The 68,025-nt window shown below is 36.5% G+C and overlaps 1 protein-coding gene across 6 annotated transcripts; it reads right to left on the reverse strand.

Annotated features, from left to right (window-relative positions):
* Positions 1–20,945: 20,945 nt before the first annotated feature.
* Positions 20,946–43,988, reverse strand: dipk2aa (divergent protein kinase domain 2Aa). Of its 6 annotated transcripts, XR_006246996.1 has the most exons (5): positions 43,765–43,988; positions 38,425–39,323; positions 28,538–28,841; positions 22,686–23,289; positions 20,946–20,971 (listed from the first exon to the last, which is right to left on the reverse strand). XR_006246996.1 is itself a non-coding variant. In XM_043217129.1 (4 exons), the coding sequence occupies exons 2-4, from the start codon at positions 39,076–39,078 to the stop codon at positions 22,949–22,951; spliced, it is 1,299 nt and encodes a 432-aa protein (XP_043073064.1). In that variant the 5' UTR covers positions 39,079–39,323; positions 43,765–43,988; the 3' UTR covers positions 22,278–22,948. The 6 variants fall into 6 exon arrangements, 5 of the variants coding, with proteins under 5 accessions (XP_043073064.1, XP_043073078.1, XP_043073096.1 ...); XM_043217129.1 differs by lacking the exon at positions 20,946–20,971 and having other exon boundaries at positions 22,278–23,289; XM_043217143.1 differs by lacking the exon at positions 20,946–20,971 and having other exon boundaries at positions 22,278–23,289; positions 43,738–43,988.
* Positions 43,989–68,025: the final 24,037 nt, after the last annotated feature.

The following is a 68,025-nucleotide window of genomic DNA, read 5'->3' on the forward strand; positions in this document are numbered from 1 at the left end:
CATTTTACAAGGGCCTAATTTTGAGATTTAAAGCAATAATGAATGTTATTTTTCGTGATCAAGCTATTTTATAGAATCAGATATTGAACATTCTCATAAATATATGTTGTTTTTGAATCCGTAAAGCCATTGTAGGCTAAATTAAATAGTGTCCAGCACGTCCTCTAAAATGTATTTTTTTGATTTCCTTTTGCAAGTCCTAACTAGTCCCTTGCAAGGATTATTTATCTATTTAAGGAGTTATGGAGAAAAAAACCCAAAAAACAAACTAGATCATCTTCAAATTTTTCCTCTGAGGCAAATGTCATTAGGAGCATGCGAGCTGTGACAGATGCTGACACAATGTTTTGTTTCTCCCAAGAGGACTAGTGCCACAAAATACCATTGCCATAACTGATGCCACCCATATGCGTAATTTAAAAGACTTGCAATATTTCGCGCTTTCACAGATGGTAGACAGATGGAGGCGTAGATCAATGACGAGGTCTGTGACTATGGTCTCAGATCAGAGAGTCTTGAAAAACAGGACACCTGCACGGGATTCATTGTTTTCACCCACAGATGAAGATGCTTTTCACTTTATCACCTTTTAATTATCAGCCGTCGCACGAAAAGCCTCTTTGTCTGTAAATGCTCCTCAGAGAAGAAGGGTGGCAATGACACCGGAAGGTTTGACTGTGAATCACACTCTGAGAAAAAGGAGCAAAATGTCTCTTTGGTGGGATTTTAGGTTGCGTGAGGAAATTAAAGGAGAATTCTTAGTGAGGTTCTAAGTGGGCTGGAGAGTCCAGACTATATTAGGACCGGATTAAATTTTTCATCGTGGGTCAAAACCTTTCTGAACGATAAACTAAAGCACCCACTGGACGGACAGATGGCCAAAGGTCAAATATTTTAAACCCTGTCTGAAGACTTCTGTCATACAGTTACCTTTGCGTCACAGCTATATGACGATTTTATTCCACAAAATTCGCTTAAAGGGGTCATAGGGGTCATTTGCAGTGTGTCTTTTAGGTTAACGTTTCAAAAAATACATTTGTTTCCTCATACTGTACATTACTGTTTCACCTCTAAGCCCTGCTTTCAAAAATGAACCGATTTGTACAAAGTTCATCATTCTAAAGAAACCAGGTGTGCTCTGATTGGCCAGCTATCCAGTACTCTGTGATTGGCTGAATACTGCAAGCGTCTAATGGAAATCTTATGCTCCTATGCTCCTATCTCAGCACTATGACACAAAAACAAATGACATATGAGGCATTTGTTGCATCCAGTGGGGACATAATTACTAATTATAACGACTTAGTAATGTCTTTTTACTCGTCGCGTTGCATGTGGGGGCGTGGACAAGTCATAATTTTTATAAAGAATATCTCTTTGGTTTTGAGACTTTAGTCAACTTTAGGGATCTTATCTTTACACTAACAGCTTGTAACACTCCAAAGAGAATGGAAAACTTTTAATTATTTCATAAAATGACCAAAAAACACCTAAAATTGTTCTTTGGACTTTTGGGTTGGGGAGGGTCCAAGCTGAGACAGGTGCGAGCCTTCTTCATCTATCATTATCTAGCAGCAGTGCATGGGTAGGCAAACTCGTGAAATGATGTTTATGAACATAAATTAAGACATTTAAGTGTTTGTCCTTGAAATATAAATTATGATAATTGCAAAAGTATGCTTAGCCTTACAGAAATACATTCAAACACTTGCATGATTAGTATTCAAGGTGTAAGAAAAATATGCTATTACTTTTCACTTGATGGTTACACCACATGGCATGGTGCTTTTGCACTGCTATCAGTTGCAAAGCTTGTGTGTTTCTGAGAGCGGTCTATGCGATAACTAACTCTCTTACAACAAAGAAAGAAGGAACTCGGGCATTATTGCATCAACACTCATTGATGCACTTATTGCATCAACACGAATTCTATATGTAACTTTATATCTATTGTACCAATGTTAGAATTTTTTTCTTGTCTTCTGACATTTTCTGACACTACTTCTACATATGTAAAACTTTTATCTTTTAAAAAAAAACTTATAAAAACAATTATCACCAGACCTGTACCACGAAAGAAAGAAATCTTATGGGAAATGTGTGTAAAAGAATGTGAGAGTATGTATGTAATGTGTTTTTATTCATAGACATAATAAACTAAACATGCATATATTATGTGAATAAATTTTTTTATTTGGACTGTGATTAATCGTGATTAATAATTTGATAGCTAGTTTTAATGTATTTATTATAGTGCTGTCAAACAATTAATCAGATCCAAAAGTTTTTGTTTACATATGTACTGTTTCTTTATTATGCATAAATAAACACACACACATATATTTGAACATTTTTGCATGAATATACACTTATATATTTTTATTATTGCATTTTATAACACTATATATATATATATATATATATATATATATATATATATATATATATATTGCATTTAGAAACATGACATATTTTTCTTAAATATATACACACACGTTTGTATGTATATACATAATAAATATATAAAGTACACATTCATTTATTATGTAAACAAAAAAGTTTTATTTAAATAATCGTTTGACAGCACTAATTTAATATAATATATCCACTTCATAGCAACCTTGATTTATTGTTAATATTACAATAATTTAGCAAAACAACCATGTTGGAAAAGCTTCCACTGACTCAGAGACAAAGAAAGAGCAGATGTAAATATTAGCTAAAATATTTAGCAAATGCCGACTAGTTGATCAAGCAGAGCAATGACCAGTTCAGTTCATCCTTTATTTTCTCCACAAGGAGAGATTTGTCTTAAGCAATCTCCTCCTTACGGAGACGAAAGACTGGTGTCCACTGCTCTCCGTGACAGGATGAATCAGTCACGATGACGGTCAGTAAAGAGCAGAGAACTTCTGTCTATATATAACATGCTCTGGTGTCAATGTCTTGCACTCGCTGCCAGAGCCTCCATAATCCCACACGCATAGACCACCTCAAGAACAAATGGCTTTCGTCACCCGTTTGGCACACATCAATTTCCTCACGACAGAATACTTTTCCCTTAATCCTACCGCTTTGCTAAATGCACTGTAACAAGGGAAAGATGCGAGTCCTAATGCCATTACTTGTGTTCGCGCGGTTACGCTAGCTCTTATTCCCAGTAGCTCTTTCTAGGGCACAGGAGCCCCTTAAAGTATTTTTATTTCCTCTACAGAAGTGAGCCAAAGCACTGCCACTAAGCTTCTTATCCCGCTGCCCTGGCCTCACCCCTCGGCTCTCGTGATTAGGAGCCAGAGAGGAAGTGAAAGAGAGAGGGAGGAAGTTTATAAACTGTCGGAGAGAGGTCCATCTGTTAGAGCTAGAGACAGCAGCCGCCGTGTGATACCCCATCGTGGGAGAATTGACTTCCTGTCTGTGGAGATGATTCGAGGTATACCTTGCCATATAGTATGCATATCCTAAATCAAGACTTTTTTGTTTTGTGGACCACAAAACAAGTGTTAAGTCGCTGGGGTATATTTGTAGCAATAGCTGAACATGAATAGTATGGGTCAAAATTATTGATTTTTCTTTCATGCCAAACATTAGGATATTACGTACAGATCATGTTCCGTGAAGATGTTTTGTAAATGTCCTATATATAAAACTTAACTTTTGATTATTAATATGCATTGCTAAGAACTTCATCTGGACAAATTAAAAGGCAATTTTCTAGATTCCAGATATTAAAATAGTTGTATATCAGGCCAAATATTGTCATACGTCAACGTAAAGCTTATTTATTCAGCTTTCAGATTACTTATAACTCTTAATTTAAAAAAAACAAAACAATGGACACTAATGAATGGTTTTGTGGTCCAGGGTCACGTTTACATTTTAAATGTATATAATATCTTTCATTTTCAAGCTATTACAATATATCACGCAGTAATATTACACACTAATAGATGTGTCTCTTGTTAAAAAATACAGTGAACTGCTTCACAGAATTCTAATCAACACGAAACTTCATCGTAAGTGACTGTTTTGGAACACTTAACATGAGCAGTGACTTCACATATCATGTAACAATAACACTTTGTGGGAGACTCGACTCACTGGTAAGCTAAGAAGCATAAAAATGTACAAAAGTTTTGGCAGGTTTGAAATGATCCGTGTTGCCAAGTATTGGGTTTTACCTCAGAATCGGGATGATTTTGCACTATAGGGTTGATTTTAGTTTTAAAATTGGCTGGTTTTGTTTTGCAGAGGTACCTGGCAACCCTGGAAATAGTCTATTTGAAGTTTTTTTGTAATTAAACATTTATTTAGCTTCATCCATCATTTTCTAGAACAATGTATTGTGTTGTCTTCTCTGCAATCATACATGCAATGCTTGTTAACTAACGGAAGTTAATATTAAAGTTTAAAATTAAGTTTAATGCAATTGAAGTTGTCTAAATAAAAAATAATGATAATGATATAAAATGATATAAAATAAAAATGATATAAAAATAATGATAGATAGATATTAGATATTAAATTACCAATAACCTATATATATATATAATATATAATTATTATTAATTATAATTTTCTTTATATATATATATATATATATATATATATATATATATATATATATATATATATATATATATATATATAATATGAATCAATATATGTATGAATCAATATATGTTTCATAAAACAAAACAGAAAAATACTATATATATTAATATGATTTAAGTCAGCTGCTAAATTTTTTATGTTAACATGCATTGAAATATAAAATATATTATTAAAGTGTGTCTTTACTAGATGGTGCTCTCTCCACAGATGCCAGCGCAGGGACTGATACAGGTCACACAGCAACGTGATCAAAGAGTCTTTTTGAGAATATAATTCACGGTGCACATTGTTATTACTATGTGGAAATAGGATGTTCTGATTTGATCAAAGATGATACTGAAGTGTGAGAACCTCTCCTCAGTGCTCTATTTCTATGCCTCTACAATGAACTAAAGCAGGATGTTCAGCACTCGTTACGCAAAGCCCTAAAGCACTTCAATGCTACGAAGACAAATGGGAAAAATGAGTGTAGGATCATAATATAAAATTCTGAATCAAAATACACTAAATATACAGATACTCACAATATTAAAGTATCATGGTCTAGATACCGATATCGTATCACCATTAGGAACCCTGCAGACTACACCCACACATACTCAAGGTATTTGGTGGGCATTGTACGCCATTGCTTTATATATTGCTGCTTGGCCACACACACACACACACACACACATACACACACACGCAGACAGACAGTATATTGTGGAGCAAAATCACTATGCAATTATTTCTCCCCTCCCACAGAAGCAAAAAAAAACACTTTGCCAAAGGGAGAACTGAGTGTCTGGTAAATCAGAAAGCTAATCGGTGACCTGGTTAATTCCACTGTGACCTTCATGCTGTTAAGTATGTGAGTAATGGATGGTATGCTTATTGATGTTGCCCTATATATAGGTCTACTGTTTACATTAAGCTAAATAAATAAATCATGACTCACTCCTCATCCATTTTCTTGGTGGTAGTTCCTTCATCTGAGATCTGGAAGTTTAAACATTTAATACTATAGTTTCAAAATCTAGTGAGCTGCCTATACATTTTAACGTAGATGCTCTCTAGATGCGCACGCCGTTTCAAAACCTAATCAGTGACTTTATATATACTCCTGATTTGTAGGATTGAACGTGTCCTTTGTGGACAAGGCAATGCACTACAAGAATCTCAGGAAAAATAGATTAGAGATAAGAGATAAATCTATTGTATTTGACACTAAATATTATACTGAATATATACTAATATTCATAAACATGAACTATTTTCTATAATCTGTGCTTGTGTTTATTTCTAAGCTTAATACATGGCATCGACAGCTTAGCAACTGGACTTTTGTGAACAAATATTCACGGAGACCAAATTTAGCCTCTTTAGAACCAAAAAAAAATTTGAGGAAAAAAAAATATGTCTTTACATTGTTTCGAGCATTAAAAATAATGTGGAAAAATGTCATCCATAAGATATGCTATGTCTATAGGGATTCAATTCCTTTAAAAAATATATATATTTTTCACAAAAGAATGTTGACTAATTAAATACAATAACTTTTGAACTCTTCTTCTGACCGAATTTCCTGTCCACTTTCGTTCAGGTTCTTCCTTCAGTTCCTGGACGTTCTCAAGCATTGAGATCACGACTGCTCTTCATCTTTGATCACGGTATTTGGTTGGATAGACAGTTCTTACTCAGATCTTGATCCCAAAGTCCCGCAGGATGTTAGCCTTACGGTCTTCAAGGACTTTCTCTGGAGTATCCCATTTGGACTTGAGGGTTCTCAGCAAAGACCCAGCGCAGATGTTCCTGTACTCAATCCTGCTGACTTCAGCTAGCTCATCAGTGTTGCTGTTCCTGCATCTTAGGAGCTGGATTGTCCCTGGAGATTCGCTGAACACTCTCCTTCTTGGGTTGTTTCGTGTTGTAGACCTTTCTATCGATCGGGTACAAAGTTCTTGTTCCGCTATGATTAGCATCCCTGTGCTTTTTTTTTTTTTTTTTTTTTTACTGTGGCTTGACACTTACAACAGCTTGTGAGATCCTATTTAAGTTCCACTTCCAGTTGTCGCACCATGTCAGTTAAAGCGTAGATTAAATAACATTTGTTAAATGTATTTGAGTGATCTGAGATATTATCACTTTACGGCTCAAAAGCTGTCATGGCATCAATCCTGCACGACATAATTATATATAAAGTGTTATCATGACACTGAGTGTCTCCAGGGACATTTTGAATGATCTCAGCAGAGTATAAATGACTAATAAAAGATTTTTTTTTTATTGTGAATGTTAAAGGATCCACTAATCAGATGTCTGTCCGCAGCTTTCACTGTATCTAAAAGAACATCAGATTTTTTTATGATAAAGCCTTGGTAGTCTGTAAATATTGACCTGCATTGATTTTTGCTTACGTCTGTCAATGTCACATTGAAAATAAGCACAGACCGATTTAAATTAGTATCCTGATCTCTGTGTAACACTGAGCATGCCACAATAAGCAGCAGCAACACTGCCATCAACCTCCTTGAATGAGGGACATGCTTGTATAGGAGAGAAGAAACCAGTTTTAGACTGATAAAATAAAATTGAACTCAAACTTGCTGAAGCACTTCAATCACAACTGAATATGAGATAAATATTTTAACACTTAACATAAAGGTTCCCTTTATAAAGGGTTTATAAAAGTGTTCATAAATTACTAAAAAATCATTTATAAATGCATGAATAAAATGGTGATTTTAATGCAATACCTGGCAAATAGTGAGCTGTCGTAATAAATGCTTAACAAATATATTTATTAACACTTATTTAACTCAAAACCCTTATTTATTTCATGAATGCAGCAAAAATGCACTATTATAGCAAGACTAAAGGGTGTTGTATTTATGGTTTTCTCATTTATATCTCATGACTCTGTCACTTTTAGGGAACCTTGATGTAATTAACTAAACATCTAAATGATCTAAACATTCATAATTTGTGTATATTAATGTAAAGTGAATGTAAATTTCTATAAGCCACTTTCCATGTGAAGTTAGGCTCAGTATTGTTGTTTAAATAGTTTTATTTACTGACAATAAAATACATTTAACTAAGAAAAAAAATCCTTGTGTAAGTTAATAATTAATAAATTATTACTGTGTCCACTTTAAAGTTCACTTTCACAGGTTATTATCGTATAACTCATTAATAAATGGTTCACATGCATTCACTTTATATTAAGGTACCCTTTTAGAGGTTATTGACATTTATAATTCATTAATAAATGGCTCACGAGTGTTCAAATTACATTAAGATGCATTTTCACGTGTTATCAACATTTCTAAATTATTAATCTTGATAAACAAAATACATAATACAATTTCTAATCATTGCTGTGGATAGGCATCATGAACTTCTGCTTAGGTACAGAGTAGATTCTGATTAGAAACAATGTAAGAAAAGTGACACGAGATATAAATGAGAAAACCATAAATACAACACCAGCTATAATAGTAAGTGTTAATAAATATATTTGATAAGCATTTATTACATGTGAGTTAAAATGGTTTACTATTGGGTATCAAAAAAATACCCTTTTATTCATGCATTTATAACGACATATTGATGAATTGTAATGCATTTATAAATTAGTTATTAGTAATTTATAACACCTTTATAAACCCTTTATAAAGGAAACCTTCATGTAAATTGTTACCGCATTGTGAATAAAGAAATATAGAAAAAAAGAGTTTGAAATTTGAAATAATATTTTAATGTGAAACCAAAATTGCCAGTAGGTGGAGGCGAGCAGTTGGCCGATTTCAAAATCAAACAATTACAAAAAAATGTCAAGTAACACGTTCAAATGCAAATATACATACACATAAACTCATTGGATAGCTAGTAAAGTGTCCATTAGATGCACACTAGGGAATTTCACTGGAAGTAGTAGATCATCCAGAAGCTTTTTGCCTACTATGAATAGTGTGAATTAGTACTACTCTTTACCATGCAACTCTGAATGAATCCATAGTGTCCTAATCAGTGAGTCATAATCAATTCATTCAGGAACAAAGCAAGTGACTGTATTTATAAATAATTCACTTTACCTATTTGTTCAGAATTCCCAGAGACATGCAATGATCCTGCTTTGGCTTTGCTCTGAATTACTCTCACTGGCGAAATACAGCAAAAACTCACAATACCGTGTCTAAAATGTAAGTCACTTCATGTTAACTTTTAGTTTAATGACCTTTTCTGTAAAATCAGTGTCATATTTGGGTTACACTATATTTAGACATTGTATTAACCGCCTTGGCCATACAATAAAAGTCAATGGGGTCCAGAACAATAACATCAACAACAAAAATCCAAAGCGTTTTCAGAAACATCTTGAAGCTTTAGGGTGCTTTTGAAACTGCTCTCTAAACTAAAAGATAAGTACGTCAGCAGCTTTATGGTGTTATTTCAGAGTTGAAATTTGTTCGCAGTTCTAAGTGTAACTATCAGGGTTTTTTCCCTCTATATGGCATCTTTTTTGTTGTTGTTGTTTTTTACCCAGCAAAGTTTGGATTCGTCACCGCGGTCTAAGTCACTAAGATTTGTGCCAATTATTGCCAGCGATAATTTGATTCCTGGCAACCGCACACAGCTGGCTATATTAGCTTTGATGGAGCATCAGCATATGCCCTGAGGGAACCCACTGCTTTCTGAGCTTTATTGATCATCTGCCGTCCAATCTGCTGCTGACTTTTTTTGCTCAAGCGAGAACGAGAGATTGGTCAAATATTTCAGCGGTACGCCTTGACAGCTCACCCATTTGTTACCTTATCAGAGACACCACCTGTGTTCCCCTATTACCAACATCACTCAAGCATAGATGTCGAAAAATGAAGATAAATTTTCCTTAAAATAAAACAACCTTATCAGCGATGCGATTTCCCTCCTTATAAATGCACCCTACACCTTTTCAAGTTGTAAGTCGTCTTAATGGCGGTCCAGATTATACACCGTGGCCTTAAATGGCGCATTTCCAAGTGTGCGCCCCGTAAAATTTCACCAGACGATTGCTCCAGCAGATGGCTGGCCATTCAGAAAATAAACACAGACCCATTTTGAAAGCGCCGCGTGAGTTTTAATGCTAGCTTTCCAAGTCTCGAAGGGAGCTTCGAGTATTTCCAACCGGGACAGGAGCCGTTGCTAAAGCATCAGCATAAATGAGGAAACGCAAAACGCATTAGCGCAGTTAGCTTTCTCCTTCGCAACGTCTGAGTCGTTTTTGTTTGTGTCACAGAGCGTCTGCCTCTGTTTTTCAGCAGGAAATTCACTTCGAATCAGATTTGGCCGGGTGTTATTTATGGTGGTGTGGCACTTTGATGCGTCCGAAAATAGCATCGCCTCCTGTCTCCCCTTATCTAAAATGCCATTACATGCTGGCAATGAGTGTTCAACATTTATAGAAAGCTTCCCTTGAGGAAACCACACTCATCTATTTTTCAGCGTGGTTCTGCTTTTATAATTAGCACAAATTAGCATCACCATTTCCCACTTACAGCACACACACACACGCACGCACGCGCTGTAAGTAAGGGAATCAGAGCCATGATGTTACATACGGCTAGCACGGATGATCTGTCACAATTAGACGTGAAACTTATTTAACACCCATATCAATTCGCCCTGGAGAGGATGGCAATTATGTCGGTCTAATGCCTGGCCTTACGCTTGGCTTTCCACTTCTTCGGGTTTATTCAATATGCCACACGCTTGAATACTGCAAGGAATTACATACAGGACTGCGGCTCCAGCTGGCTGCTTTGTCTTTAGCGTGATTCCCACTTAGACCTGACATGCTGAGACCACTGAGCTGTGTTAATCTCTCCCTGCTCAGACAGGCTAAATTCACAGTACAAATGCATGGTTCCTAGGGCTATACTTCATCATGTATGCCATTAGTGGATTTTCATTTATATATACGTACCAGAAATAGACAATGAGAGCCTGTTCCATTAGCCATTAATAAGGTTTTTGGGCTCTTTTGCACTTCACAAAAGTAACACGTCTCAGTTTTGGTGGGTATTTAAACAAAAAAACATCATAAAGTAGGCTTACAGCTTCATTGTTTGTTCATGTGAATTCGCAGTGCATTAACTTGCAGTTTTGGATTTTAAATACAGAAAATAATTTAGTTTTAACTGATGTGGTTAATTAATACCGAAAATAATAATGATTATAAAAAATCACAGTTTTTGTTCTTCGTCTAAGCAAATGAACAAAACATAACCTAACAAATGGGTTTTATGGTTAAGAAAGAAGGAGAGAGAGAAAGAATGAAATTTTTCATTCTTAGGGTCATCAAAAATACTGTTAATACTAATGATGTGAAATATTGCTAAAAATTTCTGTAATGAATTTACTCCAGTCTTCAGCGTCACGTGATCCTTCAGAAATCATTCCAATATGCAGATTTTTCGCTTTTGAAACAATTTTATCATGAATCTTAAAATCAGCCGCGCTGCTTAGTATCTTCTGGAAACCCAGATCTTTTTTTAGGACTCCTGAAAGTTCAAAAGAAAAGCATGCATTTGAAACGTAAAAACAAACATCCTAAATGTCACCCTTGATGAGTTTCGTTTCATTCAATCAAATCGCATTAGTCTACAGAAGTTTGTGAACCCCTCGATCCACACATGGCTGAAACCCAGTGACCTTTTGTAATCATCCTTGGAAGTGAGCTCACAGTGGGAGACGCATGTCGTCAACAACATGTTGCTCGGCACTGATCTTCATGGAGTGAAATGTTGATCAAAAGATGAAGTCAAAGCATCCCAATTTGTTGGCTCGGCACGACGCTGTCCTGAATCACAAGCTTTGCTCTATTGATCGGCGCTGCCATGCTAAAGAGTTGCTGGCGTCTCAGAGCGTCCTGCGTCTGAGTCAGCATGTCGATGCATTTGATCTGTGGATGCAACTCAGGTCTTTACTTTCCATTCATTTAATAGAGATGGAAAACCTGGTCTGCTCTCAAAGGTGAAAATTGAGGATTCAGCACAAAAAGGCTCAATAGAGGTTTTCAGGCCCTTAGTCGAGCTTTATTGCTTAAAAAGTCAAAGATGAAGGGAGGAACTGTGGAAGGGAAATTGGAAATTCATTATACTCACCACCAGCCGAGTCAAATATCTCAAAGGTTTAAATGTTGATGTATTTAGACACGTTTCTGGTTACTAAGAAGCATATTCTTTGTTTCTTTCCGTGAAGTACTAAGTTTCCATGCAACCAAAGTAAGCAGTAACATGACTGTCAAGCTCAAAAAAACACTTTCAAAGTATCATAAAAGTAGCCTGGAGCGATTCTAGAATTTCACCTTTAGATGGGCTCCATCTCTTACTGTGGCAAACTTTTCTTTGACATTATCACATCTGCAAGAGATTGCAGGTTTAAATCGCGATCCTCTGACAATATTTTAAATGAAGGGTGAAAAAAAACTCCTATATAACACATAGGTTGGATTGAGATCTGGTGACTATAGAGGACATGTTTGCATGGTGGACATGGTCAGCACTGATACTCAGGTAGACTGTGGCAATTAAACAGCTCATTCCCTGCTATTGACAAGATATCTTGCTTCCCCGCCAAAGACGAGTTTTTACACCAATCCCTGTTCTAGGTGTATTACGGTAAGCAAAGCCCTAGCGTATGTATTGAATGAGTTACGGGACTTTCTAGATATACCAGGCTCGAAAAAAAGATGATCGCCATAAACTGAAGCATCAGAGACAATATAGATCATTTTTGTAGATCTATATATAAATAGAGTATGTGTGTATATTGGTATATATTAAGTAGACTAAACGTGTGTGTGTGTGTGTAAACGTGTGTCTTTTTGTGTCCGTTTGTTAGTTCTGTTTATTTAATCCAATTGCGATTTATTATTTACAGATGAAAGAATATAATATCTGTATGTATTTAATGCCATTTTCTCAGTTTTTTGTCCAAAATGTTGTATTTATGGTAAAACCTATCTGCCTTCAAGTGATGAAAACATGAACACATAAAGGTAGAATGAAAGAGGCTCAGTTTTTTTTAAGTTTAGGTGAATTTTTTTAAAAACGATGGCTGTGATTGGAAACTTTCCAAAAAGAAAAAGGAAAGAGTTAATTGGTACTAAAGGTCCTAAAGTGTGCCAAGAAAATATTTCCCACACCATTACAGCAGCCTGAAACACTGGTACAATGCATGAGGGATTCATCCTGCATCTACATTTTGACTCAACAGACCAGACCGATGCAAATTTCAGCTTCAACTGGCATGCTGTGACTCTTCTGCATACCTTGTTTGTAACGAGTGGTTATTTGAGTTACAGTTACATTTCTATCAGTTCGAACCAGTCTGGCTTTTCTCCTCTGACCTCTGGCATCGAGTCATTTTCACCCAAAGAACTGCTGCTCACTGGATATTTTCTCTTTGGTTCTTTCTCTGTAAACCCTAGAGATGGTCATGCATGAAAATCCCAGTAGATCAGCAATTTCTGGATTACTCAGACCAGCCGAAAGCCATGCCACATTCATAGATACGCATAACACCTTAGTTCTCCGTTATGATGCTTGGTTTGAACATGTTTGAGAAGATTATCTTGAACTTTTCTACACCTAATTGTATTAAGCTGCTAGCATGTGATTGCGGATAGATATTTGCATTAACAAACAGAAAGAAACGTATTACAGAGAACTAATTAAAGATCTGTTTGCTCGTTAGAGAAGCATACAGTCTTTGCTCTTCTAAATCCTACCATATTTAAAAAGATGAACCCCCATGCTTCAAGCTCAATTGGCTTTTAAAGGGATGGCTTTCTCGATGGCTTATTACACATTTATTACGCATTGCAAATACGCACATGACTCATTAAGAGAATACATACAACATGGAAATTTATATGTACATGTGTATTGCTACAATGCAATAAATAATAATAATAATAATAATAATAATAATAATAATAATAATAAAGAGAGAATAGATACATAATTTTTTCCGTAGTGGTTGAACTAGGTATTGCAGTCCAAATAAAAAAGATTGAAGACGTTTTTTACACCCGGTCCCTCCTACTGAGACTGAAAGCACACGCAGGTTGACAGATTCCCGCTCTTATCTCTTTCGTTGGCCAACTGTCATTACTGAAATGAAATTCTGAACGTTCTGTTTTCCACCAACTGGCAACACGGGATTCCAAAAATGATTGGTTAAACTGACAGTGGGCGGCTTTTCAAAGGAGAATAACAGACTGTAGCACTGTTTTTCCGATAAACAAGTATGTTAACTTAGCATGCATCTACAAACATACTATAAAATTTTTATGCTTTAGTAGTGTCAAAATCCTACATACAGCACCGTGGATTCAGTATATATATATATATATATATATATATATATATATATGAACAAGATGAACAACAGTCTTGTTTGGAATGAAATGAGGGTAATTAATGACAGAATTTCTAACACAACAGCAGAGAGGAGTAACAGCACTTTCTCTCTAATATTTTTAATTGTCATATAAATGCTGGTGTGAAAAAGTAAAAATAAAATGTTTTGTTACAGTATCCATCTATCACCGCAAAGCCATCTATGATGACTTTCACTTTCACAACCCTTTTTTTATAAAATAAATGTTGATATTGTTTTAAATGTAAAAAAATAAAAATAATAAAATAAATAAATAAATATATATATATATATATATATATATATATATATATATATATATATATATATATATATATATATATATATATTATTTTAAATATATATAAAAATAATATGTGATCCTGGACCACAAAACCATTTATTCTTCATATAAGTCACTGGGGTATATTTGTAGCAATAGCCAAAACTAAATTGTATGGGTCAAAAAGATTTAATTTTTTATGCCAAAAATCATTAGGGCATTAAATAAAGATCATGTTCCATGAAGTTATTTAGTATATTTCTTACCATAAATATATTAAAACTTATTTTCTGTTTAGTACTATGATAGTATAGTAACAACTATATAATATATAGTATATAATAGTTAGAACTTCATTTGGACAAATTTAAAAGTGTTTTTTTCCAAATATTTTAATGTTTTTTACTGCATCAGATTTTTCTAAGGACACTGAGATAAAGTCAAGTCGTCTTTATTTCTGTAGCACTGTATATAGCACAGGCGTTTGTGTCAAAGCAGCTTCGCAGCGATGATCAGGAAAGCGTTTATAGAAACTCGACTATAGAAAGATATAGTTCAGATTCTCACAGTCTTAGTTCAATAGGTTAATTCATCAGCTATGGGCTACAATATATGCAACAGTGTTGTTATTCAGCTCCAATTAGTTTAATGTTGATTTGATCCAGTTCAATACCACGCTGCAAGATTCAGCTGCGAAGCAATTCTCCAGAAAACTGTTCAAGCGAATGAACCTGGCGTGATGTTGATCGATGTGCATCATGCCGGCTTTACGTGGGAAGGAAAGGTTTTTGTGTTCAGCAGGTTAAAAAAGGCGAAGAGCCGCTCTTTAGCCGGTAATAGATGGCTGGCTTATTACTGGCCTTGGACAATGAACGTCGTTCTTGATAAAAATGCATTTTGGTCCCAGCTGGTCCTGGCCCAACACGTTCATAGCTGGCCGTGGGATCTGTGCCGAGGCATTCTCTAGATGCCAAGGTCTTCGCTCGGGGCTTGTGCAGTCGCCAAGGTCTTTGCTGAAGTAGCACATATTGCACATTATATTGTATATTATATTGCACGCTGGATTCTCACCGACGTCAATCAAACCCTGCGTGACACATTAATATCTGCGCCAACGTTCCGCGTTCACACGTACACGGAAAAAGGCAGCGCGGACGTTCTACTCGATATCTACCACGAAAGATAAAGAGCAATACGGGTTTAGACTGACAATACAAAGAGCAAATGTCAAATGATGTTTGTTTTTTTTGTCTGTGAATTCTGCCTTTTCTGAAGTTTGCGGTTAAGGACAAGAGCAATGAGAAAGAGCTGAACAACACTGTGTCCTGCAGTGCTGTGTTATTTGCGCCAGTAATAGAGACGGATGGCAGAGGGGTCAGCGTGTAGTTCTACACACACACACGCATACACACGCGCACAAACACTCAGAGCTGTAATCATGAGGCCAACACAGCTCTAAAAGTCCCCCAGGGGGGTGTGGATGGTGTTCTTTTCTTTTTTTTTTCTTCTCCTCAGGTCAATAGTAATCACATCCTATGCGTGTTCTATGGGGTGGTCATGTGGGCAGTGAGAGTAATGGGGGCACAGCTGTTCAGACGCCCCGCCGTGTTGGTTTTCCAAGCACTCTCTGTTTCTCTAACCTCAGTGCCTGTGGCCATCTCACAGGTTCACGCTGACAGAAAAGACCGCTCCGTTTCAAACCTCAGCGAGCTGCCTGCATACGTACCATTGGTTCGTTCACCCCAAAATTTCAATTCTGTCGTTAATTACTCACCCTCATATCATCCCAAACCCGTAAGACCTTCGTTCATCAACACAAATCAAGATATTTTTGATTAAATCTGAGAGCTATCAACGCAACGGAAATGCTAACCGCTCCAGAAACGTAGTAAATACATAGCTTAAATGCAAATAAAACCGAAATCAGTGACGCAGCTTCAATTTTGAAATGCTGAGAGAATACTTTTTTGAGCAAAGGTAACAAAAATAACATAATTTACTCAACTATTCTCCCCTGAGTTACGTCTTCGGCCATTTCGGAGACTTATCGGATGCAATCAGTGCTGTTCACTCACATGAACGTAATATGCGTGTGTTTTTACGGTTAGGGGAAAGTGTGTATGCATTGGGATGGAGGAAGACATAACTCGGGGGAGAAGCACGGTTGAGTAAATTACGTTGTTTTGTTTGTTAGAAAAAAAAAATCACAGAATAATAAAAATTGTGAAAGAAGGCTTACAAAATGTGGATTATTAATATTCCTATAAATATGCAGAGCTATAAAATTGCTTGAAATAACTGTAAACGTTTTATTATTTGTTTTACTATTTATTACCCCCGAGCATATACATTCAGAAATAACAATTATAAAATTTTCCTTCTAAAATTGTTCTTTCCTATGTATATCTATATCGACATTTTATACAATTTAAGATTTATATTTCTCACTAACCTAACTATACATGGCTCATTATTTGGGGCTTGAATAAATCATATTTATAATCATCACGCCGACCATCTTGGATTTATAATAGTAATAATAATAGTAATTCATAATAGTAATTAATCTCATAATTAATCCAATATTGAAAATTACAGGTACTGAATATTTCAACCCAGGATTTTGTGCACTACATATTGTCACACATGTGGACTCCTTTTGTTGTTGTTTTCACCTCCCATGTGCCCTACTTTCTGTCCTGTTAATTGTCTAATTGTGTTCAGCTGTGTCTAGTTAGTTTAGTGATGTCCTGTGTGTGTATATAAGTTTGATTTAGTTGAATGGTCCTCATCTAGCGCTTCTCTCTACAACCACACTGCGACACATATATTTAGTTCACTTAAAATATAAATCAAAGGAGAAAATGTTGATATATATATACACACACACACAAACATACAGCATATATTTAAAATTTTTAGATATTAGTAACTATGCACACTACATATAATATATATATATATATATATATATATATATATATATATATATATATATATATATATATATATATATATAATGTGTGTGTGTGTGTGTGCGTGTGTGTCTCCTGTTTGTGTGTCCAGCTATCTGGAACTACAGGTGCATTTCGATTGACAGGGTCCCTACACAGTGTTCACTGCTCCCTACTCCCTAAGCGGTGTTTAAATGGAATTAGCTGACCATAATCGCCCTGCAACGTCAACATCATGCAAATCATCGGCAGAGTCATGCTAACTAAACAAAGTAAAATAAATACCAGGCTGTTTTTCGCCGGTTTTAATACGTTTCACCTATTCATGCACAACGATATGCAAATGTAACTCATCGCCATTCATAAATCTGTAGTTTGCATGATAATAACATTTATTGCAACCGCTCCATCGCCGATCCTATAAAACACAAAAACAGTTGGGTGGGGTTTTTCCTCTTCACTTCCTTATGACGTCCACTTCGCAGTCCACTTACGTTCAAATGGAGCGCACCTTACGTTTCCCCGTGTACGCCATAGGCCGCTAGTTAGCCAATCAGATTCACGCAATCAAAGGCCCCGTAGTATAAATATATCCGCCTATTTCCTTATATAAATACGGGCGCCGCCATTTGTAAATTTAGCCGTACTAAACGGTTCATTTTGCCGCTTGATATTGACAGTCGTTGTGCCCTATCGTGTTATTTTAATGCAATATCTCAATTATGAACACACTGGTGTCTAGTACAAACAGTTTTACCGTTTTCTGCGCGCTGTTATTTTCCTCGTTATTTCTCTAGCGTCTAACGAAACGTAGTACATTCAATGTATATATTTTTACCTCAAAATTATTCCTCTAGTTATCTCACAAGTCCTACGTAGGTAAAATGGGATACAGCATATATTTAAACATTATTTACATGTATATACATTTACATATTTATATTCCTACATTATATTACGTTGTGTTTTTAGATATTAGTAACTATGCACGAATATATATTGTGTGTGTGTGTATATATATATATATATATATATATATATATATATATATGTGTGTGTGTGTGTGTGTGTGTGTGTGTGTGTGTGTGTGTAAGTCCTATGTAGGTAAAATGGGATGCTGGAGACCTCTGACAGAGATGAAAATAAATGGTTTAAAATCGTTTTAAAAATTATGGTGTGCGAGTTTCAAATACCTGCGCTATATCAGACTGACGAAGATGAAGTATATCCTCACACCTCACCAACTTTACCTCCCGTGAAAAGTGTCCAAAGCAGTCATTTTTTGAGATGATATGTTTGTCTTACTGCGGGATGCTCTCACAGACGGCAGCCGTAGCCTATAGCTATGGTTTAAAAAGAGCTTGTGTGTGTTCTGATTTGAGCTCTCGCCTGACAGCAGATACAGAGCAGCTTATGGTGTTGTCGGCACTGTCAGGTCAGGTGCTTGTCATTTAGAGCTCAATTGTTTTATCTCAGTTTTCACGCTCGGAGAAAAAGCAGCGCAGTTCCCCTCCAGAAGCTGCTTATTTGCTTCTTTCCTGCTGCCCTTATTTACAGTGAAATATAGCCGTAACATCTGCGCTTACAGCTCGAATTTCAGAAAACCACAACCATGTGGTTCTTCCGTGCACACGCTGACATTTATGATGTGATGTTTTCGTCTGCATGATCAGCAGCAAAGTGGCCGCAACGCGCAGAAGTTTCCCGTCGAGACCGAATAAAATTATCCGCAGCTGTAAATTTGCCACTTCCACGCCGATTTGTGAAGTTCACTCTGTAAACCTGACCAAACATCCAGATGATGAAACGGTTTACATAACCTCACACAGCTGGACAGCCCTCTGAACAGATCCCCAACTTGGGATCCCAACGACCATCTTCCGAAGCGACGGCCTTCAGATACCTAACGGCAAACCGCAATTGTTCTGATTTGATTTTAGAATACATAAAGGCTCATCTGATCCGTTCTTGATATGAGGTTGTCATGAATCCACTTTTCCGTTCTGACTGAAGCTGAGGTCTCAACAACCTGTTGGGCTTCGGTTCACATCGGCTGCTCTGCATAGACTTTATCAGCTAAAAACAAAGAGCCCAGCATGTTTTAGAAAGTAGATTGAGGCCATGAGCAGTATCTTGAACTGTACGTCTTCATGCTGTTCTGTGCCAATGAAATAATGATTAAGTGGCCCACACGTTATTGACCGAGGCTATGTAAGACTCAGATCGTGTCAAAAGAAAACGTTTCTCTCCTCCTCTTGTTTTCTTTCTGCAACTAAAGACATAGAACCTCATGAAGACAAAAACAAAGTAAAAAACAGACGGTTGAAATGCCATCAAAAGGGAATTTATCTTAAATTTTGATTTTACATGTGTGTGTGTGTGATGTATATTCTTCTTCTTATTATTATTATTATTATTAAAAAAGTATTAATTATAGATTTTTGGTTTATTCGAGTTACAGTTTAGACAGTTATAATATAATTGTTTAAAGTAGATTATCTTTTATTTATTTTTTTACTTTATATTCATTGAAGAATCAGTTTTCAAAATGCAAACCTTCTTGAATTTCTATTTTTTACTAAGCTAAATTCATTCAAGACTTTACAAAAAATAATTTAAGCTGCGCAACTATTTTTAAAAATTTGTAATGAATAAATATATACAATTTGAAGCTATAAAAACATTTCAAGCGTTGACGGAAATAAATGTCTTGAGCGTGAATTCTGCATATTAGTCCGAGGATCATGTTATAATAATCACTAAATATTTAAAATATTAACATTTCTCTCAAGTGTATTTAAAGTCACAAAAGTAATAAGAATATTTCAAAATTTTTCTATTTTAATAGATGCAGTTTGGTGAGCAATAAGAAATCATATTAACCCTAAACCTTGAACAGCAGTGCGTTTCTTGTATATTTGAACGTGGATATGATTTTATAAGTATAGACATATTTATTAAGATTAAACATGCATTTCATCCTTTGAAAGTGGTACTTTTTTATTGTCTGAAAAAAGCAAAAATATCACAAACACTGCTTTAAAAAAAGGTTTCTATTAAAAACATTTCTGATACCGGTACCCATGTCATTTTTCCACTTTCTGTAGCCCTTTAAGAAGCCTGAAACTTTTTGATTGTTTGGAGTTTGTCTCGATTTAGCCCCGGAGTGTATGAAACGAGTGAATAATATGAATGGTTTCGGACTGTCTGGGATATTGGATGTCTTTTTTCCCCTCAATTTTTTCCCCTCTCCGCTAGATTTCAAGAACTGTCAGAGCGGTGCTGACTCTGTATTCTCTAATCCTTGCCATGGGTTTTGCAACCAGAGGAAGAAATCTATATTTAGACGCCATGGGTGAATGTGTTTAACTTTAGCCCAGAGTCGCTCCATTCATCACAGGAACACACTCGAAGGAGGGCAAACCTTGACTCCAGCTTCAGGCCATGATATTAATGACTCTGCGGTCAACCGAACGGCAAACGCTTTATATTTATTTACAGTGCATTGGCCTACATAAATAAAATGTTGCCTGACATCACTTGATTATACTGAAGCGATTCACTTTGGTGAAGCTTGAGGACTGAAGAAGAAGAAAAAGGTTCATGTTCTCGTTCAAGTCTTCAACTTCTCTCTCCTGCATGGGATGTGTGTGTTGGCTTCGTTCCATACGAAACCATACGGAGGTCCTCACACACACACACACACACACACCTCAAGATATTTTATTACCACAGGAATCACAATGATGCAACCTTAAATTGAATTTTTTGCCATTAACAAAATCTCATAACTGATTCAATACCGCTGACTCAATAAAGAAATAAAACTCAGAGCAGTTAAGTATAGATATACTTTAATATAATTTTATAGTCTCATCCAGTCGAAAATACAACTTTTGAATGAAAGGCACAGTACGACCAGACTTTTCCTTAGTCTCAAAACAAAAACACATACAGAAAAGCAGACTTTTCTCACAGAACAAGTCGTATTTAAACAGAAACGGGGGATTTCAAAAGTCGGAATGCCTTACAAATCAATACGAAACAGACGTTTTTAAAGCATCATTTCATTAGGCTCACTCGATTCCTAATATTGCTCGTTACAAACATGGAAAGTGGCACATGACTGACATCGTTAGAGGAAAGAAAAAAAACGTTAAAATATGCACACGAAACGTTTAAGGACACAAAATGTATAAGAGGACAAATATTAAAGGGTCTGTGATGAAAAACTAGGATCTGACAATGTAGTGCAACTTGTCTTTGTAAACACAATGCAAGTGCAAGCGAAGGAGACGGTACGTCATGGTTGCCGGCTTATGAGAAATTAAACTGCATTGGTCCAAAAAAAACAAAACAGGCTCATGAAACAGGAAAAATAAGAGCTTTTTTTTTGTGGTTTCTCTTTTGAACAATCTTGGTCGAAGCATTGCCAAAAGAGCAAAAATGAACCACACATAGGGGACTATATTCTTTGGTATTTTTATTCTTGCATACTCGGTTGTTTCAAACCCATGTTGTTCTCCTTTTTGTATTTTCATTTCACGGCTGTTTTGTCATCCAACTTTCTATAACCGGCATTGACTGCCACTTTTACAAAAAGCATCAACGTCTCACCTAAATGGTTCATTGTAACAGGAAACACTTGATCAAATTTCCCTTTCGATAAGAGGCATAATTTGACCAAGCACACTTACAGATTCAGTTAAGACTTCACTTCCCGTAGCAAAGAAACCAGGTGGTTAACTGAATAATATATATATATATATATATATATATATATATATATATATATATATATATATATATATATATATATATATATAGCAAGACTAAAACAAAACACAAATAGATGAATCTCAAAGCTGGTCAAGAACATGTCCTAGTGATATTTCAACCAAAAAGATAAATTAAATAAAAATCACATTTTGCTTAAAGAAAATTTATACTTTTTAAAATGTGTACATATTAAAAAAAAGTTAATTGTACTGCTTTAATTTTATGTGGAGTTCAAAAAAAAAAAAACGGAATAAAAACAAAACCAAAGAAAAACGCAAAACAAAAACACACACACACACAGACACAGACACGTACACATATACACACACACACACACACACACACAGAGAAAATGAAAAACAAATTACTTATACACACTCCAGGCCAAACCAGGAACATATCAAAAACATATTTTTTCATAATTTTTCTTTTGGCTGAAAACATGACCAGGACATGTTTTTGTTAAGATTCACCCAAACAGAAACAAAGCTCCCTGTGTCACTTCAGTTATAACCCCTGCTCACGGTGCACCTGCGGCACCCAATTTATAAATTAATCAGAAACCGTATTACAGGATCCTGATCAGAACCTGTAATAGCAGCAAGGGTATTCACTGAAGCATCAGATATCACAATCAACTCTCTCACACACACACACACGCACACCAGTGTGATCCCAGCAGTTCAAGCCTGTATTCTGCTGATTTTCACACGACCCTTTAATCCATGTTCATGTGCAAACTTCTTTAATTAGCCCCCGGACAGGACTGGAGCCAATGTTGGCATGATTGATAGCGGCAACGAAATAGCGACTCCCTTGAAGGTGAACGAATGTGCTCCAGAATCCCGTAGCACATTTGTAAAAGTACTTAAGAGTTATTTTTTGAGGGGGTCGTCCCCTGCTCTGGACACTACCTGTTAGTATTGCTCAGCTGTGTGAGTTGCGTCAGGAACTCCCGCAGCTCTTTAGCTGCCTGGAAGCGTCCGTACTGTTTCTGGGGCCGGGTGCACTCGTCCAGCAGGGCCGTGAGGCGGCCGTCTTTCACCACGTCAGCAGGGGGGTCGTGGAGGAGGCCGCCCGTGGTGCCGCGCCAGGTGGAGAATCTGGAGAGCAGGTTCTGACAGACAGCGTAGTAGTTGTGGTCCACGGTGACCCGAGAGCAGAGGATGTCTTTGGAGAAGGAGAGACAGGCTTCTTTGTCGCACTCCTCGTAGCGGCTCTCGTACCACACATCGTAGCTCTCTGGTTTATCTGAGTGGATTACAGAAAATACAAATGTAATATCTGCAAGCTCAAAATCTACACGAAACGCTCGTGTTTCCGGGCGACAACGTATATATTCGATGATACTGAAGGCTGAAGTTAGGACTCTGAAACTTCAATTTACAGTTTAATACACAATGCCCTTGGATTTAGCAAATTGTAGATGAATTGTAGATGAAGTCAAAAGCAGGGCTGTATGCTTAATTCATGATGTGGACTTGTGTTTATGAATTTTAAAGCGCAAGAAGACAGCTATTTAAATATTAAGTCTAGTTTTTTTGTGATTGAGCAGCACAGTTTTGTCTACTAAAACTCAAGCGCATGCTTCTGGTGTTTTCGGACGTCTGTCGTCTCAATGAACACATGAACTTCATCTCCAGAGCTGCTCCCGGGGTTCGCTTCGTCAGCATCATACCTTTTTGTCTGATAAAAATCATTTTCATGTCGCACATACTAAAAACAGAAGCTCAAAAGGTCTTCACGACAACCCGTCAAAAAAAAAAAAATTGGTTTAAATTTGAGGAAAATGTGACAGAACAAATAATATTAACAAATAATATTAATAATTAATAATAATAACTAACAGTAGACTGTAATAAAAATCAAGTCAAGTTATTATGTGAAGAATATTTTTATGTCTTTCATTTTAAATATCAACCTCAGCACCTTACCTAAAAAAATAAATAAAAATAAAACAACTAATATATATATATATTTTTTTTTTTTTAAAAAATCAGTTAAGTTTAACAAAAAAAACCCCAAATATTTATTTATTTATTTTTTTTGTTAAACTTATTAACTGATTATTTTATTCAATGTTTTAATGACCTTTACATCAAATGTCGTTAAATGTTTTATGATTTCAAATGACAATTTCTTTCAAACTATTAAAATGAAATCTGAAATCGGTTTATTTCACAAGGTTCTCTGAAGTGGTCCTAGAGCAGAATGAGAGTTTTCACTGTTTTATAACACTGCCGGTGTCATAAAGAGTTAGGACCCGTGTACAGCACCGTTCGGATTGGACCCCAGGGGGCAGCTGCTCACGACAGCTAATCAAAAGCTGTTATTGCGGTATCTTGTTGTAGTTAATCAAAACAGCCTAACACCTGTTATCGTTTTGTAGCCGTGCTAGCTTGATGCAGCATGTAGGGCAGACAAAATATACTCTAAGCTTCGCCAGAGGGTTACAAAAGATTTCTATTTCATATAAATGCTGTTCCTAGCTTTCCGTTCAAAGAATACTACACAACACTAATAAGAATAAATGTTATCTGAGCACTAAATCAGCATATTAGAATTGTGATGAATGGTGCGACACTGAACACTGGAGTGTCATAAAATAATTTTCATGATGCCATTTTTGCTGAATTTTGATCTAATAAATTTAGCCTTGGTCAGCATACTTAGCTCTTCTGAAAATAGCACAAAAAAAAAAAAAAAAATAGTAATGACCCCAAACATTTTAATGATAGTGTGTGCAACTGATTTAGGATTTCTAATTAGGCACTGGACGGAGTACTTTTTTTTTTTTTTTTTTTTAGTCCAATTGCTTTGGGCTCCCAGAGAGACTGAACATTTAATCTATTTCTTATTGCATGTAGCAGCAGCAGCAAAGATTTCATTACGAATGTTAACTGGCATTTAATTACTCTTAATGATTAAATAAAGAGAAGGGTGTATTATCTAAAACAATAGCCTAAAAAAATTCCCACTGTAAATAACTAGTCGAGCAAGACGGAGTATTAAGTGAAAAACTATGGTCAATTTCATGTTAGCATTCACCACAAGTTCACGATCCTTTGCAGAAGCCATGATTGAACTTCTTGTCAAGTTCTCCTCTGTGTTTCACAACATGCCTACTTTCAGTCAGCTGACTTTTTATTCAATACGGCCTAATCCTTATTCCACCGGCTCGTCCTTTTAAAAACAACTTGCTGTATACCAGGCTGCTGGAAAAGCTCTTTATCATTACACGTCGCTTCCCGTGCGTCTTCAAAAAGCACAACCTACAATAAAATGGAACAACCATCTGCAGAATAAAGAAACTTGATCTAGCTCTTCGCCGTGAGAAGACAAATACAAATAAACTAAAAACAATTCTTCTGAAAGCAGCGCGGTCCTTCTCTAGCCACCCTTTTTAATGCTGAACAAATCAATAAAGCCGAGGATCCTGCAGAAATAGACTGGGCTGTGACATCTACTCATCAGCAAAACTATATTGAGTCATAAAGCGCCTTAAAAGAGTTGGGGAGCTGCAGTCTTGGTCATTTGACACAGCTCAATATCTCGCCAATAACTAATTAGAGAAAATGAAGTCACCGTGCTGCCAATCACTCTCGTGGGAGCCAATTATGAGATCCAGAGGAGGTAAATGTGCCACAGCCAATCGGAGCGCGCGCTGGCTCCGCCGCTTTTCTCTTTCGCTGTGTGTGTGCTGAGAATCGCATCCAGAGGTTTATGGAGGAACGGCACAAAATATTGTTCCAGAAACTGATGGAAACCCTAAATTAAAGGGACAGTTCATCATTTATTCACCTGTCACTTCTGTGAAACACGAAAGAACCCCTGACTTTCGACAGATGAAACAATCTCCAGAATATCTCTCTTTGTGTTTCGCAGAAGAAAGTCTTTCAGGTTTGGAACAACATGAGGGTGAGTAAATAATGACGTCCTCAGAATAGAACTTAAACTGAATGGGTAACACTACTATAGTCTCATAATTTTAGTTAATAAAATGGTTATGTAAACAGAAAAAAACTTAATGTATTATTCAATTCTATTCAATATAAAGGCAAAATAAAAAAATCCGCATATTGGCCAAAATAAAATATTGTGCATCTGTACTCAGAAATGTATCAAAAGATTGTTAAAATAATCAAACTTGACATCAGTGGTTCAATCGTAATTTTAAAAAGATACAAGAATGTTTTTAATTTTTTATGTGCCTCCTCAGGATTCTCCTCAGTGTCACCATATATATAACAATAACAAACAATATATATATAACAATGTATCTGCTTACATGTTCCATACATTGTTAACATATGTGATAATCTCCAAAATGGCACTACAGAGTGATGGGGAGGTGACAAATTGTTGAATTGTTGAACATTATTTTTGTTTTCATTACGCATGAAAAGTATTCTCGTAGCGTCATAATCTCCTTGCTGTGTTTCTGAGCCTTGATCGTGTAAGGATCCTCGTCGCCTAAGGAGGTCAGACCGTTCTCGGAATGCATCAAAACCCTCTTAATTTGTGTTCCGAAGATGAACGAAGCTCTTACGGGTTTGGAAATACACGAAGAGGAGTAATTAATGACAGTCTTTGTGTGTGCGACCCATCCCTTTAACAAATTTAATTTTATTATGGAAAGCGTCGTTATTAAATGTTATCAAATCAACAGAAATTGGACCCAGATACACCCAATAAAAACGCCTCCTGTGAATAGAAACCATTTCTGGATCCACGAGCGCCAATCCTTATTTTTAACGAATGCGCCGAGATATCATAAGCGAAATTAATTAAATTTAAAAGATGAATAAAATCCCATCCATTCAGTGCTCTCTGCGAAAAGACTTCCAACCTTGATGCCCACACACGTCCAGAGAAGTGGTTTGACATCATAAGTGCACGTCAAGTCAGAATAGAAACTCAGTAAAAAAAGCTTGTGTTATCTAACGTTTCAGAAAGACCCATCTGCAAGCAAACGCACACACACACACACACACACACACACACACACACACACACACACACACACACACACACACACACACACACACACACACACACACACACACTCCATTCAGATAAACGCTGGCAGGCTGAAGCAAATAGCCATTGTTATGTAGCACACATGCTCCAAGTTCATCCGCCAGCCCAGTCTGGCCTCTCTGGATGGCAGATCCACTGGCACAAATAGTTGGTCCAGCACTGCACCCATCCATGCCAACTCACCACCGTCCAGATTCAAAAGTGCAGCTCTGGGCCACGTTCATCTGTTGCGACAAACGCTTCGATAGCAATGCTTACTTAAATGTGAAACTGGGATTTAAATCCCATGCATTATCAAATTAGGGGCTATATCAGGGACAACAATGAACTTTTCAATTAGGAATTCATTTTCGGTGGCTTTTTTTATTGTCTTATTTAAGTGAATCTGTGTTATTGTTTCTTTATGTAAATATATTCAGACAATTACTTTAATCAATCAGAATGCACATTAACAAAAGCCATCTTTACACGGCAAAGACGGAACAAAAGCTGCATCTGAAATGGCTATTGTTTTTAAATGTTGCTAGAAGGTGGTATATGTATTTGTAAAACAACTGCATGATTTAAATAGAACGTAAATGGTAAATGAATGAATAACTACTTTGTAGTGGTTCACTACAACCACTACAAAGTAGGGCAATATGACAAAAACTATTACTGTTGATTATTGCTCAATACTGTAATAGCCTAATTATTAAAAAAAGCTAAGGACGGTTCATGAGTTACTTTTATATTTTAAAATTCTTAAAATTAAGACTTCGCATTGCTCGTTTTAGTAATAAAACGTCAAAACCGGGAATAAAAGTGAGCATAGAACGCCCTCCACCACTGAAGCAGTTCAAAGCTTAAGTCACTGCAAAATTAATCGCTTGCTTGCGCCGCATCTACACTTTGTTCGTTTTTGATCAGAGAATTTGTCCTCTTGACGCCTCTGATTGGTCGTTGCATTTATAAGCTCGACAGAAATGCGAGTGACTGGTTATGCGCGAAACTGCAAGAGGATGTTAAAAGAAATCTAACGCAACGCGAGCCGATCCAAATCTAATCAAAATCAACTCTTTACATTCGTTGGCACTTTTCATTTAAATCACGACGACCATAATTTACATTTTTGGCCCCCCATCTTCGCTCGCATTCAGTTCTGACCAGTGACGAAGAAAAGCCGCCTGTGCTTTTTCGTGTGTGAAATTCTTAAAATCCCTAAAATCCCAAAAAAGAAACAGCTATGAGACTTCGTGGGAGTCATGGTTCCACCTGGTTGGTGAGACTGTGATAATTCTTCCTGAAAGTCCTAAAAAAAACAAACAGACCAAAAATACCATGTGCTCCAGCCCATCTGAGGGAAAACTGAAAAGTTGGTCAGAATATATGAAAGTAGACAAACCTGGATAACCTGGATAACATTTATTAATGCCATAAAGTAAGAGCATGTAGATGCTGGAATGAATTCGCTACTTACTCTGCTTAATCAGTCTCTTGTCCGCCACTATGATGTTCTCTGCATCGACGACGATGACTTTTCCGTCGCGAGGCCCGACTGCAAAGTTGTCGAAGCTCACGTCTAAGAGGTAAAGGGCAAAGTCAAAGTCGTTGTTGGTCAGCTGCTCGGCGATGTCCATCAGCTGCTTGGCCAGATCCACTCTTTTCTCCCAGGGTGCATTGTAGAAGCTCCAGAGCTCCTCGCCCACGTAATTCACCGCCACCATCCGGCCGCAGGCCCCCAGGTATTTGGCGAATGGCCAGCCCTCATCGGAGGGAAAACTCTGCAGAGAGGAAACATGAGGAGAGAGTCAAGGTGAGAGTAGTTCTCCATTCACACAGACACACACACACACACACACCATGTCCTCTCAAATTTGGAGCAACAAATTGACTGCACAATCATTAGCTTGGAGCAAAGTAGCTGTACCAAACTTTTCTTAAGTGCTGCGGATATTCGATAGCCCCATTTCAAGGCGAGTCATTAAATATGGATAAGTGACCATTAAACTTTAATCTTAGAGATTCAAATTATTTAGAGGACAAAACACAGCATTCTGCAAACCAGTCGTAGCCTCTAACATCTGGCCTCTGTGGTCTGAGCTGGAGAAGCTGCATCATTCTACGGAGGGGACGAGTCCTGCTTTTCATGACACAGGCATGGTTTCTTGTGGACTTGGGCAAAGCGAATCAGTCACGTATATAACATTTTACCTGCTTACACTCTTAAACAGCGAAAATCTGATAACTGCAGGAGGCATCTGTTACACACATCCTATTCTTGAGTCTTTTAGGGGTCACGGGTGAATCAAATGGAGACACGGCTTACAACAATATCTGTATTCTACTCTTTGCTTGACCAGTCCAGTTCTAATGCTTATAATGATACCGACTGACAAAAATCAATTGTTGATTATTTCCTTTGTAAATCACAATCATTATTGTAGATTAATGAAACGTTTAATAAAACTGCCATTTTGCATTAGACCTCTGACATTTGTGTGGCTACACAAGCAAAACAGACCGTTTCTGAAAGTATTCTTCCCTATTTATTCAATAAATTAAGGCCCTCAATCAGCAAAACAGATCTGTTATAGATAAATTATATAAATAAATTATAAACAAATAAATTTAACTCACTATTACTAAGCTCTACAGTTGAATGTGAGCTCTGGATTCTCACAAATGCTCCTATTATTATAAACAGAATAAATGCAGAATAAATCAGTTTTATATATGTTTTGTTGATTTGAAAAATGCATTCTAGGTTTTTTTATTATTTTTTTATTTCTTCCTTATAGTGTATGATGAGATTAAAACATCCACACTGCATCTGAGTGACATGATATTTAGAGAATCCAAAACAGTTGGAAATTAGAGATAATTATACATTTTTTTTTATTTCTTAAGCTTCTGGCTGTCTGGCGATTTATGTTCAGCACTATTCAAAAAAAAAAATCAAGGTTAACTTTACAGTTATGCTGGTTACAGTATTCCATTTATAGCCAAAGTATTTAGCTTTACTAAAACTACATCTTACGAATTCGACTGAATATTAAATAATAAAAAAAAGTGTCAAATGTCCTGTGTGAGTTTTTGTTCCTGGAAAAAAAGCTTCACTTTGCAGAAAGTGTTTGCCCCTACATTCTGTTGTTGAACTTTATAAATAATAGATGACTACTGAAAAAAAAATCCCAATAACTCCCACAGATACCGACCAGACCAAAAAAAAAAAGAAAGCACCATTATAGAGAAACTTTCTAGTGAAAACTACACGTATATTCCAGTTTTTTTATTTTAACATTTCATTAGATGTACTAAATCCAGTATACATTTTATAAGAAAATAACTAAATGTCTAAAGGCTTCTTTTTTTCTTTAGGAACCTTAACGGCCTCATTTTGTCAGATAAACATCCTCAGCCAACTCACGATTATTTTTGCACAATGCATGCAGTTGCACATCAAGCCCCATTTCACTTGTACTAAACATCTTCTGCTTTTTCACAACTTTGTCAAACATCATCGTTTCAACACCCTGTGTCCTGTTCTGTTATCAAATTTCCAAGGATTTGCATCGTTACCAAATGTGAAGGAAAACTAAATCCATATACAGTTATACACTATAATAAATTTAAACGAAACCAGATTTTTTTGACATAAAACAGCTCCAAGAACTTCTTTGAAATAAAACAGCGCCCCGCACTACAGGTTGTTGAGCTGCAGTTGGCCACTTAACACGGTTCGGAAACGAGCTTTTTCTTTCTCTTCTCTTTTTTTCCCCCGAACTTGAAGTGCTGTTCTTGCTATAATTGAAACTCTGGCTAACACTTAACTCTACATCATTACCCACAAAGCTCTGTCTTTTTCCCAAGGACTCTGAAAGATGACAATGCGCGTAACCTTCAAAAGTGTATTAAATCATTTCTATGCTATGGTGAAGTGCATCTCTTTACCAAGAGAGGTCAAAAAGATACTCACAAACAGGCTATTACAGCACGTGAATCAACAAACAGCTCATTTTCAGACTCGTGTTGCCAGATTGGTAGCGCATTGACTCAGCGGCAAACACGAGCGGCGCGTGCAAGAGAACCGTCTCAGGTTATTTGTTTTTCCAAGCCACTGTAATTCTAGCCCGTCGGAGAATACTTGTTTGCACTCGACCCTTTCAAAAATGCCAACAATTGTCAAACGGCCGTGTGACGCACAAAATAGGTGGTTGGAGGCAGGTGAAAGGTTTGTTTTAATACAAGCACCATCAATGCCACGTAATGACAGATAGCCAGGTGCTAGTAATGTATATCTTGCAAACAGCCAAATCTAAACCGCTAACGGGTTATGTCTGTAAAGTATTACAAATAAAAAACAACCAAAAAAAAAAAAAAAAAAAAAAAAAATATATATATATAAATATATATATATATATATATATATATATATATATATATATATATATATATAAATATATATATATAATATATAAAACCATTTGATTATATTTTAATTTAATAAATATATATATATATATAAATAATATAAATAAAAATATAAATAAAAATAAATAAATATATATATATATATATATATATATATATATATATATATATATATATATATATATATATATATTTTTTTTTTTTTTTTTAATTGATTACAAATTCAAGATATGGGAGCAGAAAATATATATGTATATTTATCTCATTTCATATAGCCTAGCCTTATCAGATGAAGAGTGAAAAATAACATGATTACAAATGTGATACTGAATTTTTACATCAGTTCAATAAACAAGAAGTTAATTAAGAGAGTTAAGTTTTAGACAATATTTCCTGTTTTTGCGCTATAACAAGAAATAAATCCAAGCCTTATTTCGCATCTCCGAGCAACATGACAGTGATTTAGTTTCTGAATTAGTCAACTGTTTAAATGATTCGGTCCTGTCAACTTAAGAAGTCCACAGCAGACACCAGCACAGTAATACACTCAGCAGTTATTATTTTTGAGTTATTATTATTTTTTGTTGCTATCTACCCTACTGGAGGAACCGAAGGGTCTGGCATTATGCCGATGTTATCAATCCATCCCTAGTTAGTGCAGTGGCAGCTTAATGAGGTCTGGCCATGAAACCCAAAGTCTGGTTCCAACCGTGATAGGGCCAATTCCAGAAACGACTGTTTGCGGGATTGCCAGTCACCCAGAGACTTGGTAGTTTCAGAAGGACTGTTCCTGTAATATTTGCACGGAAGTTTCTTTAAATACAAACATATCTGCTTGACAACTAATAAAGAATGGCAACTTCCATTTGGGTGGTGAAGCTCCCGAGTCTACAGTTTGCTTACACTCGCCGCAATTATAGAGTCTGTCAAACTGCTGCTGAAGTGTGAGGAGGAAATATCAACTCTGCACAGATGGCTGTGCTCTAAGTGACAAACTGTAAAAGAATACAGCGGTGCTATTTTGAAAATATGGGGATGTTGGAGCCGTAATACAGCATACTGACGCTCGTGTGGGTAATGGTGGTTTAAAATCAGCCTGCGTGTTTTTTTCAATCGCAAACTCTACTAAACAAGACACATTAATATGTGTAACGATTGTAAGACTAAGTGTGATAAACCAACCTTGTACTTGCAAAACTCTAACTTTCACCCACAGGAACTATAATGGTAATTTTCATTTGCCTGGCACTAAAAAAAGACCGTAGACAACTTTATAGCTCATTCGCAGGAGAATAAATGCCCTTTAACAAATCATTCTAAAAAGGCAGCAGATTTCTGCTTTTAAATCCTCAACAATGTCTTGCCCCTTGGACTTCATAACACGATTCGCACTAGGATGAACAATAAGCAAATTCACAGCAACGCAATCCATGATGCAACATACCTGTCAGCTGCAGCTACAGAGGAAGAAAAGACAGAATACAGAAGCAGCTGTCAGCAAATACAAGACCAATTCTGAGACTCACACAAGTTTTCACGTGGATGAGTAGATTTAATTAACGTTTAATGCCATTAATTAATCATTTGTTCACAGCTCAATTAAAAAGCCAATATCAGGTGCTCTTTTTGTTATTTTAATATACTTCATATAACACATAATATTTCATTAAATTGATCAAAAGTTACGGCAAAGCCATTAATGTTACAAATGATTTCCATTTCAAATAAATGCTGTTCTTTTGAACTTTCTATTCATCAAAGAAACTTTCAAAAATGTTTCATGCTTTCCTCAAAATAATAATAATAAGCTGTACAATGTTTTCAAAGTAAAAGTGATTACCAAAGGGATGTCCAAAAAAAAATCTTTGCCAAAAGAGCATTTTTGTATACTAAACTGTACTAATATTTCATAAAGTAATAACTATGTTATAGCTACTGTATTTTTGATCAAATAAATACAGCCTTTGTAAACATAAGATTATTTTAAAATGTTAAATATCCATATTCTACAAAGACTTTCCCTACTAAAATGCAAAATAATCGACCTTAGGTTTTTCCAAACCTGTGCGAAAATATTTTTTTCTGTTAAACACAAAACACAAAGCATTAAACATATATTTTACATAACCCAACAGTAGGAACCAGAAACCATTTGGTTACCAACATTCTTCAAAATATCTTGCGTTAAACAGAAGAAAGAAATTCATACAGGTTTGAGGGTGAGCAAATATTGACCGAACTTTCATTTTTGGCTGCACTATCCCTTTAATTCTGCAGTATTAAGTTACCTTAATCACCTTCTGTCTCTGTTCCGCCGAATGTATGATGTCTGCACATAATAAAACGGACATTTTTGCGCTACTTAAGATATAAAAGAGTCATTATGACTTTTTATGACCTTACATTTTATACAAGGCATTATACTTTAAAAACCTGAGGGAACGTAGATTAAAACTCACTCCGGGAATCGCTTCAAACACACTACAGGCGCTATCTGGACAATTTTCTTCAACGGTAGGAGAGTTCACCGGTTTACAAGCGCTAAATAATGGGTATGTCCTTGATAACAACCTTGCTGTGCTCAGTCTCGTTTGTGAAAGCCTTACACACAAACAGCGGTTGACTCCTGTCAGCTCGGGGACTGTTTAGAAAGGTGCTTCGGGCATGGCAACCTCATAATAACCTCATTGTCAGGTGAAGGGAGAGGAGGCGCACACCGCGCGCACTGGGCTGTGTGCAAGATTAATGCTGTGATGGACGTGACCCTCAGGGCTCTGCCTGTGCTATTCTCAGCCTCGCCGAGCAGATGGGCCTCCGTTTTCAATGGAAGGAAGGAGGCACGAGTAATGCAAGCACAAAGTCAAGCGCAGCAGCTTTTTTTTTTCCAGGGGACACATATTTCACAACATTCTGACACAATACCAGGCTAAGGGGAACAAATTGTGTTTCTGACCTTTACGGCTATAAATAGCAGTAAAAATGCCAGTGGGCAAAACTTAAATAAAAACATCTACAGGAAGGGACATCTGAATTTATGTCACACGCCGATTTGGTAATCCTCTCACTGTCTTGCTCGTCTCCGGCTCCAAAGGCTGTCTTTTTTTTTTCCCCCACTTTAGAGCAGCGCTCCCACCAACTCCTAACATAACAAATCAGTCCATTCTTTTTTTCTTACTCGAACCTAAAAATACACAGACCGCAAAAACCTAAACTTCAGTGACTCCAGATCCATCCTGCCGGGCAAAGAGAAAACAGACATGAGACAGAATCTAAATTCAGCTTCCCAACGTACATCCGCTACAAGAGACCTTAGTGCCTCCTTTACAGTCAAAAAATGCCTTCGCAAGCAGAATAAAGAGGAAGAAAGTCAATAAAGCACGTCCAAATGTAACAATGGTTTAAAAACCTGTCTACCAAGTTGCCTTCGGTCTCTGAATGCAGATTAGATCAGGCCTACTATATCTTACAATCTGTGTGTAAGGTTCAACCATTGTATTAAACCAGTATTAAATTTAAGTAAGCATAAATATATGAAGAATTTAGATGCGAAAGAGTCTAAGTGTAATAATGGGAGAAATAACTGATGAGATTTTAGTAATATCTAATATTTTAAAGAATACCGAAATATAATTATTTGCCCTATTCATTTGTTGTCTCCCAAAACGCGTAATAAACATGCTTTTAGTTCTCAATAAGAGGACATGCATGAAATCAATATCCCGTTTCGTAACAAAGCAAAATATAAAATGTAATGTCTTCACATGAGGCCGCGGGGTCTAAAGAGGTTAAGACTATCGTATCACAATTCCCATCATTTAATCTAATTTTTCTTCCATTTCGCGCAGCCCTATTAAATGCAACATTACGATGCTTTGAAGGCTGGTTGAAAGCGAGGCAGCTGCCTCGGGTTTTCAACAGTCAAAAAATTGGAAAGCAGATTTTGCCTGCCTGCAAAAGGTTGCTACAAACTAGAAAAACTGGCTTTTCTTAGCTTCGGGAAGTGGGATGAATCATTTACGGCATTCTGAGGGGACAAGCATCTGTTTGCTTTAACATCATGTTTTCAGCAGGGGAAGGAACGGCTGGAAAGCGCTGGCGAAGATCACACTTAATCGCATCTATGGATTAGGAGCCAATTCATTAGAAGCATCCACAGCAAACTAATGACATTTCATTATGTTGACCGAACCGCTGCAGAGGTTGCAGGGGCAAAAGGGGGGCTAAACTGTATGTTGCTAATTAAATCGAGCGGCTCGCTCTCCGGAGAGAGATCAGATTGCCTTTATCACCTACAATGCTTGAGGTGTGGCAGATGGAGTGAATGATGGGAGGTGAGAACGGATATTGGCTGCTCACACAGAGATGTCCTTTTGTTTGCCCAGGCCTTCGACAAGCTGGGTCAATCGCAAAAGAAATTGGAATAGATTAGCTGGGTCTAAAAATCAATGCCGGACCGAGGGGTGCAAAAAAAAAAAAAGTGAGCTGTCAAGGACTCTCAATGCTGTGAATGAAAAGCACAAGGGAAAAAAAAAATGCACTGGAAGTAGGGTAGGTGGTATACGTTCGTTGAGATAATATCGCAATTATAACACAATTATAGTATGTCACTTTCACAACTTTTGGCAAAACATATAAACAACGCTCTGATCATATTGATAATGGTGATCGTTTGTCAGTGAAACCAAATTTCATCTCTACTTAGAATCCCCCCCATACTTCACGATATAAAAAGGTGTTTTTCCTAGATTTATTTCAGATGCTGTATTCCCCAGAAACCAACACTTTTACAAATGTCACTTAATAAAACGGTTCAAAGAAGGATGAGATCGTTTAAATGATTTAGAATTTAATTATTTATGCAATTGTAAATACCCAGTAAATGCATTCTATCCACCTCTAGCGGCATTAAGCCATTTGTGTAAATACAATCTAAATTCAACTTCTGGAGTGCAAAGATGGATCTTACTGATATACGCTTCGTTTGATTGGTAACATTGTCTTATCCTAACAGAATTGATTAGATGTTTGAATTTGACACAAATTTATGCACTCATGCAATAAGCTGCCCTCTCGTAGTCAGTTATCAATAGTTAGTTGATGGGAAAAGGCTTAATCAAATCAAAACTGTGTTTAAAAAAAAAAAAGTGGTGAAGTCACGTAGTCTCTGAAGAACAGATTATTAACAGCTGGTCCGTATATGCAGCACATCGGTCAGGGAATACAAACTTCTTTTCTCATTCATCAAACCTAAATGTGGCTTATCATGTAAAACATGCATTCTGACGTCTAGGTCTCTGTGAACTTGAGCTAGCCTAAAAATCAATAAAGAAATAACCATTTGCCTCACAGACTTAGACTAGACTAGGTTATAGAAAATGAAATGCAGATTATTATGAATTACGTGGTTTATTAATATAAATGTGCTTTTGATCGCTTCAAATGAATGATGATCAGAAAAATCATTGAGGGTAGCCCTTGTAATAAGGTTATAAAAAAATGCCAATATGAAAAGTAAAACTGAATGGGACAAATATTCATGAAAAAAAATACAACAATGGAGAATCAAGCTACAGCACAACGGAATCAACAAAACAACGGAAACGCTCCCACTGCCCTTCTTGGCCACTACTGAGGATGTGCTGAGGCTAAGGAATTTATACCAGAGGTAATGGTCTAATTAAATCAAGTTTGTGGAAATTTTACTGTGGTTTTGCATTTTAGTTTTACACACCTTTATAGAAAGGCGGCAGCTATTTGTAAATGAAAGCATCTTCTTATTGACATTGATTCTATTTACACTATGTAACTGTAGTAGTGAATAGTCTAAATAGCAATTAGATCGTAATCATACTCAGAAGTAATGGCAGATAATATTTGCACCATTGTATTATTGTTCAAATGATTAGTTTTATTGAAATTTATTAAACGGATGCCACCTTATGAGACAAAAAAAGACCTCTAAACACCTACCCCTAACCCAGATATAACTTATTATTAAACACTCGCACTGCACATTATTCCCAGTTTTCAAATATTTTCTTCATTAAAAGTAAACTGCATCGTATGCATACGTCTTTCTGCTTTAGTCCCAACACCACTTTAGCTGTTGCACGGAAGGCATAATTTTTAATTTTGTGTGGCCCACCCGGACATCAGTGGGTGGAGTTATTGTAAACCGCCTATATGTCAACAATGAGGGTTATTTGTATAGCATTGTGAATATAAATGTCCCGTACAAAATTGAAGGGTTCCGAAAAATATATTGGATATCAAAATATGGATTTTGTTACGTCGTTAGATCCTGCATTAAATCTCTTGGCTCATTTAATTCTAAAAGCACTTAAAAAGAGTGCTGCATTTAGTAAGTACCAAACGTATAGGCCACATTTGTTTCCAAGCATTGGCTTGTTTATGTAGCGTTGTTCCCAATTCGTTGTGTTGCGTCAATTGTATTGTGTTGTAGAGATTTTGTTGTGCACTGCTGGGCCAGTCCGTAAATATCTGTCCTTAATAGGAAAAGTTTGTTTCCGTCACTGCTGTGAACTAACCACCACACATTTTCTGTCAATATTATACACCCTTAAGTGGTGTATGTTTATCCTACTGAAAAACAAGTTTTGGACAAAACTTTCGGGACAATACGCCACTTCTGCGTTTTTAGACTTTGCTTATGGAATAACAAATGCTTTATGATTTATGTCTGAAGGAATTCTTCATGACAAGCACGCTGTTGCCCAAAGCAGAGAAATCTCTAAGTGACCACCGACAGACACAAAGTATCTATTATTTACATAGCCTTGTGCAGAACTTTAAAATATGCAAAGATGTGCCGTTAATCCCTTTAACTTCCAAGCGGGCATCAGACACAGCGCTTCGGCATCAAAAGAAAGGTTCAGCAACTTGAAATGCATTTAAAGAAGATATTTTGGATACCTGCAGCACAAGCGGCTCTGGGTTGAACGCCAAAGTCATCAGCAGCTGCATTCGTTCCGTGTCTTTAAGGTTCTTAAGCAAGAAGCTTCCAGAGTCCTTGGTCTCCGCGTACCTCCTGACCACCCGGTCCAGAAGTCTCTGCGAGGGGCAGTGCACCAGATCCGACCAGCCCTCCACCACCTCTGGGGTAAGCAGCCGTACGTCCCCGTTAAGCCGGGCGAACTCCGTTTTGTACATACCCTGAATGAGATCGCAGCGAGGCCTTCCGGTGGCCCGTTTGCAGATCTTCTGATCGATCTCTGCCAGCTCTTGGTTGGAGCCCAGGCGTTTGAGCACGACCCTGCGCGTCCCTTCCCTGGGTTCTCCGTATTGGGCGAAATAAACGTTCTTTACGTTAAAGAAGTCTAGGAAGCGCAGGCGACCCCACATTTCGAAGGTCACCTGGCCGTTCATGAACTTGCGGCACCAGCTGGTGCCAAAGCAGGCCGGACACTTGTTGAGGCCGATGAATCGCCTGTCGGTGAGCTCGTTCCTCTGGAAGGAGGCGAAGAGGTTGTGAGTGTTCATCAGCAGGATCACAAAAAGAGCTACGATGAAGAGGAACTTGCCACACCTGTAGACGCGGCCAAATTTGAGCGACAGTATCCGCAGCATGCTGATTGGCAGCAGCGCACTGAGAGCAAGTGCAGTTAATCTTTGTCAATGTAGCCGTTCCATCATTGCTATGTGTAATACCATCATCCCCATCGCGCTTGCGTTAGTTAGAGCGCTCCAAAGCGGCAGTAGCGCCGCCCGGTAAACTCAACGGTTTCAAGAGCCCCTCTCACCATGTTTTACAGAAGGGATTTCTGCTTTTACACCGACTTGGGATTAAGCTGCCACATCAGAAATCCCTCTACCTGAAACAGACAAATGAAATCAGATTAATAACACCGCACACTAAAGTCGTAAGTGTAACAATGGCAACATCACTTGGCAATATCACCCCCAAAATAAAATCCTGTGATAAGTTGCCCAAAACTGTATGACTTTCATGTCAAATTAAAAGATATTTTGCAACTAAACTGTTCTGGTTACCAATGACTTTCATGCCCATTGACTTTCCTCAGTGTTCTTCAGGTTTGGAACAACATGAGGGCGAGTAAATGGTTTCATTTTTCAGTGTTCCTAATCCTTTAAGGGAACGGATTGTACAAAGATTAAAAAACGAGGTTTAATGAGGAAAATAGATGAATGATCAATCTTCACGTCAGTATTATGTCAGCTTGTATGCGCTAACATAACACTCAAACCCCAGCCTTGTGGGGACGGCAACAGGAAGTGGGGAGGTGTTAAAATATTTAAATGTCAAAGAGCACTCTATAGCACTGCTTAATGTGACCTATTAATTCTTCAAATACATTGACTTGTATTTCGAGGCATTTAACTTTAGCTGACAGCTTAGACAAAGAGAATTACACAGAGAGCATGTTAGAATACATTCAAATGCGTTAACTAATTAGAATTGTTCGTACACGCATTCATAATACTAAAATATACAATAAGCGAGGGTTGATAAGAGGATCTAAAATTCTATTGATGTTGTGAACAATTGTTCCAGAAGACTCTGGGATAAAGCTCCTATAAAAATTTAGGTTCATGGTTTTGTTCATCATCTTTAACCTCATAAAAGATACAGCACACATAAAATCGCAGCTTAGTATACAAGAGAGTGCACTTGGCGTCACCAACCTTTTTTTAATGAATTCATCTAACTGAACGCATTAAAGGAACTAGCAAATCACACCTGTATGATCCTTCAGAATATGAACATGAGCTTTGTAATAGCAATATAATATTACAGGTAAATAAAACTACAGACTCAGTTTAAATAAATTAAGCTGCTTGCCTTTAATGATCAGTTAAAAAATCATGTTTTTTTGTTTCGTTTTTTAATAATAGAGAATTGAGCACAGTCAATTTGCAGATAATTCAGACATGACCGGGCTAGTCAGATGTGTCAAACTAGATAGGACTCTTCAACTTAACTTCAACTTTAAAAAAAAAAATGCAGGCTGCCTGCATACTTTGAATACAGATTTGACTAAACGCAGGGTAGCAAAGGGTAAAGCTATTTTAACCCCTTTGTAGGTCATTCATATTTAATAAATATGTTTGTACGTGTTAAACGTTGTTTGGCACATTGCGCTGTACAGTGTGGTCCACTTTGCAGTTTCCTCCGGTAAAGAGGAGCCCAATTAGACAGGAAGAGACCAGCATCTAATGCACTCAACCACGGTCTGTTTTGTTATTACGTGTCATTTAGGTCTGGTTTATCTGAAATGGCCTACAAAAGAATAACGGGGGAAAGCAAGTAGGGACAAAAAGCGTTAGGAATAATCTGAAAGGTACAGTCATTTGCATTAGCAACATTACCAAGCCATCTCCATTGCTTAAAATAATTTTAAACAAACCAAAACAATGTAAAAAAAAACCTTTATAATAATAATAATAAAAAATGCAACATTTGATTCATAACTAAATGAATTTATGCTCTAATGCAAGTCTTTTTAGATGACAGTAAGATAGAACACTTTTTTTTTATAGATAACACTTAGATGACAGTAGTATTGACTGCCATATACTTCCTCATACTACCAATGTTAATGGCTATTGTTGATAGTTTTTTTTACATCCTAATTTGTATACAGCAGTAACTCTGAACAACTTAATGGTAAGTAAATTCTGACATTATGATTTAATTTTATTTTATGATTATTTTGATAGTTTAACACACCACATTAAAACCACGAAGCATACGCTAAGAAAACAATGATGACAATCTGCGGGACGTCTCGTCGCAAAATATTAATAATGTTATAAAAATAAAAAAACATGTCACGAACATTTTTCAAAATGGCATATTACAGAAGCAATGGTGGTGGAAATCAAAACAGCAGCCAAATGATTGCCATGAAAACTTCTAAAACATTTACGCTTCTAGTTTTTCATGGTGTTCTTCGAGGCTGATGGAGTAAAGCTGCACTCATTTTCTGCCTCTCCCTCGGCACTTTACGAGCGGGGGAAAAGGTCCAATAAAAACCACACCTCATCATGGAGAGAGGGCTCAGATAACTAAACAGCTTGCTCACCGGACATGTTTTCCATGCAGAAAAAGGCACAAAGCTCTCGCTGCTCACAACTTTTAAGACTTTGCGTAGAGTGTAAAACTTCTTCAGAAAGGATAAGGCGCACGAACGAGGGGTAAACAGCGACCAGCAAAACGTCTGGCAGATGGTGACGGCTTTCAAGATGATTCATCAACGCCGCTTTCAAAGCTCCTCAACAAACCTGGGCTCCAACACCGCGAAACAAACCCGGTTTCCAGTTAAAACGTTCAACATTTACCCTCGCAAATGAATTTAAACAATGCTGTTTGAGAACTCCGATGAGCCCCGTCGCACTACGCAAACCTTTCTCTCTCACCAAATTTTGACAAATTTCCATCTGCAGGACTCCAAAAAGTCACACGAAACAGCAAGAAGCAAGATTTATGAAAATGTCAAAAGCGGGCCTCTCTCTTTAGTCCCACGCACAATTCAGCGCTTAAATAAACACTAATTCAGAACGTAAAGGGCTCCAACATAACCTCGATCCGAAGACATACTAAGTAGGTGTAAATTAAACATTAATGTCCACAAAAGCTGCACTTAAATGCTTAAACGCTGCGTGTTAGGCCATTTATTGTGTTGCACGCTGCTTTTAGTTGCACTTCTCTGTGGTACCGAGAATGAAAAACCATAGTTGTCACAGTTATCGACTGTTCAAGTCAATAATGTTTGATCACTCGACATGGCTGTGAGTACAGCAGTCACTAACCCGACCAGTTAAAGAGCTATAAATTAAACATGCTGTGCGTGTGTGTGAAGACACACAGAACAAGAACCAACCGAGAATGTGAGGGGGGGCAGATGTCAGCTTGCACTTTACACTCTTATGATTGACGGCTGTACCGGGTGAAAGCGAGTGGGTGTCCTACATGAACCACCCTTAAAGGCACAGTTCACCCAAAAAAAAACATTAAAGCTTTCGAAAGGCCGATGTCAGTCCAAACTCAATTTCTGCCTAACGCACAAAAAGTTGTGACAGATATTAATACATTTTCACATCCATACAACGGGGCCCTGGGGGCCACCGGTGGCTAAATATGACAAAACAGCCCAGTATAAGCTAATGAAAGCAGACAATTCAGATCACGCAATGTATTGCTAGTATTTTAAAGGAACAGGATAGATTTTAGTGAAGAGCAAACCAACGTTACTTATTAAAAATGTGGAAGATAAAGCTATAAACTTACTAGTAAATCAATTAAAGGCATAAACGTCTATTTTTTGTTCCAGAGTCAGTTTTAAAATAACACGAAGGCGAGTAGACGATGTTTATTTTACGCGAACTCTCTCTTAAACACAACTTTTCTCTAAAATACAGAAAGAAAAAAAGACTCGTCCTCCGAGGTGTCATCCACTATCGTAGGGATTGTTCGGGAATATAAAAAGTTGTTTTCTTACTCAGCCGATAGGCTTCCGGGACTGATCAGACCGCGAAAGTGCTCGAAAAAAAATATGATTTGAGCTTTGTTTGTAAGCCGCGCTTCGACCACTCGAGTGTTTTATCGCCGTGTAGAGCAGTTTTTAACTTCGCACATAATACCGTGACACTTTCGAGACGTCTTTACGCAAAAAGAAGATTACTGGTTTAAATTCTCGTTACAAATGAATTCCAGTTGCACTATCAGCTTGACCGCTCAAACTCTGACCGCTGAAGACAACGATCATCTCGCCACGTCAATCACAAACGCGCACACTTTAATCGCGTCAAGTCTGTGAAGACGCATCATATTACGGACAAAAGAGCACAACGGCAGGTAAACAATAGGAACGAGACGAAGTTAAGTAACTTTGTTAGGGCAATCGTTATGTAGCCTAAACGACAAAGGTGGGTATGCGATAAAGGTACACAACCGCAAAACCGGTTAACAAAAAGTACGTTGTTTACCTCATCATTTTCACCGCTGGTGATCTGTAAGAATAACACGGCATCTATATCTGGATGTTCACTGTAGTAATAATAATAACAACAACAACAAACATGCTTGAGCAACATGTGAACCATTATCTCCGGTCCAACATAACAAACTTTCTCGATTCATTCGCTTTCACTTACTAGGGAACATCCATCAAGTGAACTTGCTCTCGCCGTCTCGATACAAAGTTCTTAAGCTCATTCAAATGTCACGTTATAAATCATCGCAAACGCGAAAATGATCACACGTACCGATAGCGCGCAAATCCCACAACCTACCAAATAAAAAAATGAGCGAAATTCCCGGTTTATTCCAGTCCGTTCGAGGAAGCTTCCGTTTTCTATTTACGAACTCCCTTCTCTTGAAACGCGCCGCGCGCGTCCGTGCCTCCCCGCGCTGTCCATGCGCCGCGCGCGCGCTGCTATTGCTTTTTCTTTATTTCTATAAAAATCGCGAGGCTCGTCTTCTCGAGCTCGAGACAAGTTCGGTCTGCGAGCGTCGGAGCAGCTGCACAAAAGATCCGGCTTCGCGGATCGGGTTTCGTATTTACGACGCTTCTGGTCAGTTTACGTTACTGGTTACTAGGTGATCGCGTTGTAACTCCTCCCCCCGATCTCCGGAGCGCCGCTCTTCACGTCCTCGTGTAGGAGTAAGCGCGTCCTCAGGTGAAGAGCAGACTATCCAATAGAACCCTGACCTGTGTAAACGCTTAAGGCACCTTTATAGGAAAAATCTTTTCGTTTCGTGCTGCGTTTGAACACGGTGTCAGATTGTAGGTGACCGTAAATAAAGGGAATATCATTTGAATTGAACGCCCACATCACTCATAAAGAGTTTCATGTAAGTTCCACGTAAGCTAAATTGCAATTGATGTCTATCGCTTTTCCCCACGCAGTTATTTTGAGTTCCTGTGAGGACGTTGACATTCATTTCCTTTTATTTACGCGCGGAATATCAAACAATAACGCGCGGAAATCACATAGGCAAACGCATGTTTGCTTTTATGCAATTTAGCATTATTATTTTTCACAGTTTATGACTTGATTTTGAACGAATATGCAAATAGCTTTATTTCGGCTCCGGGTGAACTTATATCAGATCGTTCAATGAAAGCACGACGCTGATTGCATCAGCAAACGCCTTTTTGGATCTTATACAATTTAGTGGAATATTATTATTTTTCACAATATTACATGACTAGACTATGAACGAACAGAAAATGCAAATATGGCATCGGAAATTTGGCTCCGTTTACCCTTATGTCAGATCGTTTAATAAAAGCACGTTTATTAAAAATGTTTAAAATAAGAAATGTAACCTAGAAAGAAACCAACGAATAGAGCTCCCCGTTACGAAACGTAGAGCTCTCAAGCAGATATTAGTTCTCTGGTGACATCTAGTGGTGGTTATTAACTTTGTTTTATGAACGTTGTAGGTCTACATTGGCTCTAAATGATTCGGACACTTAAAGGAATAGTTCACCCAAATTCATACAAATGGAACTACTTGAGGGTGAGTGATAGATTAGTTTTATTTTTGACTGTACTGTTCCTTTCTCACAGCACAACAGCTGTGGAAAATCAATCAATCAATCAATCATTTTTATTTATATAGAACTTTTAACAACACAGGTTGCATCAAAGCACTGTACAGTATAATGCAGAAGAGTACAATGACAAAATGTACTTAATGTTAACTCTTAAGTACCAGGTGCCATCTGCATATTATTTTTCTGTGTTATTTTTTTCAAAAAGATTTTGCAATGACTTGTGTTGAATGTAAATGAAGTCATTAATCTATTACTTTATGGTTTAAAAGTTCGTTGTGAAACGTTTTGTTGCAATTTGTTATTTCTCTATTTATTTCTCTAAATATGGAAATGTCAAAAGGTTTACTACAAGTATAATAATAATATAATTATATATATATAAAAATATAATTTTAATATAAAACATTTTTTTACAGAACATGTTAAGTGTGAGCAGTTACGTTCTGTTACTTCTCTCATGTTCTCCACTAAGTAACACATATATTTAATTTATCATGCATATTGCTTTTTAAAAACAGTTTTCAGTTACTAATATTAGTATTATTATTACATAAGCATGCTCAGTCACAAAAAAACTATCCCTTTTTCTTTTTTTCACATTTTTTCCTTTTAATATTGTGCAGGGCTCACATACCCCATTGGTTATATTTGGCATTCATAAACATAATTAGTCTTTCTAAAACTTTTTCTAACACCTCCTACAAACTCATCAACTGCTGGGAGACACAGTTGCAGTGATGGGCATAATTATTTTTAATTAATTTTATTTAAATATATTTTTTTTTTACTGTTAAACCATAATAGATGCTACAAGACCAGGCGCAAATAGAGGTAAAATATTAATATCAATAAATAATAATAACAATAAAAAAAAACAGATTTAATGGGATGTGTATATTTAGGAAAAAGAATGCCATTATGGTGATCCTGCATCTCCGAGTCTCTGAGTATGAGTGAGTTCTCCTGAGGCCATCTGGTAAATCTCTGTGGCCACGATCCAATCAGAGTCATTAACCTGATGTTCCAGATGAGCAGAGACAAGAATGATAAGAATATCATCCCATTACTGAGTCCATTAAGAGAGCCAGAGGAGGGAGAAGGTCCATGGCGTCTGCAGTCAGATTTCATTCACCACCAGCGCACAGAGATAATTAGTCGACAGACGAGACAAACCACTCGTACACACACTCACAGAGCTCCGGCTCATTATCCTGGCCGACTTTGACTGTTAAGTAGATGCTTGTGTTTTATTTGTTGACCATAGGCCATTATGTCTGAATCAAACTTTGTCACGAAAAAAAAAAAAAACTATTAAAATTATTATTTTGGATGTTAATAACTGTGATTAATCATTTTACAGCACTAATATATACACATTTATTATATATACATATTAGTTATTTGCAAAAACTGATAACCCCGTATTCCTCAGTGTTCAAAAATCCAGTTTTTTATTATGTTATCAAGGTTTTTTATTGTGTTATTTAGCTGAATATTTTTATTATTATTATTATTATTTATTATAATTATTATTATTGCTACTATTTAAACCAAGTCAAAATGTAGCAATTTGATTGAGTGTATATATATATATATATATATATATATATATATATATATATATATATATATATATATATATATATATATATATATATATATATATTATTATTATTTATTTATTTTATTATTTATTTTATTATTTTTGGAAACTGAAATATCTGTTTTTGCTGATGAACTATATATATATATATATATATATATATATATATATATATATATATATATATATATATATATATTACCCTTAGTATATATCATCAAAAAAGACCTGAACTTTTTTTAATCACATAAAACTGAATGGGGGGGGAATATCTTTATGAAATAAATGTTTTTTCTTGAATACACACTGGCTTATTGTAAAGGTAGATAATCCAAACATGGCGCATTATAAGATTTCTAACACAGACACCTGTTGGTATTTGATAGAGATGCCATGTGTCTAAACAAGATGCCCAGGACCTCCAACAGAAACGTAGGTCCACAGCATCAACTGCAGCAGTGTATTTCATTGTACACACGGGATCATTTTTATCCTCATGTTCATCCAACTTATCCTAAGTATTTGCTGCTAAAAAGCTCTTTTTTTTATTTTCATCTGTCCATAGAAGCCAGTCCCATCTGAAGTTCCAGCCATGTCTGATAACTGAATTTTGGATAAGCTATGATTTTTCTTGAAACCCTTCCAAACAAAATGTGGTGATATGGGTGCTGTTTTTTTTTTTTTTTTTTTTTTTTAATCTTTTTCTGACCCCGAGACTCAGTTATTTTCCGCAATTCTCCAGCTGTGGTCCTTGAAGATTCTTTGTCCACTTAAACTCTCCTTCTCATTGTACATTAGGATGATACAGACACGTGTTCGGTTTCCTAACATTTTATATTGTTTGGCGATTCTTAAGTATTGGCCTGGTGGTGGAAATGGTCATTTTCACTGCTCTAGCTCTTTTCTGAAAGCCACTCCACTAATTTGTGAAGCTCAATAAACTTTTGCAGAAACATTTTGTTTTTTCTCATTGTGATTAATGATTAACGGAATTTGGGCTTTGTTTTCCCTCCTGTTTATATTTCTGTGAAACAGGAAGCCATGGGTGGATAATTTCATGTTCATAATTGTGAACATGAATGGTAATGCACTTCAGAGATATTCTAGTATATATATATACATATATATATATACATAACCTTTTGCATTTAAAGGGTTCATATTAGTGCCTTAAAGGTATGAAATTGTCTTTAATATTCATAGAAGTGGAGAGAAGAGTCACAACTGATCTGAATAACGGTGCATGACACAAATACGCTTAAAAAAAAAAGACGGCTCTTCAAAAGTTTAAATATTTCTATTTTTAACAGCATTTTTTCATCATCGGTATGCTTAATGTTCAAATTGTAAGTAATAAGAGATGTGTAATTAATTACCCATCATGTTAAATATTTAAATTATTAATTAAAAAAATGTTTTTACATAAACAACTGGACGCGGTGTAACTCGACTGAAACGTGTTATTCATTCCAGCTGTTTTGTGTTATGTTTGACTTTTTCAAGCGTGCTTATTCGTTCACACGCACTTCTAGTGCGCACTAGATGGAGCCACATTTCCAGTGTTGAGAATTACTTTTTAGAAATTAAAGCCTGTTTTCAATAATAATAATTGCAGTTTGTGTGGACAGTTTTATACATGCAAGTTAAGAAAATACTTTAATATTATTATTTTTATTGTTGTTGCTAAAACGTTATTTCATTATTTATTATTATTACTATTATTATTATTATTATTAAGCAATAAAATGTACATTATTTGTTTAATTATGTATTTATTTATTTTACAGTTAGCATTACGCTTGCTTAAATGTCTCCCTAATTTTAAAGTGACCTCTGTCCCAAAACCTGGGGGATCATACCGGGGGATATTTTAACACCTCTTCCATTGTGAGTTAATTAAGGCCTGCAGTCTTACCACTATCGTGTTGCATTCTCCGTCTGAGCCGACCAGAGAGGCGCACGGATCCTCAGAGATCACGGCAATAAGCGAAAAGCTATTCTTACTCGAAAGAGATTTTGTACCGTAGCACCCAGACACTCAGCCGGAGTTCAACGACCTCTGACTGTGAGGAGTTGACTTCTTTCAATAAGCTGCCGACACCGCTCTGAGAGCATGTTTTATTTAGATTTTTTTCTGCCCTGCAGTATCTTTCGGGGGCGAATGCTCGATATCACTTAAAATAGGCTTTGTCGCGAAAAGCATTTCACCGAAAGGAGAGGCAGGAGTACATTTCCTTCTTATTGAAAAGAACTATTCTAGGGCTGGCTGATGGAAAGGGCTGACCACGTAAAACCGAGATGACCCTGACAAGAAATAGAGCAAAAAGGCAGGCTATATCGCTCCTCCAAGCCTCCAGCCTTCTAAAGATGTGGCAGGATCCAACTACGACTGTAATTTTCCACGGAGAATTACTGGACATAAGTTTCTTTGTCTGAAAATACGTCCGTGTCATAATCCTCGGAACATCTGGTTTAAGTCAGTTTTAAGAAATGGGCGCGATGTAGACTAAAACAGTTTGCTCTTTTATGGAAGTGTAAGTATTTAAATCTCTTGGATCGCCCTTAGAAACAGAGATGTTCTTGTTTTATAAAGCTTATAGCTTTCAAAGCAATTGTTGTCCAAAAAAAGAGAGATCGGACACCAAATTAAACCTTCATTTCGATCTTATCGTCCTACGATACCGCCTTTTGTGCTCAGTTTAAAGCAGTTTTGAAATTTCGTAAGTCGATGCAACCCTTTTTTTAGAGTTGAGAATGAAATGAAAGACCGATAATCGTTGCGCCGCTTTGTTGCCTCAAAGGCTTATGATCACAGAACAGAAAGAAAGAGTTTTTTGTTGCACCCAAGGGACGCTTTATTCACAAGGGTGGATGCGTCGTGGAGTAATTTCAGTGCATTAAATGTCTGCTTCGAACAACGCACCAGCTTTGGTCGTTGTACTAAGCTACTGCAGGTACTGCTTCCACTTGGTATCTTAAGTTTTGCTTTAACGAGATCCTTCGTTTTACCCAAATCGTAAAAATGTAGAAATAGATCACCCCGAAATAACATTTTTCTTAATGACATTATGCAGTTAGCTTCCTCGGTGAAGCATATTTGTAATTTAGCGTTGCATCACTTGCTCACTAACTATGCAGCGAATGGGTGCCGTCAGAAAAAGAGTCCAATCAGCTTCTAAAAACATCACAGTAGTCCACAAGCAATCTTGTGAGAAGAAAAGCTTTGTGTTTGTAATAAACAAATCCACCATTAAGGCATTTTGACTATAAACTGACACTACTGGCAAAATACATGCAAATCCATGATATGAATAATAATAGTTAATAATTAATAATATTTGTCTTTCGGATATCACCTCACAATGTCAAATGCTGGACTGGAGCGGTTTGGATTCATTGTGGATTATTTTTGATGTTTTTATCAGTTGTTTGGGCTCTTATTTTGACGGCACCCATACATCATCATCATCAGGATTCGATGAACAAATGATACGACGCTGAATCCGAGCATGCTCCAAAATCTGTTCTGATGAAGACACAAACTCATCGATTTCATCAAATTCGGCTCATTTTAAACGAACTAATACCTGCTCGCTTCACATAAAAAGCCAGAAGTAGAATAAAACAAAAACACTGATTTCATTCGAGAGATGAGTTATTCATGCAGGGTGCATTACATAAACTAATGTTTATATATCAAGGCTGACAAAGACAAAAAACACGCGGATCAAGCCCCATGCCCACCGGGCTGAGCCCTGTTGACAGCTTAATGGCACATCATTTAAATGAGTGCATAAAATGTGCTGTAGTTGCTTTGTTGCCTGTAGATTGAGTCTATTACCAAGAGATTTCAATTATAGCTAAGTGCCCCTTTCCTCTCAATGAGCCTCTGTTTAAACTCTTTCACAATGTTCTGTCTTGTTCTGCATTCACCACTATTGTGTATCTCGTAACAGGCTTCGAATTCACTTCACTCTTTCCTTTTTTGCTTTAAGCATGAGCCTTGCGTGGTTTATCACGCTATTTTATTCCTGTGGTACATTTAATTTGAGACAAATTGGTCTCCACTGAGCTATATATATATATATATATATATATATATATATATATATATATATATATATATGAGAAATAAAACAAATACAGCATGACTGAAATATATACAAGAGATAAAGAGCTATATAATACAGAGTAATGCACTCCGGATATTGCATGTACACACATAACTCAATAGTAACACGAAATATATTAAAACATGAAAAGATACTCCATCACTTAAAAAGATATTACAACTACAGCATGCATCAAGGGACAAATAACAAAGGCCCAGCTAAACATAATACGTGACAACTGCTCAACTTAAACACGATCCGATAACCAAACGTTCACTGCGGTAATGTAAACCGTTGCATTGTTGATATCTTGCAAAGTTTGAAACGGATTTGTCGCCACAAACTTTGTGAGGTTGTCAGTGAGTGACTGTGACGTTGTGGCATTGACATGGATCAGTAGCTGTGTGTTTGAAATCATTTGGTCATTCTGATTTGTATCCATGGGGCGGACATGCTGCATTTGTGTCCTCATTAGCCCTAAGATTGAATTCAGCGCTCTTTATTATAAATGCGTTATATAAGTTATAAATGCGAATTCAATTAATTCAGTTTATTAAAAGAAAAAAAAAGAAATATTAATAAAAATATAAAATAAATAAATTATGTATACACACCCATGCACAATATAAATTTAAGATTTAAAATGTAATAAGTATATAAACACTTACATTTGTATATGTATGTGTGTGTATGTATATATATATATATATATATATATATATATATATATATATATATATATATATATATATAAATGATTTTGAAGCATACAAAATACTGAATCTATAATATATTGAATGCAATTAGCAAAATCATGAAATTTTTATAAATATGTCATGTCTGTATTAAATTGCAGGACACAAATGTCTCATTAAAAATGCCTACGAATTAATAAATCTGATCCAAAATCATATGAACTGAAGTTTAAAACATTCTCCAAACCGTTGATGATTTGCAAAGGTTAACACCCGTCAATTTTTATTTTCCCTTTACTAATTACAGTACAACAATCGGATGTCAAACGCCACACAAACAGAAGCCTGTCGACTCAACTGTATCCGAGTTATCGATATTTAAATATTCCCGCTGATCTTACGTAAAGGCTAGAAAGCAGCGGTGTTATTGTTACTTGTAATAAAAGTGGCAAACAACAGCAACAAACGAGCAGAAGACCCTGGAGAAACAGCAGGGCTGGAGGAGGAACAGAAAAAACACGGCAAGTAGAAGCAAGTCAAGGTGGATCTGCAGCTAATAGGGGCTCGCAGGGCTCTGACATAACAGCTTGAGATCAGTTTCCAAAAAAACTGGAAATGTTTCATTCCGGATGAGCTAAAAATAAGACGCTGCACCAGACAGCTACTCATTACGTAGTCAGAATCAAGTCATTTCAAGCACAGACAAGCAAAGGATTGCCAAAAGTGAGATGACCCAGCAGCCTTATTAGGCCTTTTAAACGATAATAAACTTTTAATGTGTTTTGGCCATTTTTTTACACAGTAACAGCGTTGTTTTCATCTTGAAAAATGCAGACGTGAAAACGGGTTTCAAAATTGAAAAAATATGGATCAAAATGTCTTCAGTTTAGTCGCTTGCGCAGGTGTATAAGCCTCGCTCAGACTGTCCGATTTTTCTGCGAATCCGATTAAAATCCGCTAAAAATTTAGATGGAATCTACATGAAATCCGATGTCTGCAAATCAATTTCGACCTGCATTAGCCTCGTCCAGACTATCAGCGCAAATCTGATTTTGTGCATATACAAATTGAATTTGATTTGAATGACAGACTGTCTATACAGCGTATCATAACTGTTCATATCCGATTTGTGTCCATAAACGCTCTTTGTTGCATTGGTTTCTATGGCAATGCCGTCGCGTTATGCCAAAGCTAAAAACAATAATATAACAGCAATGCAGTTTGCAATACTGGATTTTGTCTTATGCAGCTTGCTTTATTCCATGCTGCAGTCTCCTATGGTTTCAAAAGAGGTGCATATTCTGGCAATATATTATGGTATATTATTGGAATATTATATGGTATATTATTAGTCGCCCTTAAACAATGAAGTAATATTTTCTTGTAAACTTGGAGTAATCATTACTTAAGTATATAACAGTCATTTTAACAACTATTTTAAGTTGAATTTACTCATGACTTAGTATAGCTACTCACCGACTCCCAGAGTGCACTGCGGCAGAATAAATTATGCAATTTTTTTTTTTTTCAGTTGTTGTTTTTATTAGCAACTTTAATTGGTTGTCTTGTGTCAGTAGTAGCACATTAATAAAATGAATGAAAATAAATGTCATTTAATTGTGACAATTGTTGTGGTTCGCGTGCTGAATAAAGTCAGTATGTAACCTCAGCATATAACGCAATTATTTAAATATTATATCATACAAATTAAAAGATTACAGGTGTAAAAGATCATAAATAAAGGTACAAAAATACACTAGTAAAAAAAAAAAAAAAAAAAAATAAATATATATATATATATATATATATATATATATATATATATATATATATTTATTTATACAGTATATTTATATGAATTAAATTAAAACATAGGTAACCTTCTAAAAGCAGCATATTTATTATCTTTCTTCCCTCGACATCTTCTTCTGTTGCTATGTTGTGCATTAGCAACATATTAGTACACTACTGCCTCAATATTTTAAATAAGTGTCAGTCAAAGCAATAAAAAAATATTTTTATTTGCCTTAAAAAAGTACTGCATTTCTACTATACATAATAGAGACGGCAGCACAAAATAAAGACACTCGCTCCAGTTTTGCATTTCTGCTGTTGCCTCGCAAGACAAAATATAATCCAGAGCGTATTGCAAACTGTATTGTTGTTACTGTGGTTTTTAGCATAGGCATAACAACGTAACGGCATTACCATAGAAACCAATGCACGTTGCGTAAAAACGAAAGCACTCAAACAGGAACAAATTCTGATTCTGATTCAAATCAGATTCCATGCACAAAATCGTATTTGGGTTTACAGTCTGAATAAGGATTATAGTGTTACTTTACAACGAGACATCGCCATCTACTGCCCTGGCATGCTATTTTTTTTTTTTTTACTGCCCTGACATACTATTAAATTTTTTTTTTCTTCTTCTTCTTCTCTGTTGGATCTGTGTAAACAGAGACTGTTTTGACAACATTGTCATCTGTATGTAAAACTTCAACACGCCGCACTGTTGTGTAAACATGCCGTGGAACACTGCTGACCCATCAACTTGAGATTTTTATCATTTTGTAAATAACTTTAAAAAGCCGAAGGCGACGTGACAATTCAAAGCTCGTTTCTGATTGGCTGATATAGTTCTACGGCTTTAAAGCATTAAATAAAGCGTATTGACTCAGCTTAGCAGATAGCGCGGTCAGCTATAGACTCTTATAATAACCGCATGAGAAAATAGAAAGCTCTGGATTTAATCGTGATGCTTTTCTGCTGAGCACTGTCGAAGAAAGCATAAACCCATCAATCCTTGTTCTAATTCAGTCAATAAGACCTGTTTCCTTGGCCCACGCCGGCCTGCTGTCGGCTCATATACCCCGATTCGGTGTACTTTATTAATATAATGTAATAAAACTGAGCAATATCCCACAAAGCCATGGTTCTTTCATTACCATAAACAAAGAAAACGCATCTTTTATGAGCAAGCTTAGAGACTGATAAATCTAACGCAGGCAAGTGAATATTCTCTTCCTGCAATATATGACTTTTCAAGGGATGAGGAGACTTGGATCTCAGGGAAAACCTGTTCTGTGTCTAATAAAAATGTTTCAATTTCGATTTTAAAAGGAGGCTGCCTAATATAGTCACAAACATATAAAGCCTTTTTAATTAAACTATGTTTGTTGTTCTCTCATTTATGAATTGGATTATTTAGAAGGTATGATTTTTAATTTCTCTAATTTATCTCACGTTTGCCACACCGATAAACCATGCAAATGATCATTTCAGCACATTTTTATTGATAAAAAAAATTCTCTCTCTCCTTTTTATTTATTGATTTATTTTTTCATTTTAGATCTAAACATCGCATTAGTTTTCCAAAAATATGCTTATTTGCCATTTTAGTTTTCTAGCATTAAATGATTTTATTTTAAGTACGTTTCCGTTTTTGTTAACACCGATTAACGCAAGAAATCAACCAGTGCAAAAAAAAAAAAGAAAAGCAATGCAATGAAACTTAAATGAATGATTAAATGCTTGAACAATATCGGCCTCAAACCACAAGCTCCCGTAACCAGTGCTATTATTTGTGAAAGTGCTTCGGGTAAACAGACGCTCCTATCCCTTCATGTTTTCATTATTTATTTAAAGACTGTAAATAAAAAAAGAAAATGGCATCCATTAGTTCTTATTGGAAATAATCGTGTCCAGATGTGCTAAGGCAGAAAGGCAAAAAAATACATTTACTGGTGCATTAAGGTGTGCATTGCTCTTTATATTTCCAGTAAAATATCAAGAAGCGGCAGGCATAAATCAGCACTGGACTCGATATTGTGCATATTGTCCATAACGAAGCATCTGGACAAACAGCAGTGGGCTGAGAGAGCCTGAGGGCTACTGGCATCTGTGCCGTGTGTCTGGTCACAGTAGAGCTGCTGCCAGGCATCTGGGACTGTGACCGGATCTAGTTTGCAGTTACACTACGAGAGCAGATTATTCAAATGTGGCTAAAGAATTCTAATTCTTGATCAGAAACCTATCAGAGACATATCAAGGACATACAGACCTTCCGCTGATTCTCTGTGACAATCACGCACATTTTGGTACTGACTAGTGATATTTATTGTATTCTGAGATTTATTTGTAATGGCTTTAATAAAATCAAATGAATTATGTGCGGTATTATCTCAAGGCTGCCTTACTTTGAGTGTAAAAAAAAGGTGAGTCGGTTTTTTGGGAGTGCTGTTTTTACGATATCAAAACAAAGTGATTGTCCTTCCTAGTAAAATATTTTTTTTGTAAGTAAGGTTTTGGTTTCAGGGAATATATCCTGATAAAAATAAGTAAAGATATAAAGATATAATTACACTGATTGACTGATTTGCGTAGATATGTGGTTAAAAAAAAGATGATTATCTTATATAATGTTGCCTCAAAAGTAACTTGTTTAAAGGATATTTAGATATTACTGGAAGATACAACGAAAGTAATTGTTTTTAGTTTACCATCTTATTTTATGGATTTATATCCACAATAAGCAGTTAATACTACATAAAGTACTATAGACTGAACATAGATAGATAGATAGATAGATAGATAGATAGATAGATAGATAGATGATAGATAGATAGATAGATAGATAGATAGATAGATAGATAGATAGATAGATGATAGATAGATAGATAGATAGATAGATAGAGATAGATAGATAGATGATAGATAGATAGATAGATAGATAGATAGAGATAGATAGATAGATAGATAGATAGATAGATAGATAGATAGATAGATAGATAGATAGATAGATAGATAGATAGATAGATAGATAGATGACTGATAGATAGATAGATAGATAGATAGATAGATAGATAGATAGATAGATAGATAGATAGATAGATAGATAGATAGACAGATAGATAGATAGATAGATAGATAGATAGATAGATAGATAGATAGATAGATAGATAGATAGATATTTGAAATTGTAAGTATGCTGCCTCAAAGAAATAGTTTTTAATTTGTTTCATGTAGTTCTGTTTGTCAAATAATTATTATTTTTAAAGATGTGGTTTAAATAATGAAACATTTTGTGCACCGTAGCCAATAGATATGCGTCTCAGAGCTCGAAACATATTATAAGTGTATTCTCAGTAGAGTACAACCACCAGAGCAGAAGGGAAAGGATGGGGGAGGGGGAGCAAAAGAACTGCTCTACGCCAAATCTCTCTCCAGAGATCTACAATGCACTCCTGTTGACTGGGGTGTTCTGCCACGTCAAGCAGCCATTTATGAGTACGAAAACAAGAAGGGCAGTAGGCAGAAGTGATATAAACAGGGCGGAACGGTTCATTGGGTGTGTTCTTTATTAAAAAAAAAGCACTGGTGCTTTTTGAGTGGCGGCTTTAAAGTTCTGGTTTCTGCTCAGAGGTTTTCCTCAGAGGTCAGTGGTCAATAGATCAGGATGAGCACATTGAACTTTGCTTCCTGGCTTCCTGACGTTCACACAAGCCTAACTGTATTTCATTTCCTCTCTGTTTATTTGCTGTAAATTGTATTTGTTCTCCTGAGGTTTCTCTCTCACACACACACACACACAAAACTTGACGTGTTTTAGTTTAAAGCAGCAGTATGCGACACTGAGAGCTAGCAGTTGAAACGGTTACTGCGAAATGTTGGAGAGTTGTTTCTCGCGTCCCTCCTCCTCAGCCTTGAGGCTCACGTGGGTTGCCAAATTGAGGAACTGCAACAAGAATGAGCAGAGCCGTCAATGGTAAGCAGCGAGGTTTCGTTAACGAGAATGTCTAAATGTCATTGCATTAATTTCACCTAAAAATGAAAATTCAACACTTACTGGCCTCGTGTCCCATTAAACCCGCACCACTTTCAACCAGTGATCATAGCGGGTTCACAAAGAGATGAGGAAAGAGAATCAAGCATCATCTTTTAATACATCGCAACAAAAAAGCTGTCCAATTAATCATTGTTGCAACATAATTTGTGGGTATCCATCGTTTCTTTTCAAAACAACCATCAATCAAATCAGTTTTGCAGCTGAAGCAGAATTATCAATCGTGCGAAGGGACGTGCAGACTTAATCTGCATATTTGTCATCTCGATCTCAGTGTGAGGTCCAGATGTCCCTATTCATTTTTCTCTGGATTGGTTGCAGAATGATGCTCAGCCAGAAATCATAAACAAGGTTAATATTCACAGACGTATGAGCTCCCGCGGTACACAATTCCTTCCAGTGCCCAAGGCCTTCATTGTTCCAATTTTCTGTTGTCTTTTGCGGGATCCGCGAAGAACAAAATAAGAACGAAACAACATACCTGCCTTTTGTCGGTTGCAAATGCAATGCACTTAATTGCATACGCTTTTGGAAAACTGCTCGACAAATTAAAATATAAACTCGATTTGCCAAGCAGTTTTCCAAAAGTGCTGCTATAACAGTCCAGAAGAAATGCTAGAAATTTTACATTTTGATCTAGATATTAGATTCAGTAGTAAAGTGTAGTATTTTTGTATTGTAAAGCACTAATGATATTTGGCCCAAGTATTCAAGCGCAGAATAACTACGCAATGGAACACATTTATAGAGTCTACTTTTCACAGCTTTTCATGTTCTGCAAGTTGCAACTAATGCTTTCGGAGCATGCGAGTTCCTGAACATGATGAATGATGGGATACGCTTTGCCTCAAACATCACTCTGAAGTGGTTTTCGAGAAAGTGAGGATTTAATGTGCTTTAAAGAATGCCAGTGGCTATTTGCACTAATAGCAAAAAATAGCAAAATGGGTTCTATTTGCACTCCTACACACATATAGCGATATGCGATATGCTGTTTGCACTAAGTGCAAATAACTATAGGTTCTATTTACATTAGGATTGTTGATTCTAGGATTTTCTACTGTTTATACTACTCATTGCAAACAGCGGCAGTTATGTGCACTTCAGTTTTGCAGCACATTAAAAAACTATATGCAATAATGACATATTAAGAGTAAATTATCATTGTAATTGAGAATTATTAAATGAATGCCAACTTTATTGCAACAAAGCCATCGCCTACACCTTTTTTCGTTATTTTTTTCATTTTGCCTTGAGCATCGACTCACATGTTGGATGGTGGAGTAAATATAAACTTACAACACTTTGTGTAAATAGACACTTTGTTTAAGAATACTTAAGAAAAATGGAAAGTCGCTAAAAATGTACTCAGCCCTTAGGTCACTCAAGACATTTGTATGTTTCTTCAGAAGAGATTTGGAGCAATTTAGCATTACATCACTTGCTTCCAAATGGATCCTCTGCAGTGAATGGGTGCCGTCAGAATGAGAGTTAAAAAAATTACAATAATAATATTGTATAATAATAATTATATTGATATGAAGTGAAAAGATACATGTTTGTAAGTAGATACATCATTGACCATCATTTCTGGCCAAAACAAAAATCCACAATGACACTTGTTCCTGTGAAAAAGTCCATATTTGTTTCGCTTGTAAACGTTGTTTAATTTCAGTGAATAATCTGATGTTTTAGAGTGGCGCTTCTCTGATATTGACACCCTTGCTAAATATGAACAAAGAAGCTGTGAAAATTAATCTGCATTGTTAATCCTTTTGATCTTTTATTTCACAAAAATCTAATCTTTCATTGGATAATAAGAATTTAAATATCATTATGAAATTAATGTTTTTCTCAATTATACATCGGGCACAGTTAATGGCACCCCTAGACATTCTTTTTAGTAAAACATCTGGTGGCTTTAAGAAAAGAGCTAGAGCATTTCCACCACCAGGCCAATAATTAAGAATTGCCAATTGACTTAAAATGTTAGGAAACTGTCTAGAAGAGGACATGTGTCTATATTGTCCTAATGCACATTGAGGAGGAGAGTTTGAATGGCTAAAGACTCTCCATTGAACACAGTTGAGTCTTGGGGTCAGAAAACCTTAAAAACTACTGTCAAACGGCACCTACGTCACAACATGTTGTGTGAGAGGATATAAAAAACAAAAATCAAGCATATTCGGTTATCAGACATGACTGGAACTTCAAATGGGACTGGCTTCTATGGACAGACGAAACTGAAAGCCATCTGAAACCAGCTTTTTAGCAGCAAACACTCAAGGTGGGTTTGGTGAACACAGGAATAAAAAGTACCCCATGTGTACAATGAAATACATTCAAGTTTTTTTTTATGTTGTGGGCCTATATTTCTGCTGGAGGTCCTGGGCATCTTGTTTAGACACATAGCATCATGGATTCTATTAAAATCCAACAGATAAAAAAATCTAGAATTGACTGGTTCTGTTAGAAATATTATAATGGGCCATGTTTGGATCTTGCAGCCGTACAATAAGCCCCGAAAGCTAAGCACAAAACCAAGCTTCTGCAGACCATTTCAGTTCTTTGATCTGAACCCTGTAGAAAATGTTTGACGCGAACTGAAGAGAAGAAGCACCAACATGAAGCTGGGAATCTAAAGGGTCTAGAGTGATTCTGGCTGAAGCAATGGTCTCTGATCTCTTGTCAGGTGTTCTCTAACCTCATCAGACATTGTAGGAGATCCATTTCATCTATTCATTTAATCTCAATGGACAATATGCTGCAGAAGGCCTAAATTAGTTGTTAGTGTTCTACAGAAATTCTACATGGAATTCTACTGGAGTCCTATTTGCACTGATATACTTTATTTAGTTCTGAAATGCATCTATAAATCAATTTAGTTAATTCCATTTCGACTGAAAAATACTCTTCCCTCATATCATTTTTACTGTAGTATTAAGTGTCTGAATGTTCATGGGGTGTTAACGAGAAAAATTTAAATTTGCTGTAAATGTACCCATCCAAGATGTAGGTGACTTTTTACCCCAGTAGAATATTAAAGAGGAGGCTGAGTCAAACTCTTTCCTCAGTTCAGTGACTTGGCAAAAAAGCCAGATTAATCGAATCATATTGGAGATGTATTGGCTCATTTGGAGTCAGAGTGATTTTCAGGTATGTCTGAAAGCTTCATAAGACCTTACTAAGAGCTTTTTAAAACCTTTTTTTGCCAATTCATGGTAGCCATTGGTAACCAATCACCAAGGACCACAATTTCAGTAAAATATCTTCTACTGAAGTATAAAAGTCACCTGCATATTGGATGGCCTGAGTGTGACCAAATTAAAACAGCACGCTTTCATTTTTGGGTGATCTATGCCTTTAAAAGAGTTTTTTTGGATCTACCAGGGTTTTTTTTTAACATCAAACCACAATAGTGTCTTTTCTTTTTCTCTCAGGCTATTGTACTAATCACATTCTACCTGACATATCAAAAGAAAAATCCATAAAAGTTTAATGGCCTTTTCATGAATAGATTATCCACATCCGACTCCTCATTGACAGTCACTTCCAAAAACACAGATGGTACATTTTTAAAACCCTTTTGAAGTGCATTATGGAGCTGCCTGCTAATTGAGTTCTGTGCTTAGCTAAACGCATCATGTCTGAGTATGACGACATTCACTGTACTATTATAACAGTCGAGGGAGAAGTGTTTTGACTCTAAGAGTGTGCCGTTACATAATGTATGAGTCAAAGGGATTGCAGCAGAAGCTCAGAGGTGCTTTGAGAGTCATGAGTACAAAGACAGTTTAGTTTCTGTGGCCATTCTTCAAAAGGGCATTCTTATTATCAAGTGCTCCTGTGCAAAATATATATCATAAATACACAAAATTAAGCTGAAAAGCTTACCATGCTTAAAAATGCTTACCACACTAGTTCTTAATAATATGCTTAGTCTGGAAAAATATATATTTATCTGGGTCAATGACGAAGAAAAATGAAAATCTTGTATTATTTGTACAGTGTGCATTATACATTTTGAAATTGCTGGAACACAAGTAAGAGTTGCACACACTCAGACCCAGCTTCGGACCGGACCGGTTATGAGATTTCATGTGTGTATTTCTATGGTATAGCCTCAGAGCCCCATGTTTCCTCGACAGACCTTCTGCTACCTTAAGAGGGTTCAATCAACTCCAATTTTCCATATGGACTGAAATATAATACTGGAATATACGTTCTGAGACCTCCTGCAGTAAGGCTGGACTTCCGTACGTCCCTGTTTACTAGAATATGGGACGTACCCCAGTGTTCCAGTCTTACTGAGTGTGTAGTGCTAGCAACAGTAGCTAGCTCTTTGTGTTTGAGCCCCAGTCTTTTTTAATATTTGAGTCAATATTTTCCATACATGTACAATCAAGTGAGAAATCTTCAAGAATAACTTCAAGGTAATCCATATGACCTTTGCACAGTTTTCTAATCCAATGTTAAAATACATTTATGGTGTTTTTGCAGCTTAAAATGTCACTATTCTTTGTATTTACATTTTAAGGAACATTCGACATACAATTAAACATTTACCAGGCGACTATGTAATCATGCACTAAATGCTAACAATGACAGACTTGCAGAAAAAAAAAAACAGTCCACCCACTAATTCACACCAGGAAATGTGATACATGAGACCAAAATTACAAGGCGCTGCCTCATGACACCTCACCCACGTCTCTGACCTCACCCATGAGTGTTTCAGACCCGGGATGAGAAATGTTCTTAAGTCTGATCTTCAGCGCGGACTTCGTCTAACAGACATAGATTAAGTCAGAACACAAACACAAATAGAGACTGCTGTCTGCATCCCGTTCGCTCTCCACTTCAGAGGCAAGACTGAACCCTATATTCATTATTCAAAGGCACTGCACAGATAATAACAGATCTGCATTATGAACAGGGTGTGGAAGATAAGAGAGAGACAAATGCCAAAGTGTATTATTATTATTGTTTATAGTTATTGGAGTGTGTATATGTATTTGCATGTGCAGTCACCAAAAATACAGAAATGTTTCAAAACCATTTTCAAAAGGATCTTTTTCTATTTTCTCTTCAAAACAGTCTACCAGCCTTCGTCTTGCCCTTTGATGTCTCTGTGCCCGAAGGCTGATGTTATCGGCCGCTCTGCATCAGAGGTCCAGTTCAACGCATTTATTTAGGTCTGTGCATTATTCCTAATGGTCATTTCATGGGAGCCACATTTTTGCAGTTCAGTTTTTTTTTATGATATATAGCATGTGCTCTGTAAGCAGAAAACTGCATGAACAATGAGGCTATTGTAGCCGAGTGCTGTCCCCACTGAGATACGGCTGTGAGACAAAAGATCAAACACATCATGTGGCAGGTTGCCAGTCTCAGCCTTTTCCTTTTATTCTATCAAACTGACCTAATAATTCATACTCTGGAGGAAAAAAAAGAACATTCAGTTGCTGTTATATAATAGATATTATGATGTTTTAATATAAATAAATGCATTATTATTGCATGCTGTATAACAAGACATTAACTTTAACACAGTGGGTTTAAATTCAAAGAGAACAAACAACCAAGCTAAAAACTAAAAATATTAATTTAAATGGAGATAAACGGGGTAAACAACTAAATTAAAAATGTATGTGTATGTATGTATTTCTGGCACTGGCAAATAACCAAATATATCAAATATATAATAATCTGCTCGGGCTTGTTGTTGTTATTGTTTGTTTGTTGCATTAAGTGTGATATATTGATAAATAAAATATATAATGTGCTTATATTAAAAAATAAATAAATAAAAATTGTGCACTGTATGTGTGTAAATTTACAAATAATGGGGGAAAAGAATTGACAAAATAAGGCCAAATGCTTCTATTATGTTTTTTTTATCTATCCTTAAAGGGTTAAAATTTAAAACCTTAAAAATTTGAAATTTTTACCTAATGCAAATTTCTATCACTGGTTGATATACAATACATTTTTTTAATCTTGAATAAAAAATGTCACCTGTGGTTATGCCATAATAATATTTGTGGTACAGTAGGGTGTCCTGTTTATTAAACAAGACCTGTATATGAACCTTGCTTGCCGTGAGACAAATTCCTGCTGCGAGGCCTTGCTTTGACTTTCCCTGCACTCTTCTAACAGCCTTAACCTGACCCCGGCTCAACATTCTGGGCTGTAAACACTGGCTTAATCTGGGAAAGCACCGTCCATTCAGCACAGTATGATTGCAGTAGGTCCAGGAATCCATTGGTCAATTGAGTTCATTAGTTAGTCAAATAAGAAATGTTCTGATACATTTTCTGCGAAGACCGACTTTCTTCATTATAATCAGCATAATGGACTTGTGTAGGGTGGCATTCACATGCACTCAGTTCATTCCAAGATATGATTTGTGTTTTGCTGTGAAAGAGATTGATAACTAAGCAGTTTCACAATATCATATTTCATTTTGATGAATTAAAGACTTAATGGGGCTCAGTGGGAAACCACTAACTGTATTTTAATGTGCAATATATATATATATATATATATATATATATATATATATATATATATATATATATATATATATAAATTAATTAATAAATTAATAATTAATAATAATAATAATAATAATAATTATTATTATTATTATTATTATTAATGGTTGTTATTGTTATATTAAAATAATTTATTTTTGGCATTTTTATTAGGCCTAGTATATGTTGGACACTGTCCAATTCATGGAATGCAAACAATCATATAATACTTGTGTTACTGTTACATTTAACTAACAATATATGTGATGCAATATTAATTATTTCTACATTTATTTTCAGTAATCTACTATAGTTGCTCATTTGAATGTCTGATGGCTTGATTTGTTTGGATTTGCAAAAAAAAAAAAAAAAAAAAAAAAAAAAAGACATTGAAATGTTAATATCAGTCAATGACATATTTGAAATGCTCTGACTATCATAACAGAATGAACCTTTTGATGACTGAAACTAGTTTCTGAAACTATACCACGCTAAAAACCATCCTACTTCCTGCCTAAGCAGAGAGTAAAAGCAGGGCTTTGTCAAGGAAATGCCTCTAGGCTACCAGATTATCAGATGCACCCAGCATTCTTCACTAGTTCTGCTCCAGAGAGAAGACTCATTAGCTGCTCAGTGTGGAAATGCGGCTAAATGGCAGCTCAATAACAAAGGAGGTCGAAGGGCCCCGGGTCTAACCGCTGAACCTCAGACCATGTGCTTCTGTGCAAAAGTTACCGAGGGTCAGAGAATTTCAAACTAACGTCATTATCTTGACTTCACCTTGTTGACGCGAGCTGACGCGTTGGATTCGTGCGTGAGGCCGGCTGTGGACGCATGTGATCGTGTGTAAGCTTGAGAGATGAGACTAGGGCAGAGGATATTCTGAGACGCAGCTTTAAGACTCTTAAACTCCTGCCTTAAGCACTATAAGAGCCTTTAAACCAGCAACGGTTTGCACCCTGGCGTGTTGTCTTATTTCGGACGAAAGAGTAAATACAGTGTTGATTCTCGCAAAAGGTCTGGCAACAAACAAAGCATTTTATGGCAAGAGCGGTTTAAGCGCAAATTTCAAAGTCAAGATTTACCCTCTTCATTTTCTTAAAACACTTTCCACGCGCAACTGATATCACCTACATTGGCTCTGGCTGCATCCGAAAGTCTAGGCAGCTGACTTGCTGCCTCACCGCCTCATCAATCAATCAATCAATCAATCAATCATTTTTATTTATATAGCGCTTTTAACAACACAGGTTGCATCAGAGCACTGAACAGTATAAAGCAGAAGAATACAATGACAGGGATGTATAATGACGAGAGTGAACAATTTTTTATTAAATGCAGAGACGGTCTCTGTAATCAATTCGAAGATAATCACTAGAAGTTAAGTGTCCCCAACAAAGCAAGCCAGAGGCGACAGCGGCAAGGAACCAAAACCCCATCCATACAGAATGGAGAAAATGGAGAAACCAGACTCAGTTTTAACAACAGTTCGATTTTAAATTCAATTTTATGCAGGAAGGCACCTTATGAAACTGATTTTCAGACAGGCTTCTGAGGCTGTTGATATACAACAAAATAGAATAGAGGAATAAAATGTGTCAAGCAGAGCCACGTATGAAGCATGTAACCATTGATGTTAAAAGAAACTAACAACAATGTGATTAAAAATAAATGATATGTATTTTAGGTAGATCAGAATATGTGCATTGGTGTTGCACTGCCAGTATATCACTTTTTAGTCCCACTTTATATTAGGCGGCCTTGTTCTTAAACCTACCCATACCACCAAACCTAACCTGTCACTAACCTTACCCACATCCCACCTCAGTGGCAGCAGAAGTGTTTTGTCATATGACCGTAATAAGTACATTGTATGTATATGTAAGTATATGGTAATTAAGGCCACTTAATATAAAGTGTGACCTTGCTTTTTATTGTTAACATTTAGATTTATTTTTTGCCACTAGGTGCCTCTTTTGAAGTAGTAAAAATAGTCAAAATGGAAATGAGACCATTCACTGCAGATTAGGGTCACACAAAAGTAGGGGGTTGGAAAAATTAAATATGCACCCTTCATAACCCATAATAGAGGCACTTTAAAGATTAAACCACTGGTATCCTCTGCTGCAGACTCATGTAGAAGACTGTTACGTTTGTTACATCACAGTTCTGTTTGTAAATCATTGCGTATGCACAAAATCAGAAATCACCAGCTTGGACTTCATGAAATTGCTACACGATGGAAAGTGGCAATACTGGATCAATTAGGCCATACACGGTTAAACCAAAAAACACCATGGTGGCTATTGCCACGACTTTGGAGGCGGACCCGAAATGGATCCCGTGAGGCCTCGAGGGCGTCTGTCTCCCTGTGATTGTTCATTTGTTCCCAGTTGTGTTCCCCAGGTGTGTTTTGAGTTCTCCCTTTGTCATGTCTTGTTCTGCCCTGTGTTTTCTGTCCGGTATTGCTCGTCTCATCCTAGCGCTACGTGTGCTCCGTGACGTCAATGAAGACAGTATGTTCACTTTCCTACCTCTCCTCGTCTCCGCGCAGTAGGCACCCGTGACAATTGGCAAGTAGTGATTACAAACTGTGAATGCATTGTGAACTACTAAATATAATTGGAAGTTTGGATGGAATTTTTTTTTTTTACCTTCATTTACAACCAACACAAAAACAAGGAATGCTGCTGAAATCATGGAATGGCGTAATGAAAAACACTTGAATGTAAACATGAACATACCAAGGCAAATAAAAATCCAACTACAAAGCTAGTTCTGTAGTATAATACTCAGGTAATTGCATGAAATCGTCAGATTTTTTTATACCCATTTGCGCGGTCATAAATATGTGCACCCGTTCAGTTGTGATTTGTCTACTTCCTGTTGTGCCTGTCTGAAATCTGATTAGTTTCTGTGGTTACATACTAGTTAATCATTCCATTCACCTGCTGTTCATTTACTAATTAGCTCCCTCAATTAGTCTGTAAAGCACTTCCTGCACCCTTCAGATATTTGTCTGCGTCGTCTGTGTTTTTCTGTATTCTTGATCAATTTAACAAACGCTTTTGGTTTCCCATCCGATGAGAATTTGTATTTATTTTACGCAACTTTTGGTTCTTTCGCACTGAAACAATACAATACTGCCGTATTTGCAGCACCTAAATGTACAGTATCGACGTATTGAGAACATCTAAAATGTAATTTACGAAAATCATGGACAGCTTTACAGATTTCAAAATGAATCCTAATGATGTTTACTCATTTACTTCATGTGAGATACTTTTTGTGCGAGATCCTCTTCAAATTAGAGCCTCTTTTCTTTGCGAAACATTCAGCACAAAGACTTTGGACAGTGCTGTCCCAGATAGCTGTGAGCTGAAAGAGCACAGAATCGGTGTGAAGAGGGAGAGACGGCTCATCTGCTGTCAGGCTGTTGTGTGAAGCGCTGGGTTGATGTGAACTCTACCTCTTGCTCTGCCTTTGTTGCCAAATCTCATGCGGCAGGCTCGGCGGACTCTTTGAAGGAGAGTAACACACCTCTTTAAAATCTCTCATTCTCAGCAACTTTTCCACATTTGGTTTCCATTTTTGGTGCCCTGCCCTAACCTTTAGTTAAGACAACCAAAAAGTTTTTCATAAATTGCTGCAACATAATAAATAAAGGTAACATCAAAACCCAACCGGGTCTCATAAAAATACATGCTTCCGGGCACTTTTTGTGCAACGCTGTCTTATTATCGCCGCAAGAGAAATATCCACTCAGTGGTGCTAAAACACAGGTTCAATATATGAGCCCTGGCACATTGTTATTACATCGGCATGGGTACGTATTGCTGTGTTTATATTATATAGCTTCAGGTACGCATTGTGGCTGTTAAGAATTTAAATATCCGGGGGCTGTTGCTAAAAGCTAATGCTGTATCATGTTGTAAATATGCCCTACACCAAATCCAACCCTAAACAGTTAGTATTAACAAATGCAAAACTGATAAAAAAGGCATTTGTTGATGCAACCATGCCATTTCACCTTCCTTTTATACAGATTTGATCTGTTTTGCTGGAATTCGAACTGGAGTTCTTTGTTATTCTTCAAGTAATTGTGCGCAAAATTATGCATTATTAATCGAAACTGTAAATTTGTGCGAAAAGCAATAAAAGGTGTCAGAGTTTTACTGCCATTTCTTGCAGTGATATGT

The sequence above is a fragment of the Puntigrus tetrazona genome, chromosome 2, assembly GCF_018831695.1.
Source record: "Puntigrus tetrazona isolate hp1 chromosome 2, ASM1883169v1, whole genome shotgun sequence".
Lineage (NCBI taxonomy): Eukaryota > Metazoa > Chordata > Actinopteri > Cypriniformes > Cyprinidae > Puntigrus > Puntigrus tetrazona.

What these genes read in the sequence shown, in the direction of transcription:
- dipk2aa (XM_043217129.1), bottom strand. Translation starts at nt 39,078, where the DNA reads ATGCTGCGGATACTGTCGCTCAAATTTGGCCGCGTCTACAGGTGTGGC. An exon ending in CAGAGCCGCTTGTGCTGCAG is followed by an intron (nt 28,842 to 38,424) that starts GTATCCAAAATA and finishes TCCTCTCTGCAG; the next exon opens with AGTTTTCCCTCCGATGAGGG. An exon ending in CAAGAGACTGATTAAGCAGA is followed by an intron (nt 23,290 to 28,537) that starts GTAAGTAGCGAA and finishes TAATCCACTCAG; the next exon opens with ATAAACCAGAGAGCTACGAT.